The following is a 60,948-nucleotide window of genomic DNA, read 5'->3' as shown; positions in this document are numbered from 1 at the left end:
TTCCCTTTGACAACGTCCGCATCCCGACTCGCGAGCGTGATCAACCTTGGCACCTCCCCCAACCGATCGTAAACTTCCGACATCGACCCATGAACCAAGCCGTGCTACACTGGTCACGGTACACTCGTTCATCAATGATGAACAGTATGCAAACATTTGTTAATCTCAGACAGAAGTATCATGCTTTTTTAGGTTAGTTGAAGTATGCAAAATCTTGCAATTACTTGCATGCCAAAGGAAACAAAGTGATTTCAACTTTAGAAATAACAAAAGAAATGTCGATGTGCAGAAAACAAAATTTACTATCAGCATAAAAATAACATTGGTTACCAAAGAAAAAAACAGCTGCATATTTTATTTGCATGCTAAGAGAATTAAAAAAAAAGAGAGAAGGTAATCAATAATTAGAAAGCTGTAAGAAAATTGTATGCAAACTAGCCACTCATTCTTATGGCTGAAGGTCAGTATAGAAAAAAAAATTACAAATTCAAGAAAAGAAGTAGGTCAGTATGAAAAATCTTCACTCAATCTCTTTTCCTTTTCTTGCATCAAATTTCTGCCCAATTACGAAAAAATTTCGATATCAGACTCTATTTGCACCAGATAAATCATCAGAACCATAACATGCTTCACCGTAAAACCTTTCAATACATACCCACCCACCTCAAGAAATAAACTTCTGATGACTAAAAACCAACGCAGATGTTCCATGTAGATTGACCAAAACCCACAATCTTCCTGATTCATGTATGAAAAATAAGAAAAGAAACACTATCGTAAGCTACATGTTTAATATAGGACTGTATAAAGCTGATAATTCATTGCAAATGATTTTTCATAGCCAATGTCCTTTGTTTATCATGCCTTATTCATTTCCAAGCCACAAATTATTATTCCGAAACTTTAGCTCAGAAGACATGTTCGAGCTGATAGTCAGTCGAGCAAACAGAGACCCGCCGCTGAATAGGGGTCCTACAAGAAGGACAATCTTTCATACCCTTCTTCTCATGAAGCTCATTGCATTTTGTGCAAACAACTTGGTGAGCACAGGGAAGGAAGACAACCGACATCTCCTCTGATAGGCACATAACACATTCGCGTTCACGCTGTAGGTCTTCAGATGCCAAGTCCTGAGTATCCATGATCTTGGCCAATACATACGAGTCGTTACTTCTCTTTCCATCTGAAAGGCGGGATGCATAACTTTTATCTGTTCCCCACCTCAGTGTAGCAATATTTGACGAGTGTGTGACTAGCCGTAACTGTGCAATCTGCTGTTCAAGTCTACGGATATCATTTTTACATCTTTGCAAAACATTTTCTGCTTCCAATTTTAATGCATTTTCCTGTGATTTTGCAGAAGTCTCAAGCTGTTCCCGTTCTTTTCTTTCAGCATTGGCTTCTGTGAGTGTATCATCCTTCAGCTTCTCTTCTTGTCTCCACCTAGCCTGCAGGTTTTTCACGAGGCAGAACTAAGGAGAAAAATACTGAATTTTCAAAAAAAATCCAGTGAATTATATACAAACCCCATGAAGAATGAAAAAAATGAAGGTTATTAGATTCCTTTTCAAAATCTATAAGTTTATTCTCAATATCTATAAACGTTTTAATAGCCTGTTCATGAAGCTGCAAATTACTTACTTTTCAGCGGAACTTTCCAAGAAAATTGACAAATTAATGTAGGTTAAGATCAAATCCAAACTGGAAAACAAAAAGATTATTCACCATATATAAGGCCCAAAAGCTAGAGAACAAGATTTAAAAAGCTTTTTAGGGCAAATTGGATGCTAAAGTGAACAGATTGAGAAGGATGATGTCAACTTTCAAACATATGGGGCATTTACATAAATTATCCAAATGATATTTGTATAATGTGGGCCTAGCCACAGTGACTTTAGCTTCCAACCATCTGCGTTTAGTTGCATAGATCTTTTCCCACCATTGAATTCTATTGAGAATGATGCACTATCCAAATTGAGATCCGTCAAATCTCTTTTCAATCTTTTTCTTAAGTTTTCATTTCTTTTTTTCTTCTCCCTCTCTTCACACATTTAATCCTGATTGTAATAATCTGCAATTCCTGTCAAGATGTAAACCTCTGTGCTTGTATTTCAGCATGCAACTCAATGACGAAATGTAGCTTAAGTGACACCAATTACAAGTCCTAATATTCTCTTAGTTATCACACCTTTCTCACTGCTCATTCCGACCATTGCCATTCCTCTAATTATCCACCCAACTACAGCTACCTGACTTCATGGTTTGGCATTCTTGCCAACCACCAAATACCTGCACCTCTTTCAACCATGATCCCTCCTGCCATCCATCCCCAACAAAATCATTTGTAAGCTCTAATTGCAAGCAAACATATTAAATAGTTGCACTTTACAATTGCAAATGCAAGAAAACCAGATGTTTCTGTAGCATATCCAAATACACGTTTCTAATTATAATGCACTTGTGATTGCCACTCAAATTCTGGGAAATCAGACAGCCCTTTGGACAATAGCTAATTGTGGAAGTCGTATGACCAATTTGTACGGCAAGAGAACAGCTTAAACCATCATCAATAAGATGAATAAAGATAATTCATAGCCTCACTGTGATCAACAACACTTTATTTGCAAGTTATTAATCTCATACCATGTGGTTGTTGACATCTTAATTTGATAACTTCTATTTATGTTGCTTGGCCTGGATATCAGTTCATATTTTATCTTATCCTTTGCAGGTGACAGCCTCTTTTGCAAAAAGAGAAACACTTACAAAATCTTTTACATTTGATGATATGGACTAAAACCTTAAACTACGTGTCTTAAGGGAACTGATTATACAGTACAATTATGTACTTTTACTGTTCAGGCAACTTTCTCTAATGCATTGCATGCACTTCCCCACTTGAAAATTTGAATGATACACTATTGAAAGAGATTTACCTCTGATTGATCTCTAAGCTTCTTGACTTGTTCAAGTTGCTGCTGCAGCTGAGACAGTTGATGCTTTTCAGTTGCAAGCTCCTCCTGAAACAGGACTTGCTGTTTTTCCCATGACTGGAACATTTTAACAGTCTTCATCTCTCTTCTTGAAACTTCTTGACAATTGGCTGCTGATTCTGCAGCACGTAATTTTGCAGCTTCCATTCCCAACCTTAGCTGAGTGTTCTCAAATTCAAGCCTGTGGGCAGCAGCGTTAGCCCTTTCAACCTGGGCACTTGCCTTTGATATTGCAAGTTCCATCTCAGCAAGCTTTTTCCTGGTATTTTCTTCCAAAGTTTGCCTCTCCTTTTCGAGACGAGCCACTTCTTCTTTTTCCTGTCTCAACGTTTGCAGCTCAGCCTTCTCCTTGCTCAGCCTTCGGGCAGCCTGCATCACTTTTTGCTGAGCCCAGTCAGTCCAGTCTTGCAACTGCGCCTGGAGTTCATGCATTAGGGGAACTAATACAAGCAACTTCTCATCCTTCTTGTCCTCTGGGACCCAATCTCTGCACATAATATCAGAATGGATTGGGCTATTATTGCTATAATTTGCAGCATTAACGTTAGGTTCCTGCTTAAGACTAACACCAGCATTGCTCTCAGAAGGTAGTGACAAAGAAAGTTCAGTATTTGTACTAGATGCTGGTAACTGACTGCTAATTTCTTTTGCGATGCATGATGGACTAGATGAGTGTCCATCACTAAAAGAAAGGTTAAGGTTAGCATCTGCTGTTGATTTGTTGATTCCTGCAGCTTTCCCAATCTTTAATGAGGAGCTCTTCAAACTTATGCTCGCGGAATCCGATACTGGATTGCATTTCCTATTTAAAATTAGGCTACTAAGCCCACTCTGTTTACATGCTCTTGAAGCTGCTTTAGAACCCAAGGACCGATAGCTCTTCTCAAAGTGAACTGACTTTTGTCGGAGGACAAATTCTCTTTTAGAACTACCTACATGGACCTTTCTACTGCCAACAGGCTTCTCTTCCTGTGAAGATCGAGAAACAACAATAGAAGATTCCTGAGCATGATTATATGACGAAATCAAGCTTTCCTTCACAGGTTTAGGTTTTGGGCCCATGCCATCCTCATTTGATGCAGAGAACCTTCCACAAGGTAGGCTCGGGATCCCTACCACTTTTGCAGTGTTGGATTTCTGCGTGTTCTCAGGACAAGATATGATGCGATTCAACTTCTCAGGCCCTTGAACATTTGTTTCGGTGTTTATTGAAGGGGGGGTGTTATTAGAGACTGACCCTGATTCCAACTGGGAACCAGTAGAAGTGCCCAAGTATTCATCATATATGACTGTGCTCGACAAATTGCTATCCATCGCACAAGCATGGGAGACATTTGCATCGAACATCAGCAAGTGCCACATTGCATCACCTGTACTAAAGAAAGGACTGACATCCCTAAGCACACTTATCATATCGGCCAACACACTTTTCTCCAACTTCTTCAGATCCTCAGCAACATTCTCCCTACGAGAAGAATCCACCTCTTGCCCACTCCTCAGGAAAACCAATGCATTGTCCACAACATTAGAAACTGTATCCTTATAACCATAACAGAGCCCTGAGCTCAACACAGCATTTGTGGCAATTTCCTCGGTGTACCCATGCGAAGTGATCATCTTAATCGCGGTCCTAAAGACCATATCCAAATTACTCAACAAGATGTCCTCGAGCTGGGACTCGGTGAGGCAACTCCAATCGACATCCTGGAATTCATCCAACTCCAGCCCCTCTTTGTGCCCAAACATATGAGTCCTACACACATCACAGATGCCTGCATGGTTGTGTTCGGGGATGGGAATCTCAGTACTTTTCTCCGTTGGGAACAACTCGTAGTCCGGCAACTCCATATGCAATGCATCAGCGACCGTATTCGGGTCTGCCAGAGGCGGATCAGCTCGGAACTTCCTCTTGTTCCTGCTACTTGCTTCCTGGATCGGAATAGATGAGTTCAGAGGGCTACTGGCACTAGTAAGTACTGTGGCCATCTCGACTATGAATTCCTCCTCGATGAATCCTTGCTTATCACTAATGAATGCAGAGACAAATTACGGAATGAGAAGAGGGGAATCATGTAATTAAAATTATAAGTGGAATAAATGGAGAAATATGGTTCGTGGGGATCAAACCTTATCGATTTGGGGGAAAATGAATACAATCTTATTTTTCCTGCATCAAAGAGATTCAATTTAGTCATAAGGTAAAGAAGGAAAACCTAAAAAAGATAAAACTCTCATCAATTGAACAAAACGGTACCAGACAAAGAAGAAACGAATTAAAGACACCAAATTCCCTAAAAGAGAGCAAACGAAGATGAGATCCATAGCATGCATGCAAGAAATTGAAGAGCACTGCAATGGATCAAAGGGTTGCCGTGATTGATCATAGAGGGTAGATCGAAAGGGGTGAAAGTAACTAGGGAGGAGAGCTAATGGGGATCCTGGCTAGAGAATGGGGTTCAGAGAGATCGATCGGCACCCACCCGATTGGAGCTGACGGCGAGTGGATCAATCGCAGGGTTGATCAGAGATCACGCGATGGATTTGGCGGCGGGGAAGGGCGAGTAGGAGCTCTCTCTTTCTGCTGCCGCTGCTGCTTCTTCTGCTTTGTGGTAGAAAGGAGTAACACCTTCCTTTTTTTTATTAATCTTTTTATTATATTATACGCATACATCACGACGAATTTTCCTCTAAATATTAAAATTCTCCACACATTTACTATTGTTAACCTGCATTTAAGTAAATCATATTTAATATTAATTTATTTTATCAAATAATTTTTAAAATATAAAATACTTGATTTTTCTATTTTTAATATCATAATGTTTTTTAAGAGATATTGACAAAAAAAAGTTAACTTTCTTTTCTCAAGGGTAAGCGATGAAAGTTTTAAAAATTATTAGACAGAATTTTAAGACCTATCTTTGGTTTATGGGTTTGGTAAATCCAAGCAGACTGTAAATTTCAAAACCATAATCTGATTTTGTAGCATTACTATACCAAAGTTTTAGTAAATTCATCGGAGTACATGTCAAATCCCAGTTGTAAGTGGCATAAAATATGTAATATGTTATATTAAATATAAAAATAATCTTTTATTTCATGATGAAAATAAAATAAAATTAGATTTAATTTTACGATGCGTACCTTCTGATACCATCTAAAAAAGAGATGGTATCTGGGGCCGATATCACATGTGCAGCGGAAAAACATAAAAACAAAATCCTCAAATTTCTCATCGATACGTTCATCGTCATGCAAAGATTGGTGCGCAAAATCCACGAAACTTAAAACTGCATATATTAAAGATTGTGTTATCTAGGGAGATCGTATATCCCTGAATCTTTACAAATATCTTAAGAGAGGGTGAAGGAGATCAAACGTCCTCTTCTTTAGCGGTGATCCACATAGTAGGGCTACGACGATACTCCTCAAGTCTCTTGGCCTGCTATCTGAAGAGAAGAAGGATAGAAGAATAGGGGAAGGTAACCCAAAGAAGCTCTAGCCTATGAACCATTTGTTCTCTCCTATTTATAGAAGTCCCTTGTCAACTTAACCCTAATGGACCAGCCCTATTGGGTATTGGATCTCCATCCAACTACCCAAGCCTCTTATATTAGTGGATCTCTATTCAATAATCTCTCATTGGCTTTTATTGGATTTCATCAATAAGATCTAATAATTTAAGGGCGTATTGGATATCCAATAAGATAGGGGCTTCGACGGATATCTCATATCTGAATGTCTACTCATCGCAATGCTTACTATATGTGTGTGACCCTCTAGGCCCAATATCGAGTTGGCCATGAGTAATACCTACTAAAACTCCTTCTGGCTTAGTGAATTATTATCTCCATAATAATTCACTCGACTTATCGACTACAGATATACTAGGTCATTACGCCGCAGTCCCTAGAAGATACAAGGAAATCCAATCCATTGGATTTGTCTATCCTTAGTTACTATATACATATAATCCTTAATCCATCTAATATCCCAGAGACTGTATATCGGATATGGTACTGTTAGACCCATACGATTTATGCTCGAGTCTTGCTCTAATCGGATTCTCCCAGAGAACTCTTTCTCTCTCAATCCGAATGAACCTGGCTAGGGATTTGTTTGAGCGAGAACACATGTGCTATTCCTCTCATGACACCGAGAGTGAATGATGTTGAATTTTGAATTTTGATGATGAAATTAATTGGTGTGTTTGTCATCTAATGTGCGTTTAAGTGATGCAGGACTAGTTTTGATCAAAAAAGGTAAATTGATTAAAGCAGGAGGAATCAGACATTGGGCCAGAGCAAACATGTCAGAAGATTGGACATCAGGCCAAAGGATCGGTTAATGTGTCGGTAGAAGGCTTCGTGCCATGAATTCGGGCATCGAGTCGAAGGATCAGACATTGTGCCAAGGAGATCGAAAGTTACAGAAGTCAACATGCCGATTAGGCAATACGCCAAAGGATCGGATGAAGTGCCGAATGAACTAATGATATGTCGGACAACATAGGATTCGCTTATAATTGATTATGTCTAGATCGAGTTAGTTTAGAATCTAATTGAGTCGGTTTAGAATATAATTAGGCTAACTCAATTAGGGGTCAACTGGGCCCAAAGTGAGGCTATTTTGGGCCAAGAAAAAGGCCTATTCAATGACCCAAAAGTTAGGTCAGGCGATGGCACTACCGATCCAGGTGGTGGCACTGCTAGTGGCTTAGTCTATGAGACATAGTCTCCGAGACTATGTCAGATAGTAGTATTGCTATATTGGGCAGTGGTACCGTCCAATGTCAAGCAGTGCTACCATTAGTTTAGGCGGTACTACCACCCAGACATAGTCTCTCAAATTGTGTCACGTAGTGGTACTGCTAGACTTGGTGGTGGTACCACCCAGTGTTAGTGCTGCAAGTAGTGGTACCGCCTAACACCCTAAAAATCAGGGATGAGACACTTTTTGACTCCAAGTTTGAATCCACTTAGGGCCTATAAATATCTCTCTCATCCCTACTTAGAAGACACAAGAATTGAGAGTAAAAAAAAAAAAATGCTATTGTAATCTTGTGAGAACTCCTCTCAAGCTCTAACTATTGGTGAAGTTTAAGAGAGGAGGTAGTGGGGGTGTAAAGGTTCTCTCCTAAACCTGTCAAAAGGAGAATTGAGTTGTAAGGGTAGTTGGTCTTCGTCCATTGAAGGAAGATCGTTAGTAGATGCCGGTGACCACGACAGAAGGGGAATCGAGAGTGGATGTAGGTCACGATGATCGAACCACTATAAAACTCGGTTTGCAATTTTGTTTTAATTTTCATTCCTTGCAAATTACTTTACTTCCTTGTTACTTTAGCTGCACACTCTTATAAACATTTTCAAAGCTAAGCATTTCCGATATCGATTTGTATCAAAACGAAGATTTTTCGAACCGATGTCATTTTTATCGTAAGCACTAATTCACCCCCTAGTGCCGACTCGATCCTAACATATGATCCTTTATCAATACTCAATAGTTCTCATAAGGTTGGCTACTACTCCCGATGACAAACTATGCTAGATCTAGAACCTCCAGACCTATAAGTCCGGTATCAAAAAATGAAGTACTCATACAGGACATCCTTAGTGTCTCAAGTATAAGGACTAGATATATCACTAGGACTACGGAATTGCTATCTGATAATAAGGCATCATTAACCATCCAACATTTCGTAAGCAGCTTAATTAGGGAACTCATTCTCAAATGAGCACCTTGTTGAATCTCGAATTTTGATGATGAAGTCAATTGATGGATTAATTGATCTAATCTATATTATTGAGTTAAGTGTGTAGGATTAACTATGATAGCTTGAAGACATAAAGCAAGTTTACCGGAGTCAAGTTCGATGGGTGTTCGAGAGTCCGTCGAAAGTCCGAAGAATCGTCGGAAGTCCGCCGGAAAGATCGTCGGAGGTTCGCGGAGATCATTGAGAAGGTTCAGATACTTGCTAAAGACTCGTTGAACCCACCACAAGACCGGAAGCCTACTGGGAGTCCACCGGAAGAAATTCGAGGGTGTATCGGAAGTCTACTGGAAGTTCGTCGAAAAGCTCGCTGGAAGGAAACTCAATGTTGCCGGTTAAAATTTGCTTAGGGCTATGTCTTAATTTCATAGTTTGCATATAATTTGGATTAGGATTAAGGGTTAATCCTATAACCCGGTTATGGGCCAATTGGGCCCTAGTTTGGACTGGTTTGGGCTAAGTTTGGAGCCCAACCAATGAGCTGGAATAGTCTAGGCGGTGACATCGCTGGACTGGGCGGTGGCACCGCCAGTACACTACCATACTGGGTAGTGGCACCACCAGTACACTGCTAGACTGGGCAGTGGCACCGCCCAGAACCCGAGACGTCTAGCGGTGGCACCGCCAGTACACTGTCAGTGTCAAACACTGACAGGCGATGGCACCGCCAGCACCGAAAAACCCAAAAGCAATTCAAATTTGGAGCCCAAATTTGAATCCTCTTGGGGCCTATAAATACCCCTCAATTCTCAGTAGAGAAAACACCTTTTTGATAAGTTAAAAAGTGAGAAAAAGCTCTAGCAAAGTCTTGTTTTCAATCGCTTAAGTGTTCACCTCCCTCTCTCTTTGAAAAATCTGTAAGAGTGTGAACCACTTGTAAGAAGGTTGTAAGAGGGGTATTTGGTCCTTCCCTTTCAAAGTGATTTGCTAGTAGAAGTTGAGAGCCTCATCGAAGAAGGCTTCGAATATAGATGTAGGTCATTTGACCGAACCACTGTACATCGTGGTGTTCCTTGAATGTGTAAGTGTTTAATTTTCTGAACCATTTCTTTACTTAGCTGCAAATCATTCGATTTTCATCTCCCTACTCTTGATTACCTTTACTCGAGTTATTTTAGCTAAGTCATCCTTTGTCGAATCAAAATCTCTACACATTTACGAAATCGATTTCAAACTTATGAGTTTTAATCCGCTGCACTAATTCACCCCCTCCTTTTAGTGTCACTCCGATCCTAACAATTAGTATCAAAACAAGGCTCACTCTCATATTTGGTTTAATACCCAAGAGAGATGGCTTACTCCGGCATGCAAGAGGGTCACTCTATTACACGTCCGCTTATGTTTAATGGGTCGGATTACACGTATTAGAAGACTCGTATAAGGATCTTCCTTATTTCCATGGATTTTAAGCTTTGGAATATTATCGAAAATAGATTTAAAAAATCTTTTCTTCCGATGAGCGAATGGGATGAATCGGAGAAGAAGGTTTTTGCTTTAAACGCAAAGGCTATGAATGCCTTGTTTTGTGCACTTAACATAAATGAATTTAATCGCGTTTCGATTTGCGATTCGGCTTTTGATATTTGGAGAATTCTTGAGGTCACTCAAGAAGGCACTAGCCGAGTGAAAGAGTCCAAAATCAACATTCTTATGCATTCTTACGAACTTTTCCGGATGAAACCAAGTGAGTCCATCGGAAACATGTACACCCGTTTCACGGATGTCATCAATGGACTCAAAGCTCTTGGTAAATATTTTTCTAACTTTGAACTAGTAACTAAAATTTTAAGGTCTCTTCCAAAGAGTTGGGATCCAAAAGTTACAGCCATTCAAGATGTCAAAGACCTTAAAATATTTCCTCTTGAAGAACTTATTGGGTCTCTAATGACCTACGAAATGACGTGTCATGCTAATGAAGAGCTCGAGAACCCCCTTCCAAAGAACAGGAAGGATATGACACTTAGAACACAAGAAGACCACTTGAAAGGAACATCAAGTGATAAGGACAGTGATGATGACATTACGCTTTTAACTCAAAAATTTTAAAAATTTATAAGAAAGAATAAATTTAAAAATAAGAAAAAAATAAACTTGAACATAAAAAGGACCAAGTAATATGCTACGAATGCAAGAAGTTAGGGCACTTCAAAAATGAATGCCCCCAAGCCAAGAAGAAGCAACCGAAGAAGAAGAAAGCTTTAAAAGCAACTTGGGACGACTCAAGTGATTCTGAGAATGAAGAAGCTAGCAACAAAGAGGAGGCAAACTTCGCCCTAATGGCTTTAGGAGGAGAGGTATATGATTTAATTAATGAAGATTTATCTTTCGATGAACTTTCTCTCTTTTCACGAATTATTTGATGAGTGTAGAACTATCAGTAAGGAGTTCAATCTATTAAAGAAAGAGCATGCCTTTCTACAAAATAAGCTTGATAGTCTTCAAACTCCTCCATGCTCTAAGTGTGAACACTTAGAAATAATAAAAAATAAGAATTTGCTACTTAAAGAGACCTTAAACAAGTTTAAGGTCGGTAGCAAATGCTTGGACATGATCCTTGCAAACAAGGGTCACGTCGCAAATAGAAGTGGAATTGGTTTTGTGAGAGGATCTCACCAAAATCTTATCACCTTCATTAAAGGACCCACATTACATGTTTCACCTCATTTGAAATGCAACTTTTGTTGTAAATCCGGACATGTTGTTTACAAATGTCCATTTAAGAAAATTAGTCCACATAAGTTGATATGGGTTCCTAAAGGAACTATAAATAATTCAATGATATATGACAAAATTAGTATATCAATTTTTGAGGCACCCAAAATCAAATGAGTACCTAAAAACCATCCTCTTTTGTAGACAAACTCACAAGCTAGTAGCAAGAAATGATATCTTAATAGTGGATGCTCAAGGCATATGACCGGAGATCCATCTCATTTCTCTATGCTCACTAGCAAAGAAGAAGGGTATATCACATTCGGAGACAACAACAAAGGTAAAATCATTGGCAAGGGAACCATAGGTAACAAATTAAGTTTTTCAATTGATGATGTGTTGGTAGTTGATGGATTAAAACATAATCTCTTAAGTATTAGTCAATTATGCGATAAATGTTACATTGTTAGATTTGAATCTAATGTGTGCATTATTGAAAAACCAAACAATAACATATCATTGATTGCCTTAAAATAAAATAATGTCTGCACAATCAACCTGTTGAAGTTAGTAATGAAATATGCTTTTTCGCTTTAAATGATGATGCTTGGCTTTGACATAGGAGATTAAGCCGTGCAAGTATGAAACTAATATCTAAGATTTCATCTAAAGAGTTAGTACGAGGGATTCCCAATATGAAGTTTGTTAAGGACAAAGTGTATGATGCTTGTCAACTAGGAAAACAAATAAAAACTAGTTTCAAACAAAAAAATCAAATTAGCACCACTAGACCATTGCAATTGATCCATTTGGACTTATTTGGACCAATTGACACAACGAGTCCAGGAGGAAGCAAATATGCCTTCGTAATTGTAGATGATTATAGTAGATACACTTGGTCATATTTCTTGGCTCACAAAAGTGATTGTTTCAAATGTTTTTCTAAATTTTGTAAACTTACTCAAAACGAAAAAGACTTCATGATTTCATCAATTCGAAGTGATCACGGCTGCGAATTTCAAAACCGTGACTTCCAAAGTTTTTGTGAATCCAATGGATATAATCATAACTTCTTCACTCCGAGAAATCCTCAACAAAATGGGGTAATTGAAAGAAAAAATAAAAATTTACAAGAAATGGCAAGAACCATGTTAAATGAACATAGTCTACCTAAATATTTTTGGGTCGAAACCGTTAATATGACTTGCTATGTCATGAATAGGGTTCTAATAAGACCATCTCTATTAAAAACTCCTTATGAATTATGGAATAACAAAAAACCAAATGTTTCTTATTTTAAAGTTTTCGGTTGTAAATGCTTTATTTTGAATGAAAAGAATATCTTAGGAAAGTTTGATGCTAAATCCGATGAGCATCTTTCTTGGTTACTGTTTCTAAGGCTTTTCGTGTTTGTAACAAAAGAACCTTAGTTATAGAAGAGTCTATTCATGTACATCGGCTTACGCCCGATGGTCAAAAGTTTGTAGTGACGAAAAAAAGATACACTTGTCAATGAATATGGATTTTAGTGACGATCTATTTTTACAGCTAACATATTTAAATTATATTATAAAAAATAAATTAATTAATAAAATAATATTTTTATGATAATATTTGGTGATGGATGATTCTGTTTCAAAAATCACAATTGTCAAATTATATAACGACAAGTAGCTAGGTTGACATCATTCCAAATTTAATATATATAAAAAGAACATATCCAATGCATCATGCTCTTATTAATGTAAGGGTTGGAGCGGGTTAATATACATAATCTTATTTTTAAATAATTAAAAAGACTATTTCTATGACTCAAATCTTGATCTCCTCGTAAAGGAACAACTTTATAATTATACCAACCCTCAAATTTAACATATATAAAGCAACTAATATTGAAGCATGCATGATACTTGTTCTACATATTTTAAAAATTTTGTTGTTGGATGCTTGATGAATAAGAATGTATTAATTAACAACTATTTTTATAATGTTCCATAACTTCATGATATTAACAATTTTACTAAATTTTGAGTTACTAACATATGTTTATGGTGCATTTAAATTACTAGCATCGTTTATCCCTATCAATTTAATATGTTTTCTATGGATATGTAAATCAAACTTACTAGATTAATTTGTTTGATCTACATAATACTAGAAAGTTTACAGGCCATACCTCTCTAGTTGCCTTTGATAAGAAGTGGCTTCATCTGAAAAAGGAATTTCTCCATTGATTTTGGGAGCAAACTTTCAAACCACTTGTCACAATAATCTTATAGGACCATAATAACAATAAATAAATAAATAAACTGATAAAACTGGATTTGTTCAAAAAAAGAAAAAATAAAAGGAGACTAACAAACCTCATAGTCAGCCAATTTTGGAGTGTAGAATATAATCACCAGAGTAAAATTTGTGAATCAAATCATCCAGATGGTGTATTAGAGTGGAGATCATGTTCAAGTGTTAGAGATAAAATATAAGTTAAGATAATTATTATATGCTCAAACTTTTGGTAAAAGTGGTTTACCTTATGTTTTATTACCCATATATAGATCTTCATACCAAACCCATTGTTCTAAACTTCCACCTTACACTTGCAAGTAAAAATAGTTCAACAGAATCATCTTCAGAATATCAAACAAGATCGAATCGATTAACAAAACTAAAGAAGAAGAGTACTCTCAAATCAAAATCATTTCTAGTCTTCAAAATTAAATCGATTTTGTTTCGGAAGTTAATTTAATTATGTTTTTCATACCAGCAAACTCGGTGCCTTTATAGCTGGAGATTAACTGATACGAGTGTTCGCAAACGAGTGCAACTACACCCAGAGGGTCTGCTTGCAGGATTCCAAAGCACATTTGTACCACCACTTATCGTCATCTTATGCGTCGAATGTATACGATGTGAAAACACCATAGCAGATGTGATAGATACATCCTCGAGATTAGGTTGCATTATGTAAAAAATAATAATATTCTTCTGATAAGAAATCTTAGAATAGTTTTGCTATTAGATTTTGTAGAAATTTGTTGGGAAACAAGAAGAATATACCACTAATGTTATAAATGCTCATGTGACAAATAAAATTTAATGCATGTTAAAATATTTTTTAATTAGTGACAAGTAATCGGAATATAATACTAGAATTTGAGGCAGGATTTAAACCATATGTTGCACTCTGAAATGGAAGTATTAAGTGTTGGAATCTCGGGTTTCCTTAGGTAGGTTGAGTGTAGTAAACGCTCTAAAATAGAATTGGCATACATATAATTTTGGTTGTGTGCTTTTGGACCCGTAAGGAGTAAAAACATGGTAGTATGCACCGATTAGGAGCAATAATCCTTTAAATTTGGCCATTAATCAAATTTTAAATAGTAATAGATACCCCTAGTGTTTGTTCTTCATTTGAACTTGCATCATACATTTAGGTTTATTTCATATGTCACGACTTTGTAAGAGGGAATTTTTGAATCTAATATACATTGTATCATTTTCTAACGATCTAAGGACAAATGGAAACTAAACCCAAAATCATGATCATGATCATGATAGCAGAGCAAATCATGAATCCAAATATTACGTTTATCTCTCTTTGTTTTACCTAGTATTTATATATATATATATAAGGACATTTCGTGACAACTTAAGTTTTTATGATTTGTAGTAGCAATATCAAATTATTTATAAAATGAATGAATAATTAAATATAGTATTTTTGTGATTATTTAGTTCATATTACAATCCGATCAGAGCTCTTTCTATGGTTTATATAATAGACTTGCTATAGAATTGTTACGTTATAATGTGGTGTGTGATTTCTACCCAAATCTTGTGTAGTTTGACAGATGTCTTGTTGGTTATCTTGGATTCCTAAAGGATTTTACCTAATGTTCACTATAAGTTTATTTGTACACGTTGAGAAAGCATTCTATAAAAGATAAAAAGTGTTTGGAAGTCTATTAAAGCCTAAGTTTATGCTTGTAGCAAAAGTCATCAACTAATCATGAATAGAACGTACTTGTGATTTGGATAGATAATTAAACTATAACTACATGAGAGTCCATACTTCAAATTGTGAAACGAGATTAGGTGATGCTTAGGCTACAACTACAAAGCACACCAAATCTTTAGTTCTAGTTTCTAGTTTTACTTAAGTCACTTTGGTACTTATAAATGTGTATGGATATGAAAATGATGCTCCAACTTAGGTTTGGCATGAATTGATGATTTAGGTAACCAATTGGATTTAGATTTATGATAGAATGATACTAGCAAAGAAATTTGTTATGTCAAAATCTAGTTATTCAAAATGGATGTTGACTTAAAGCCAAGTCCTCTTTTGCTTCTATCTGTAATTGATATCGAGAATACCTGAATTTAGAAGATTCTGATTTATGTAAAATTACATTGGGGTTGTGCCCGACAAAACTCCTCCAATATTTAAATTAGTTTAAGAGTTGATATATTGATGATGTGTTGAGACTAATAAAATTAAAAGTAGAATGAAAACTTTTTTACATATAAGAATGTATATAAGGGGAACTTTTATAGTATGATTTTAGAATTGTTATACTGATAGATATGCATTGATATTGATACGATTTGATATAGAATGTGTAGTCGAAAACATCCAACAAACAATGTCATTTCAACTATAGGTGGTGAAAATATCGATTACATGATATCGAAATATTGGCCACATTATAGTGTCAATCACAAGGGATCAGGTGTCAACTACATCATTAATTTTTATTAAAAAATTAATAAAAGGAAAATAATCCTTAGACTATAATTTTATAAAAGAGGTTTATCATTTAAGAAGAAAGTAGGACAGAAAAGTGATGATATTTAGGCTAAATTTATATGCATGATTGCTGGGTAAAGTACCCTCTTTTCAAAATTCTCAAACCATCATCCTTTATTTCTAATGTCTCGAAAATACCTCTTCAAAAAGCTATCTTTTTTTTTTTTTTTGCCCAATCCAAAAACCATGATGATTTTTTTTACCAACTGTTTATAGTGTTTTTTTTCCAAAAAATACTGTATAGTATTTTTGAACTAAATATTGATGTCATAGTATTTTTTTAAACAAAACTAATTTAAAAACACTATAATATTTTTTAAACAAAAACACGATGTAGTGCTTTTGTTTTCAAAAACATCGGACCATTAATATTTAGTTCAAAAACATTATACAATTATCACATCCCGAATTTATAAAAAGAATAATAAATTAATATTTTATTATCCATAATTTATATAATAAACTTCCTCATTCTCTTTTCAACATCTTCTTGATAGGACCATAAGTCTCTTTCATCCAAGCTTTAGATCTATTACATAGTAGTAAATTACTCTGAAAATAAATATAAAATAAAAACACATCAGCAACCACATCAATAATTCAATAAGAAAATATATTTATTCATCATAAAACTTATGCATCAGAAAAATGATGATAATTTCTTACATAATGAACAAAATCATGCATCAGCCACATGCAACATATATATAATAACAAAGGCGTACATCACTCGATGGTGCACTCTCCCAATAGCGGATGAAGAGGCATATTCCATGGGATGGATTCCTCCCAATAGCGGACGGAGATAATCCATATCGCACTCCTAACAACGGATGGAGTGGTATCCCTCACCCGCCCAAGTGGGGACATATTCCTCCCAACAGCGGATGGAGGAACCGTCTAACATCACGTCTGACGGCTCGCTAATCCCCGAAGAGAATCGCCATACTTGCCCTCGGTAGGGATACATAAACATCCATGATAATTTATTTACACTCATCCAATCACTCATGCATATATCAAGAAATAAATATAATTAAATATTATGAGAGACCATACTTGATGTAAATCTGTTAGACTATGTTCATTGGTGGCTCCGCACTATGATGGGCCCGTAGCTCATTTCATAGGTTGCACTCCCAATGTGAACTACTAGTCTAGTCATATCTACTACATGATACTCATCATATTAATATCATAAACATAAGAAAATAGAAAACCAATAATTATTTTCAAATGACATCTTCAGATAAAACCTTTAAATTCATCAAATCATCAAAGCATGAAATATCAATATCTCAATTGTCCTCAATCAACCAAAACTCTAATTGAAATAGCTCAATTGACTAAAACCAAACTCAATTCGATTATAATCTAATAGAACCAACATCAAATTCTTATAGAACTAGTTTGGAATCACCCTAGACCAGTCTAATTTAGATTTGATTGATCTCGATTAGGTCAAATAGATTTGAACTAGTCAAGTTAGTGTGGAATCACCCTAAATTGGCTTTAATTGATCAAACTTGTTTAATTTGTCAATTAATGAGCTCGAACCAATAGAGAGGAAGGAAATTAGACTATATCGTATAGTGCTAACCCAAATCGAACCAACCCACCTAAGTCTTGGACGGGTTACATACACTGCATATACATATTCCACATGCACTGTATATATTTGTTCCAAGTACTAAGTTGAGTTGAAGTACGATGGGTTATATAAAAGGGGTGACTATAAGTCTAATACCAATCGTGTAGTTGGGCAAGCTTAACTTCATGAACTAGGCTAAGTCTCACTTATAAGTTGGGTTGAGCCTTGCCATTAAACTAGGTCTTGCTTGACTCGCGAGTTGGTCCTAGACACATGAGTTGGGATCATATCTAACCACATGAATTGGGTCGTATCTACCGCATGAGCTGACTGGCCTAGCCACATGGTTAGGTCATACCTTACCATATGAGTTTGGTTATACATGGCCATATGGACTAGATCGTACCTAGCCACATGAGCTGGCCCATGCCTAGTCACATGGTTGGATCGTACCTTACCATATGGGTTGAGTCATATATGACCACATGAACTATATCATACTTAGTCACATGGGTTGAGTCATGCCTAGCCACATGGGTTGAGTCGTGCCTTGCTATATGAGCTGGCTTCTACCCGACCACATAGGTTTGGTCATGCCAAGTCACATGGGCTAGGTTGTACTTGGTCACATGAGCTAGGTCATACATGACCACATGGGTTGAGTCGATTCGATCTGATCGATCAACTTGACTCAAGTCAGATCCCAATTAGACTCCTCTTATTAAATTAGATTTCAATATTTAAAATTATTAAAAAATGATTTGAATTCATTAATTAAAACTTTAAATTCATGATCTTAAATTTAAAACTAATTATATTATAGAAATTCATACATAATTCTTGAAACATAGATATATCTAATTAAATAAATTAGAACTACTATGTTAATCTAAAAATAAGAATTTTGATAATTAAATCAATATTAAAATTCACATATCAAGATAAATCAAATAATCATTATAACATCTCAAATCAATTATCATTATTTACTACTCATTAAATTTCGAAAGTAAAACATCATTATGCATCATAAAATAATAATAATCTCAATATCAATATTTCAAAACATAAATCAAAGCTAATTGAAAAAGAAAGGATCCTACCTCTCTTCGATTATCCTTTCCTCGATATCAACTTCCCGAGAAATCATCTTCTTAATCTTTCCATTGTTAGGCTTAATGGAGAATGAGAGAGAAATAGCCATTTTATATAGGAGAAGATGAGATCTCCCCGAAAGATAAATAATAATTTAATTTTTATTTTTAATTTATTTTTTATTCGTTTTCACACATAAAAGAAAATAATATAATATTCATATCTTATTGTTCACACATAAAAATAGAATGTAAACTATTTACTTCTTTAATATCAAATCACTCATTAGAAAATAAATTAATTAATAATTTAATTGATTAGTAGAATTTCTAACTTATTTATGTGATTAAGAAAACTAAATTTAATTATTTCCTTAACTATAGCACAGATATAGAAGTTAGTAATAAAGCAATATATCATTTATAGTAATTAATTTATATAAAGAGAAAAATTATCGGTAATTACAATAATATTTTTTAATACTATATAGTGTTTTTCAACTAGTCTTACAGTATTTTTTTTTTTTTTTTTGACTATAAACAGTTGGCAGGAACATACTGTGACAGTTTCTGAAGCGTCCTTTCAGAATTTTTAAAATAGGAGGTGGTGATTTGAGAATTTAAAAAAGAGGAGGTGCCATATAAGAAATACCCAAAAGTAGGGTATTTTTCCAGCAATCGTCCAAATTATAAATGGGAGTTACTTTAGCCAATGTCAGTAGTTTAGCTGATAATAATTTTGATAATTTATCATATAATTCTAAACTCAAATTCCATCGTATAATCATTATATGCGACAAGTGGCCTTAAGCGGACCATCGCTTTTCGTGCTTCTCCTGCTCGCTTCGCTTAGCTCGATCAGTTACCCATCTCTCGTGTTCAGTAAGATCATGATGTTGAAGTTTCTGTTAAAGGTACCGGTGGAGTCCTACCCTCTATACCGTGGAAGATAGCGTCCGTGGAGTGTTAAAAAGTGTTTTTTTTTTAAAGATTTTAAAATATTATTTTAGTTTTTTAATAAGTTAAGAAAATAAAATTATAAGGATAAGAGACTTTTAGTTTAAATTATATTTCATATATAAAAACAGATAATATCTTTATCTATGTCTCAAATACTTAAGCCTACAAAGCTGAGGTATCTTTATAAGTTTTTTTTTTGAAAATTTCTCCGTCTTGATTTTTTTCTTTTATTTGGTTTGATATTGACTAGTACTATCTTGTTACTATTATTTGAGAAAGCGCACTTGATCTCTATCTTTCTTCATGAAGATAATCTTTTTCAAGTATGAATTATTATAATCGAATTAGTAGATTTGGTATTTAACTACTTAATCAATCTAATTATAAGATCTAGAATACTTGTTTAGATTCCTATCTCATAAGGAAAGATTTATGTGATGTAGTTGGCAGCAATGCAATAACAATACTAGATATCATAGATAGAAGATATCATGGATGACATTAAATACAAAAGTTGAATTAGTGTTAAAGTGATCAATTTCTCATCATCTCTTTGAACACATTATTGGTTACAAATTAGCTTAAGAGATTTAGATCACTCTTGATACATTGCTCAACAAAGTATTTGAAGAATGATTTAACAATTACTATCCAAGGTGATCTCTCAATTTCTTAATATTTTTAAAAATTAAAAATTTATATTTAGAGATATCACTCTTGGATCCAAATACACCTATTTCTAATGCATGAAAGAAACATTATATTATTCGTGATCTTCGAAAAGAATATATTCTTTATATTATATCTATTCAAGGATGGGTTCAACAATCATCCTTAGTAGAGTTAGAAAATCTTCTTGCTTCTCAAGAATCTCTAGCTCGTCAAATGGTGAAAATTTCAAGTGTTATAGGTAGATGAAGAAACCTTTTTACAAAATAAAAAAGGATAATAATAAAGATAAAGAGAAGAAGGATGATGTTGATAGCAAGATAGAGTATTCTTCGAACAATGGTGCAAATTGAAAGAATATCAAGTGTTATAGGTATGGTAAGTTAGGTCATATCAAAAAAAATTATCATGTTAAGGTTAAAGATGAAAATATTATAAATAAAAAAGATTGTTCTAATATTGACTAAGACTATGACAAATATTTTATGACTGAAAGGTGATGACATCTATCAACTTTGAGCATGACTGGATAGTTGATTCAAGATGTAGTCATCATCTCATTAGTGATGAAACCAAATTCACCGATCTTCATCAATACGAAGGTAATGATGTAATTATCCCGATAGACAATATTGTTCACCAAGTGGAGAAGGAAGATATTGCCATTATTATAATGATCCTATTGCATTAAAAAGTGTATAGTATGTTCTAGGTATAAAGAAAAATCTCTTCTTTGTTGCAAATACTTAATGTTAGAAATTAAGTTCTTTTTTATCCTAATGAAGTCTTTTTTTTTTCACAACATAAAAGAATTAAATACAGATATAACACATATAGGTAGAAGGGTTGAAGATTTATATGTTTTATTAGTATCGACCTCTTATATTGATAGGATGAGTAAAAATGATTGCATCGCATACTAAACTTGGTTATATAAATTTTCTCAAATTAAAAATTATGATGCAAAAAAATCTATTTAATAGTCTTCATAATTTTACTACTTTTAGTAATAATGAAGCTGGTAAAGATTATCAATATGGTAAAGTGCATAGGGAATATTTTGATAGATCACTTTCAAGGTGAAAATATCTCTTACAGCTTATTCATAACGATCTTATTCAGGTTCTTATTATATGTTTTTCTTTGTTGATGATTTTAAAAGGCTCACTTGGGTCTACTTTGTGATGGAAAAATCAAAAAAAAAAATTTTAATTTTAAGAATTCAAATTAATAGTGAAAAGTGTTAATGAAAGAAAAATTAAAAGGTTACACACTCCGGGTTTCACTTTTGATAAAAGAGAACTTATATATGCAAACATACCGCAACAAAATGGTGCCATAGAATGAAAGATCAAAATCTCATGAAGACTTGTAAATGTTGGCTTCCTACAAAGAATTTACTCAAAATTTTATGCAATTTATATGATTAATCGAACTCCCCTTAGTCCAATCAATCTGAAGTCTCCAAATAAGCTCATATTTGATGAGAAATCAAATGTTCAATATTTTAGAGTATTTGGTTTTCCATGCTATATTCACATACTAAACTCAAAGAGAACCAAGCTTGATGCTAAGGCCAAGAAACACATCTTTATTGCTATGATAAAAAGAAAAAATATTACAAATGCATAGATCCACAAACTGATATCTTGAGAAGTGGTGTTTGATGAAGTTTCTTTTAAAAATATCAATCACAATAATGCAAGTGATATTTGTTCAAAAACTATGATTGAGTCTCGTATGGATTTTGGCTCATCTTCTTTTTCATTTATATCTGCTCCTATTATTTCTTCATCATCAATGGTGGTGCAAAGCGATAAGAGGAGTAATGATGTTTATGAAGAGAAAATTTTAATATTGAGAACATCAAAAAGAAAAATCAAACTAGCACCATACATATAAGCATATGTTAATATATTTTTTTAACCATCTTGAGCCTACTTATTTTGATGAAGTCAAATGTGTTAAGAAGTAGGAGGATGCCATGAATGAAGAAATGATAGATTTTCATAAAATTAAAACTTGGGATCTTATGTCAAAGCCTGCTAATATAGATGTAATTACTTACAAATATGTTTATAAGGTGAAAAATACATCAAATGAAAGTATAGATCATTATAAGGTAAGATATATTAAAGGAAGTTTTCAAAAACATATGGAGAAGATTATAAGGAAACCTTTAGTCATGTGACCAAGATGACATATGTCAAGACTTACTATAGGAAGATTGCTATAGTAGCGAATCTTATATTAAAGCTTTAGCAACTTGATGGGAAGAATGTATTCCTATATCGTTAAAATGACAAGACTTTCTCATTTGCTGCTTAAAAATATATATGATTAAGATATTTAATCGAGGATATTTGTTATCAAATTAACAAATTAATATGTCAATTAAAGTACCTTAAAATTAGTTATAAATCCAATTTGTACTAGGACAAGGTGAAGGGTCATTGGGGTTCGTGGAGGTCAAAAGCAAATATAATATTATAAATATTTTTATCAAATCTCTTTCTAAAAGATCATTTAAAGATTTTTGAAAAGGATTTATCTCTAAAAATAGGCTTTTAAGGGGGAGCGTTAAAAGTTAAAAGTATATCTTTTGGATTTCATATCTATAAATAGATAATATTTATATACGTGTAGATCCATCAAGTCTTAAATATCCAAATCTATAGGATTGAGGTCTAAGAATATTTGAAGATCTATGTAAGTTCTTTTTTTTTTTAATTCAATATAGTTTTTCATTTTCGTCATGATTTCTTGTTTTCTATTTGCGCAAGGAATCCAACCGCATCTGCCAGGTCGAGCTGCAGCGCCGCACCGACGACAGCCCCTCGCTGATCGCCGTCGCCTACGTCAGTGGCGTCGAGGAGATCATAGATGCCACCGGTATCCCCGCGCAGGCCATCCGCCAACGCCTCCTCAACTGTGGCTAGCTCCTCGAGACCGAACAGATGTTCTGCGAGGTTGGCGAGCCGTGGCCCGTACTCATCCCCGATGAGGAAATCCACCTCTCTTTCCCCGGTACTAAGGTGCGTGTTTCCTTCTCATTCTTTTTCTACTTTCTCAGCAAGGCATTTCTTCATACAGGTCCTGTGCGACTTGTTGACCTCTCTGTTGTTTCCCTTGTTGGATGTCGATCTCAGCTTTAGTTTCCTTTATCTTTCAACTGATTAGGCGCCTGTATTATGCATTTAGTTCTGATAATTCCATGAGTAACAAAAGTTGGACAATCCTTTCAGATTTGAAGTCCAGTGCACATACATCGTGCCCTTTATTAGTTTGACTTGTAACAGAGCCAAGGAATTTACATATCCAACTTTATTTGAGTTATTTATACCAAATGCTCTGTCTATATAGCTGAAATAGCTTCAGTTAATATTTAGATTCTTACAATTAAATTGCAGATAGATCTATATGGATGGCCATTCACATCATGTAAGTCCTTGTAGAATTGATAATTGCTTGTCAAAATCCCATGGTCTATCATTCTGAATGAATTGGAAGACAATCATATTTTTGGGTGCCTCCCTTATCTCGAACCATTTAGAAGGTTGTCAATCCTTCTCATGTCGTTGGCTGTTGTTGTCATGTTGTGTACCTTCTTCTTCTTCATCTGCAACTTACTAATCAAATAAAGTACAATCTTATTGAAATTTCAATAGCTCCTCATCTTCGCCTGAGAGATTTACCACTTCGATTACTTGAGATGCTGGAAATCACCAAGTTCCGTGTCGTTATACAAATTTATACCGACACGGAACGTCAACACGTGCCGCACACTTCTTTAAGATTTGAAGAGACACAGTGTTAGGATGCATGTACTACAATCCGTCCTGCTGACCCAACAGAGCCATCGTACCGGTAGTATAAACAACATACAAGAACCTATTATAAACAACACGAGAGATGTTTGGGAAAAAACGACACTAGAGATTCCGTGTCTGATCACAGGAGTTGAGGTGAGACCCTCGTTGGAGTTGACACATTGGCCGTGGTTTATGAACTGAACGAAGATGAGAGAATCTAAAAATTCAGCACACTGATGTTTGGGAATAATCTTGTGATGTACGTCGATGGCAGGGAGTAAAGAAATATTCAACACCAGCTCCTTGCGGTTCTGATCTGCATCGGGGATGACACACGCAATGGCGAGGAACCCCACGCAAGAGTGAGGATAGCTCCTGGAACACCAGGACTGTTAATGTCGGTAGGAGCCTGATGGCGACGCTTGAAGGAGTGTCTCCGTTCATGGCTTCTGCGCCTTGGCTCACGGAAGGACCGCGAGGGATGCCATGAGTAGGAGGAAAGGACGCAAGAGTGGTGCTGCTGACGAGGAGAAATTACAGTGGGAGGAATGGTTCTATTGAAGTCGACGAGGATTACCTATGCAGATGGTGAGCGATTCCAACGAGGACGAGTAGCGTAACGTTACAAATTTGGTGTCAAAAATGGTAAGGAAATTGTTAGACCCACCTAGCGATGTCATCGCAACCGTGGAGGGGCTGCCTGGCCGTCGTCCGCAATGGGCCGTCGCATTTGTGGAGGGGCTGTGCAGCTTCCTCGCGCTCCCTCCTCGCCGTCTACGCTCCTCGTCCTCGTTGGAATCGCTCACCGTCTTACTCCTCGTCGACTTCAACAGAACCATTCCTCCCACTGCAGTTTCTCCTCGTCAGCAGCACCACTCTCGCATCCTTTCCTCGTCCTCATGGCATCCCTCGCGGTCCTTCCCGTGAGCCAAGGCGCAGAAGCCATGAACGAAACACTCCTTCAAACACCACCACCATCAGGCTCCTACCGACATTAATAGTCCTAGTGTTCCAGGTGCTGTCCTCACTCTTTACTCGCGAACGAAATTGTTAAACTCCAACAGAATCATGACCTTGGTACTTATCGACTAAGAAAGTTGAATGGAATACATTCCGTAGGTGGGCGTTCCTCGTCATTGCGTGTCGTGATGCCGGAATCTACAAGTGTTTCATCCCCGATGCAGATCAGAATCGCAAGGAGCTGGCGTTGAATATTTCATTAGGCATATCGTTTTTAATATATATATATATATATATATATATATATATATATATCTCAAAAGCAGACTAAATACTCCCTGCCATCAATGTACATCACAAGGTTATTCCCAAACATCAGTGTGCTGACCCTTCAAATTCTCTCACCTTCGCTGTGCTTACATTCGTGAGCATAGCCTTCCGCGATACCGGACTTCAAAATTGCTTCTTGGCCGACATAAAGCGAAGTGTGAAGGATTAACTTTTAAACGTGCCACTGGGCACAGGGATGTTATTAGCTTTACTCTCTGTTATCTTTCCCTCCTCTCGCAATGGGGTATGATAGTAGTAGGTGTATGATTGTAGTATGTTATTTATAATATGCTCTTGTAATCGAGCTGTATGAACTTGCTTCCTATTTGTAAGCTATGACTTGATGATGACCAGTCTTCTTGTACTTAATCCCTTTTTCTTATTCATCAGGATCTATAATCACAGACAGGCCTTTGAATAGTTTGAAACATATTAGGATGCTTGGAATGACTTTTACTCGTTACTCGTTATGTATATGTAGGGCACTTATTTCATTTATGCACATCTGCTAAACATATTGAATAATGTGCAATATGTCTGTATTTTGTGCTTCTCACTTACTGTGATATGAATAATCTCTTTGATGTTTTACATGTATTTGAAGTATTTCTGTGAATGCTATTTAAAGTGACATATCAATGATTATGGGTTATGTAAATCTTAGGTGTTTTTTTAAGATACAAAGTTATATCAATATATAGAACATGTATACTTAATGATTTCAGTGTTATTGCCATGTTGTCCTACTCCACAAAAAATTATTGTCACTATGTTGTTGTAGTCCGTGCCAATACAAAGATTACAGTTTTGATTCTAGCTTATTAGAATGTATTGCAAATGTAGATCAATAATCCATATTTGTTAGTGATGGAACTTGGATAGAGATTATGTGATACAAACTAAAGGCGGATGAACTAGAAAAAGTAAAGCAAACTAAAGATGAACACGATAGAAAGAGGATCTTGGACCTATATGAGGTCTGGGTTCAGCAAAAGGCCTCGGAATCGGGATTTATTGATTTCTAAATATTATAAATTAGGTTCACTGCTTTGAGTTAATTTTTAAGTTATATAGGTCCAGCTTGCAGCAGTTTGCGAGTCAATTTTAGTCGATTAGAGTTCAGAGTTAATCCAGTTGTAGAAGACATCATACATTAATAGTCTAGATTAATGTAGCTAATGTATAGGAATGGCAGGGTACAACTTTACTATATATATATATATATATATATATATATATATATATATATATATATATATATATATATATATATATATATATATATATATATATATATATATATATATATATATATATGTTTGTATTTATGTATGTATGTATGTATGTATGTATGTATGTATGCATATAATTGACTGTAATTTGATTCAATTATTTTTTTACTAAAATTAAAAATTAACTGAATTAAGAAAATTCATTTAATTGTTGTGGACGAGTAGAAATTGACTGATTAAATGCAATTTGAGAACAATTAAAAATTTTCAGAAAAAAATTGGTCACATCCTATTTCGAGTACTGTGTTATGTTTTTTTTTGGTTTAGAGCATTAAAAGGAAAAAAATAAATCTACAAGAATTTGAAGATCTTAGAACTAATTTTAAGTTGATAATTTACTTTCATAACATCATAACCCTTGCTATTTAGTTTCATAATTTTTACATATTTGTGAGAGTTTTCATTTGGTTGCTAAACTGAAGAAGACAAATCGTTTAGGAAAGGTGATGATTAGGAAGAAGAACAAGTCAAAGAAAGAGTAGAACAAAATGAATACAATTAATTGAGGAAATAATGTCATCCTCGAATCACTTCAGTGCACTGTGAAAAGAAGACCATTCATTCAGGAACGTGTTATCTTCAAGCCAAAGAGACTACTGTGAATTTGTTCAGCGATATATGATTAGATAAAGAGAGGAATTTGTTCAGCGAGAAGCATGGATCCTGAACTTAAGAAATGATAGATGGAGAGTAAATTCTTCTTCTCTAATTTTCATAAAATTACTATAATGATGGTATTAGATGTCGATAACATTTCTATTTTTCATAAGATCGATGATATTGAAGATGGATAACCCTTTTATCTTTCGCAGAATTATTATAATAATAATATTATATATCGATGATTAGAATTCAAACGTATTATCATTGTATAAGCAAAAGTTTATGAAAATATATTATGAGAGAATCTTTATCATTAAGATTGTATTAGGACTCTAGTTAGGAGAGTCCTAATTGTGTTTCATTGAAAGGGGTATTCATGTAAAACCTACTTAGCCGATCCCTATTAAAGAGGTGAAGAGGTTGGCTAAGGTTAAGATTATTGGATGGTGATCTAATATCCATTAAGCGAGGGGTTATTGGATAGAGATCCAATACCCAACAGAATGATCCATTAAGGTTAATTAAATGAGACTCTCTATATATAAGAATTGGGGCTTAAAGAGTCATAGGCTAGACCCTTACTATCGCCACCTTTTACATCTCCTCCCTACCCTTTCCTTCAGTCAACTATCTCCTCTTTGGTGTGAGAGGACAATAAGAGGGATCGATCCCTCCTTGTTGTTGTAGTAGGGTGGTGCGCAAACGTGAGGAAAGAGCGTGCTTCGTGTAGAGGTGCGTTATCGTTGTATATGTTGTGTGGATCACCACTAGAGAGGAGTTTGCGAGAACTCTTCATTCACGGATTAAGATCTATAGATTAGGGATATTGTTAGGACTCTAGCTAGGAGAGTCCTAATTGAGAGGGACATTCATGTATTAAAATTTTTTTCTATTGGTTAATAATCTTAATCAAAATTTAATTAAATCTCTAATATATCTTATACTAAATTATTAGACACATAATCTAACAAACTTGTTCTTTATCTTCTTAATTATGTAGCCTAAGCCCTCAACAAAAAAAAAACAAGAATCAAAACAGAGCTTGAAGTTGGTTACGAAGATATTAATCATTATGTCCCTATATAATTTGTTAATTTGTTCAAATTTGCATTACGATTCTTATTGATCACCATAATAGCTTTATGAACGCTGATGCATGCTTCTCTCTCTGAGACCTGAAACTACACTCTCTACACTTCTCTCACATAATTCAAAGACAGATTGTGTCAGACATGAATCCATTAGCTTTTATCTTCAAGGGGCAAATCTTCCAAAAACATGTATATTTAGGCCAAAGCTCCAACTACAATATGGATTCTTCCTTGTTCCTCTTTCATCACTATCAACTTTGTATGGAACTATGGATTTATTTCGTCCATTCTGCTCTAGCTTATGCCTTTGTTGTGTTAATTGAGTGATATTTGAATCAGAGCAACAAACATTCATGATTAGGAACCATGTTGTGACCTGCACTAATGAGCAGATCATTTGTTCTCCGAGTTCAGCTTCATGCACCTAACACATTGTCGGAGGCAGCTTGGCTCATTGTGTTGTTCATCCCCTGAATCATCTCAGAGTTGATGTGTAAGTCTATTCCATAAGGTGCACCGAACAACGTGAGATTGGTCCATATAGCATCATACACTCAGATCACCAGTTGTTAAGATCAAACTCTCAAAGAACCCCTCAGTTTTGTAGAAGTTACATATATGACGTTCGAAATGGGTAGAGGAGTAACTGCTTGATGAAGTATTGCAGACGCGTTTTTGCTGAATCTTTCTTTACAAGATGTCGGCACTAGCGATAATCTATCTGCATCAAAGAAGATTGCATGATGCCTTTGGTCATGGGGAGATACGCCATTGACAGGTTGGCGCCGTGTAATGCCTGCATGATCCCTGTCGATCCCTCATCCTATGAGGTTCCACTGAGGCCACAAGTCTTTGTCAAGAACAATACTGATTTCACTAGGTCAACCCAATCTATGGAGTACCTCAAACTATGTATCTTCCTCACAACTGCGACCACAAAACCTCCAATGTCAAATTGTGGATGCCCATTGTTCTGTACAATTCCGCTGAAGATGTTGTTATCATATCGTAGTCCATTGTTTCATGTCTTCCAAGCATGAATTATTCTCGAGATCCATGAGCTAGTAAAGTTCCTAAACTTGGTAGTAACACTTGGGATTTAATCTCACAATCACCTTGTTCTTGCTATCTTTGGTTTGAATCTTTAGCTAGTGGTTGAGCTGAAGCTGCAGAAGAATAATCCTAGGGGACCATCTTGATCTTTGTATTCTTTTCGAGTATTCATTTCTTTGTGGACAGTGAAACGTATTAAATGGCTTTGTCATCATCCAAGGTGGTTGAAAAGAACAGGGCCTGACCTTTGTCAGAAGCTGAGCAAAACCTTGTCCCTTGAACTCCAATTTAGGGTTCACCAAAGTCTTTGCGTACACATATATGGAGAATCACAAACAGGGATTGTGGCATGCATTCTTCTATATAAGCAACCCAGTTGTGTGTGTGCTCTCTGCACCTTCATCACACACCAAGGTAGGAAGAATGGAGATGTACCATGTGGCTGTCCTCCTCCTACTTGCACACTTCGCCTCCTTCCCTCATTCCCTGGCTTGCCCCTACTGCTCCACCCCAACCACTCCCCCCAAGCAGTCCCCGCCGCCGCCGCCTCCGCCGTCACCGTGCCCTCCTCCACCGCGCAGTGTGGGGCCGGTGCCCCCGTCGCCCAAGACGCCGTCGCCACCGTCGTCCGGGACGTGCCCCATCGACACCCTCAAGCTGGACGCATGCGTCGACCTGCTCGGCGGGCTGGTGCATGCGGTCATCGGCCAGGACACGCAGGACAAGTGCTGCCCGGTGATCCAAGGCCTCGCGGACTTGGACGCCGCGCTGTGTCTCTGTACTACTATTAAGGCCAAGGCGTTGGACATCAACGTCCTTCTTCCTATTGCGCTTGAGCTGCTCGTTGACTGTGGCAAGCATGTGCCATCGGACTACCAGTGCCCTGCTTAATTACTAGAAGAAGCCTGTACCAAGTGTGTTACGATCATAAATGCATATATGCATGCATTATATGGCTATGGAATGCTTGTAAGTGGTAATTATTGGCTTAAATGTGTCTAATAAAATCTTTTATATGGTCTACTAAATATAACTCAATAGCCTTCTCGATGTTTCTGTGTCCAATTCTTCGTCGTCGTCTTCTTCTTCTTCTTCTACTTAAACTTCTTCCTCTCCTTCTTAAACTTCTTAACATCGCCCATGCATTGGGCAATGTTATACGTAAATGCCATGCAAAGGAAGAAATAACAGAGAAATCATATTCTGGACTTGGCATAGCCACAGGTCTCTATCAGATTATGTGAGATTCCTGACACATAAAAAGACTTGATTGCTGCAGGTGGAATGTTATACATTATCGCTTGGTTTATATCCGGTGGAAATTAATAAGGAATAATAATATACCTATATATTTTATCAGAACTCCTGATACTGTAAAATCAAGCAAAGAAGCTCAAAATATATTACATGAAGGAATTTCTGTTGGTTTCTAAATTTATTTGTTCCATCCAAAGATTGCATAACATAAAACTTGAACTCCTGATATTTTGATTGAGTGCATGCAGGGCATCTGAACCACTAGAATATTTTACAATTTGATTTTATGCACAATGACAAAAAGAACTGTGCATTATTTTATTTGATTAGAGATAGAACACGTATCACTTCTAATCTAAAGTTTTCCAGGCTTTTGATCAGAGAACTTTCCTACATGCTCAATGGAGAGTCAAAAGTGCATATCTGAAATGATAATTTAACATGAATTGGTTGTGGCAAATGACAATTAGTTTCCATTTCCTATTTACATAAACTTTATAAAAAAAATCATTTAAGCTAGTTTTGCCAAGAGTTAGCTGCATTTGATATAATTATGTTAGATAATGTGTATGCAAATTGTAATACTTGGATTAGTGGATTAACATCAAATTGTAGCTGAATTTGTAAGTTATAATTCCAAAAACCACATATGATATTCATTTGATGTCACCGATACCTAATCGCATCATTTTTGGTCTCAAGTCTCTGTTGAATTACAGGAATTTCTCGTTGCCACTTGCATATATAGTCAAAACAAAATCATGTGGTAGTATGTAAGTCGTACCCAATTATCACATCAACAAAAAGACAATGAATAAGCCAACATTTGCACAAGTGTGAATCTTCTTTAGCTTCAGACTACGGGCACAGCTTCAGACAAAACGAAAAAAGTCAATTAAAATCCAATGCAATCATCTAAAACATTAGTGTAATGATCGAGGAGATATAACATAATTTGAATTAAGTATGCTCTCTATTTAGGATCCACAAGGCCAACCGATTAGGTACAATCACCTCATTAACAAAATAAACTGGATTTGGTTATTAAGAGAATTGTTAATCAAAACATCAAATTAAAATAGGTGTTGAACACCTTATTACAAAATGCACACACATAGACTGTCGTCCTCAACACATATACTTTCTTCATTATCAATATTTGGTTTTCTTTTGATCGTGAAAGTAATTAGGGTTTATTATTTAAATACTAATTAGGATGTCCTAAAACATTGATCATTGACATATATTAGCTAAAGATTGATTTAGAGCATTATTTAGATATATCAATAAGGGAGTTTAATTTAGCGCATTCAACTGATAATCATCAATCAAAGAGTATGATTAATCTAGAAATTAATGAGGTATTAAGGCACTCTAATTTATATTTTTCTCATTAATTCTATTCTTCTCATTCACTTATGACACTTAACACTTAACTATTTCTTTCTATCATCTAAATAACATTTCAATTTAAAGGATACTGATTTAGCTATAAAAACTTTGATAGATTATTGTAAGATCTTGGGTTTGAATAAAATAATATATTTTAGTTTTCACTTTTCTCATTTATAAAAAAAATAATTTTTATCGATTAAAATAATCAAGCTAAATTATCCTAGTTTAGCTAATTAATTAAATTAACCCAATATTATAGTTGGATTAGCAAATACGATATAAAATTCTTAAGCCATCCATCTCGATTAAACTATTTAAACTAGATTATGTTATTTCTTTTATTAGAAAAAAATATTATTGACGTCTTCATTAGTCGATTTAGTCTAGACCTATATGCATAGGAATATCCGAAATGTCTCCGAGGTGAAAATACCATGCTCTCAAGAGCCCACCTACATTATGACCGAGGTCAAAAGGGTTTCTCAAACTAATTTTTTTAATGCTCAGATTAATTATCCAAGATCTCTAAATAAGGGTTTAAGTAGTATTTGAAAAAAACAACTACCTCTTTTTTCTCTATTTGCAAAAAAAATAAAAATAAAGTTTAGGATTACCTTTATTGTCGTAAAGGAGAAAAGAGTTTGATGTCTTGTTAGATTATGTGGCCCTATTTAATTAGGTAATATATATTATAGATATGATTAGATTTTGATTATAGTTATTGGCCAATATAAAAGAAGTTCATGTTATAGTAAGATTCCTTAGGGAATGCCCTTGATGGGAGAAACTCTCCTAATAATTTATCCTAGACCCTCTGCTCTCGCCTATAAATAGACAGGATCTCTAGGGGCTAAATATATGCATCTCAATACAGTTGAGAGACTAAGGATTTTTTCTTAATCTCCATAATCCATCAATCTAGGTGGTCACGTGAAAAAATAAGAAGAGAGAAGAAGGAATGTCTAGTTCTCCTTGCAGATTGATATCTCAGATCCGACGATGGTGCATATGTAGATCAGATAAGGTTTATTCTTTTGAACAACAATAAAAGGTATGTATCATAATATTCTTTAGATCTACTATTATTTGATTTTAGATTTTGACATAAAAGTTTTTTCGCATTACCGATAGCATGAGTATAGATTTTACACTAACATATCTTCTTGGTCATAAAGGAAGAAAAGGAGGTTTCTGATTGCTTTTAATTCCATAATGAACAAGAATAAAGTTTATGTTTCCCTGCTTTAAATATTTATCCATATAAGTGGATGGGTAAAGGGTTTCTTGGATCCCACGCGATAACCGCATGTCAACTGACAATAGATTCCTTATCATTTGTCTCTTCTTGAAGACATATTTCAGAGTCCTTATGGGAGGGGTTTAAAGTGCATTGTTTAGCTTGTCTAGCACGAGAGCGTTCGAGGTCTCATTGCTAGTCATAGGTGCCCAGCAAGCCAATCACGTGAGTGATGGCATATGTGACTTGACATGGAATCTTTTTTAGCTTATTATATTTTATCATTTATCACTTTATATTAACTATTGCATATATGCATGTATATATTATGATGTCCTTGGATCTGTGTAATGAGAATCGGATCGTGATGAGATCATGATAATGAAATTGATTCACCTTTAAACACATATCATAAATAATCCCGATCATAGGTTACTCGAGAGGGACATCGTGATAACTGGACAGACTAGTGTGTTGTATACCCGTCCATATGATGGATGCAACTGGTCTCATAGTTGTTCATGTGGGGATACTAGGGATACAATATAGATGCTAATTGGAAAATGAGTTCACTGATTGATCCGCTTACGGAATGCTAGATGGTTGATAATGCCTTATTGTTAGACAGCAATTCCGTAGTCCTAGTGGTATATCTGATCCTTAGACTTGAGACACCAAGGATATCTTGTATAAGTGCTTTACTTTTTGATATCAGACTTATAGGTTTAGTTGTCCCATGTCTAGTATAGCTGGTCATTGGGAGTGGCAATCGACCTTATGAGGGCTATTGAGTGTCGATAGAGGATCATCCATTCTCGGCGTCATGAGAGGAATATCCCATGTGTTCTTGCTCAGACAAATCCCTAGCCAGGGTCATTTAGGTTGAGAGAGAAAGAGTCCTCCGGGAGAATCCGATTAGAGCGAGACTCGAGAAGAAACCGTATGGGTCTAACAACACCATGCCCGATATACGGTCTTTGGGATATTAGATGGATGAGGGACTATAGGTACACGGTAACTGAGGACAGACAGGTCCAAATGATTGGATTCCCTTATATCGTCTTGGGACTACGATGTAGTGGCCTAGTACGTCCATAGTCGATGAGTCGAGTAAATTATTACACAGATAATAATTCACTAAGTTAGAAGGAGTTCTAATAGGTATGACTCATGGCCAGTTCAATATTGGGCCCAAAGGGTCACACATATATGGTAGGCATTACGATAAGTAGAGGTTCGAATATGAGATATCCACCGGAGCCCCTGTCTTGTTGGATATCCAATAAGCTCTTGAATTATTGGATCCCATGGATGAGATCCAATATGAGCCCATGAGAGATTATTTGATAGAGATCCCTTAATCTAAAAGGCTTCGGTAATTGGATGCAGATCCAGTACCTACTAGGGGAGGATCCATTAGGTTTTTTGATAGGGGACCTCTATAAATATGAGGGATTCAGAGCCTCATAGGCTAGAGCCTTTGTTTGCCTCTCCTATTCTCCTCCCCCTCTCCACCTTAGAGCAGGCTTGGAGTTTTAAGGAACGTCGTCGCATCTCTGCTGTGTGGATCACCACTAGAGAGGAGGATGCTTAACCTCCTTTACCCTCTCCTAAAGATTTACAAGGAAACAGGGATATACGATCTTCCTAAGTAACACAATCTACTATATACGTAGTTTTAAGTTTTGCGGATTTTTACGCACCAATCTTTGTACGACGATGAATATCTCTTTGGGAATAGGAGATTTTGTTTTCTTGTTCTTCCACTGCACATGTGATGTCGCCCCCCCAAGATTTCCCAACAGTGGTATCAGAGCCAGGTTGTTTGTGCGATAGATTGGTTTTGAACTACGTGTGTTATGTTTTGGAGAAGCTTTTGATGTCAAAATCGTTGATGCAAAAGCGAGAAAGGGCAGAAATTGTTGTTGCCCTTGCTGTCGTTGCAGATGGCAGCACTGCCATCTACGTGCAAGCAGGCCGCGTGTGGCCAGGCCCTTGTGCACGGGCATGGCGGTCACTTGCGCGTGGGCACTGCGCCCGCACATAAGGGCGGCGCCTCCATGTGCTGAACCCACGGGCAGAGGTGCCAGCGGCCACTGCATCCGTAGGCTAAGGCACAACAGGGCAGTGGTGCCTGCGATCGCTGCTTGCGCGTGCAAAACCCCCTTGCAGGGGCGGCGCCACCCGCGAGCGAGTCACCCGCAGGCAGGGGCAGTGCCCCCGCCGCCGGTAGGGTGGCAGCGGCGGCGACAACAGGAGGGGAGAGGAAAAGGGGCTTAGGGTTTTGGGCAAAAAGATAATTTTGCCCTTGTGAATTTGAGAAATTTCAGTTTCTATCTTTTGTCCAAATTATAAAAATACCCCTAGAAATTCAGAAATTCCCTACATATCCTTGATTTCAGAAAATATTAATTAATTAAAAAGTTTAGTTGATTATTATTTTTATCATTATCTAGTAGTCCTACATGATGATGATTATTTATACATGTGTGATGTATGATGTGTGGACAAATGATCATGGATCGTGTAATGTGTGTACTTATAATTATTATTATTGGGGTCTGCGAGCCTCTATTATATTTCTCATTTATTGTCGAGTCTGCATGCCTATAATTAAGTTGTAATCATATGAGAAGGCGTAGCGGGAGCATGGATACGATAGCGAGACCCACGAGACGAATGATTGCGATGCATGGAGATGCATCGAGATGTTGATGGAACCAACGAAGATGAGATAGACAATCACAGGGCATGAAGATGCATCGTTGCGCACATAGATCTTGATGTGAGTGATCATGCCTACTGGCTCGGGTCTGATCACATTAGGTTGTGGTCCATGATCATCTGGTGTGATTACTTATACATATACTAGATATGTTTATATATTTGCATGTGATATAGATATATATTAAATATGTATATGTGTGACATATCATATTAGGAGACCAAACCATAAAAATATCTCTCTCTATAATATTAAGTTGGTAAACGTGAGGCAATTAGATTGACCCACGTGGCCTTCCATCGTTATAGGTAGGAACCGAATCCCGGTGTAGGTTGAGTTGGTCGAGTCCCTCAAGGCTCACCTATATCGCGATTCACTATCTTGCTTACGACATAGAGATGCCATCGGTGACTTAAGGACATGGTATACTTGGTCGAGTCCCTCGATGGTATATCATCAAATCAGACTCATCTTGTAACGAAGGTATTAACTTAACTGAGCATCATGGTTGGTCGAGTCCCTTGAGACCAAGGTGATTCGGAGGCTGAACAGGAAGGGAATCACAAGAAGTTATAATCGGTAAGAGTTGCCTACCTTTTGGGCTTAGTGTGATTGGTCGAGTCCCTTGAGGTTACACTAAGACGCTGATTGGATCCTGGTCCCCACTAGAAGTCTGTCGGAGACTTTCGTTTCACGTGTTGAGAGTGTCGCGTGACTCGCTAGTAAAATAGTGGGAGCATATTAAGATAGAAGTCCATATCTTAATTGTTTATTTCTTATAAAATCTGCATGTTATTCATTTTTGCTACATATTTATTTTTAGAAAATGTCGTTTTCAAATCCCTTACGTGGCATACTTGATGTCAACCACCTCACTGGTCCAAATTATACGGATTGGCTTTGCAACTTGAGAATTATTCTCATGGCGGAGAAAATCGTGTACGTCCTTGATACAGTAATGCCTACGCCCGAGGAAGGGGCAAGCGATGATAAGATCGCTCGCTACGTGAAGTACATTGATGACTCTACTCTTGCTCAGTGATATATGTTGGGCTCTATAACTCCTGAGTTACAAAGACAACATGAAATTATGGATGTCAGATCCATTCTCCTACACGTCCACAAATTGTTTGAGGAACAGGGAATGACTCAGTGATATAAGATATTCAAGAGTCTCTTCTGCGCTAGGATGACTGAGGGGACATCGGTTCAGAACCATGTCCTAAAGATGATTGAGTGGATAGAGAAACTCACTGGACTAGGAATGATCCTAGAGGATAACTTGTGTGTGGACATTATGCTTTAGTCCCTACTAGATTCCTTTTCACAGTTCATAATAAATTTTAATATGAATAAGCTTGAGGTGACTCTCCCAGAGCTCCTCAATATGTTGAGGCAGAGAGTACTATCAAGAAAGAGAAGCCAGTTCTCTATACTGTTGAGACCAGAAAGAAAAGGAAAGCAGAAAAATCCCTTAAGAAGGGAAAGGGCAAGGGCAGACCAGGTAAAACAAAGGTTGCTAAGAAAGACCCAGCAAAGAATAAAGGCCAGTGCTTCCACTGTGGCAAAGATAGGCACTGGACGAGGAACTGCAAAGAGTACCTTGCAGAAAGGGCGAAATAAAAGCTTGGTGAAGCTTCAGGTACATTCATGATCAATCTCCATTTGTCAGACTTTTAAGATAATACATGGGTATTGGATACTGGTAGTGCTTATCATATATGCCATTTGTTGTTGGTTCTGGCAAAACCTAGGAGGCTAGAGAGAGACGAGATGGACCTCAAGATGGGCAATGGAGCAAAAGTTACTGTAGTAGCTATTGGTGAGGTCGCCCTACATCTACCTGATAGAGCTATTATTGCATTAGATGTATGTTATTTTGTTCTTTCTATTATAAAAAACATTATCTCCATTTCATATTTGACAATTAGTGGATATAAATTAGTTTTTGAGAATAATGGTTGTTCAATATTATTAGATGATGAGATCATCATGAAAGGAACATTACATAATGGTTTATTTATACTAGACATTACTCCGCATATCATGAATGTAAGTGTGTCCAAGAGGAAACGAGATGAGATGAATAATGTATACCTATAGCATTGTAGGCTAGGTCACATCCATGAAGAAAGGATTCGAAAGTTGCTAAATGATGGATATTTAGATCCATTCGACTATGAGTCATATGTAACTTGTGAGCCTTACCTTCGTGGAAAACTGACCAACTCTTCATTTAGTGGAACTGGAGAGAGAGCCACTGAGCTGTTGGAACTCATACATAGTGATGTATGTGGACCCATGTCAACTCATGCTATTGGTGGTTACTCCTACTTCATTACCTTTACTGATGATTTCTCAAGGTATGGATATGTGTACTTAATGAAGTATAAGTCCGAGCCCTTTGAGAAATTCAAAAAGTATAAGAATGAGGTGGAGAACCAGACTAGAAAGAGTATCAAGACTCTTCGATCAGATCGAGGAGGTGAGTACTTAAGTATAGAATTTACTCAATTCCTCAAAGACCATAGGATATTATTCCAATGGACACCTCTTTATGCACATTAGCTCAATGGTGTCTCTAAAAGGAGAAATCATATACTATTAGACATGGTACGGTCCATGATGAGTTTCGTTGACCTACCCATCTCATTCTGAGGATATACCCTAGAGACCACAGCTTACCTTCTGAACAGAGTTCCAACTAAGTCGGTAGTGTCTACACCATATGAGATATGGAAAGAGAAGAAGCCCGATCTTAAGGTTGTTAAGATTTGAGGCCGCCCTGCCCATGTTAAAAGACACAACCTCGATAAGTTAGAATCGAGGACAGAGCGATGCAAATTTGTGGGATACCCCAAGGAAACTTGTGGGTATTATTTCTATCATCTTGATGACCAAAAGATCTTTGTAGCCAAGAAAATAGTGTTCCTTGAGAAGGAACACATTCTTGACAGAGATAGTGGGAGCATGATAGAGTTGAGCGAGGTTGGAGAACCAAGCTCAAGCACCACTCTATAGCCCGAGTCTGTTCAGGTACCTAATACACAAGTTTCAACTTTACGTAGTTCTGGCAAAGTATCCCATCCTCCTGAAAGATATGTGGGACATATTAGAGGAGAGGATGTTGAGGATATTGATCCTCAGACCTACGAGGAGGCTATTATGAGTATAGACTCCGGGAAGTGGCAAGAAGCCATAAATTCTAAGATAGATTTTATGTACTCCAACAATGTTTGGAACCTAGTTGATGTGCTCGAAAGTATTGTAGCCATCGGTTGCAAGTGGATCTTTAAGAAAAAGATCAGAGTAGATGGAAAGATAGAGACCTATAAAGCAAGGCTAGTGGCTAAGGGGTATCGTCAAAGGCAATGTGTTGACTATGATAAAACCTTCTCACCCGTAATAATGCTAAAATCCATTCGAATTCTATTGGCTATTGCAGCACACTATGATTATGAGATCTGACAGATGGATCTGAAAATTGCATTCCTTAATGGGAACCTCGAGGAGGAGGTGTATATGATACAACCTAAGGGATTCGTGTTCAAGAACTACCCAGATAAGGTGTGCAGGTTGCTTAGATCCATTTATGGACTAAAGCAAGCTTCCCGAAGTTGGAACATAAGATTTGATGAGGCAATCAGATCTTATAACTTCGTTAAGAATGAAGATGAGCCTTGTGTGTACATGAAGGTAAGTGGTAGCGCTATCACCTTTTCGGTGTTATATGTAGATGACATCCTGATCATTGGGAATGAAGTAGGAATTCTATCCATATTAAAGGCTTGATTATCTAGAAACTTTTCCATGAAGGACTTAGGGGAAGCATCATATATCTTGGGGATACGGATCTATAGAGACAGATCCAAGAGGATACTTGTCTTGTCCTAGTCTAGGTACATAGAAACTATTGTCAAAAGGTTTGGCATGAAAAATTCCAAGAGAGGTCTCATACCGATGAGACATGGGATATTGCTTTCTAGGAGTATGTCCCCAAAGACTCTAGAAGAAAGGGCGAACATAGATATGATACTTTATGCCTCAACGATAGGGTCTATCATGTATGTCATGCTATGTACTAGGCCTGATATAGCGCATGCTCTGAGTGTCACGAGCAGGTATTAGGCGGATCCAGGCTTGGAGCATTGGAAAGCAGTAAAGTGTATCCTTAAGTACTTGAGAAGGACTAAGAATCTTTTACTAGTATATGGAGGTAGTAGCCTCAAGGTTGAAGGCTACACAGACTCGAGTTTTCAATCTGATATCGATGATAGCAAGTCGAATTTGGGGTATGTGTACACCTTGAATGGAGGAGTAGTGTGCTGGAATAGTTCCAAGCAAGATATTACTGCTGACTCGACCATAGAGTCATAGTACATTACTGCAGCAGATACAGCAAAGGAGGGAGTTTGGATGAAGAAGTTCATCACAAATCTAGGAGTCGGGCTAAGTAGCGAGGAGCTGATTCCTTATATTGCGATAACTATGGGGCAATTACTTAAATAAGGAAACTCGGGTCTCATCAGAAGTATTCTGAGGAGGTTCCAACTTATCATAGAGATCGGAACCCAAGAAGATGTAGCAGTGGAAAGAGTTACATCCGAAGATAACATAGCAGATCCATTAACAAAGCCATTGTCTCATATTGTCTTTGAGCGTCATAGGGGTCTGATGGGGATCAGACACATAGGTGATTGGCTTTAGGTCAAGTGGGAGATTGCTAGTCATAGGTGCCCAACAAGCCAATCATGTGAGTGATGGCACGTGTGACTTGACACAGAATCTTTTTTTACTTATTAAATTTTAGCATTTATCACTTTATATTAACTATTGCATATATGCATGTATATATTGTGATGTCATTGGATCTGTGCAATGGGAATCGGATCGTGATGAGATCACGATAATGAGATTGATTCACCTTTAAACATAGATCATAAATAATCCCGATTATAGGTTACTCGAGAGGGACATCGTGATAACCAGATAGACTAGTGTGTTGTATACCCGTCCATATGAAGATATAGCTGATCTCATAGCTACTCATGTGGGGACACTAGGGATACAGTACAGGTGCTCATTGGAGAATGAGTTCATTGATTGATCCACTTACGGAATGTTAGATGGTTGATGATGCCTTATTGTTAGACAGCAATTCCGTAGTCCTAGTGGTGTATCTAATCCTTAGACTTGAGACACCAAGGATGTCCTGTATGAGTGCTCTACTCTTTGATACCAGACTTATAGGTTTGGCTGTCTGGATTTAATACAACTGGTCATTGGGAGTGACAATCGATCTTACGAGGGCTATTGAGTGTCGATAGAGGATCATCCACTCTCGACGTCATGAGAGTAATATCCCATATATTCTTGCTCAAACAAATCTCTGGTCAGGGTCATTCGGGTTGAGAGAGAAAGAATTCTCCGAGAGAATCCGATCAGAGCGAGACTTGAGAAGAAACCGTATGAGTCTGACTGCACCATGCCCGATATACAATCTCTGGGATATTAGATGGATGAGGGACTATATGTACACGATAACTGAGGATAAACCGGTCCAAAGGATTGGATTCCCCTATATCGTCTGGGGACTACGGCGTAGTGGCCTAGTACGTCTGTAGTCGATGAGTCGAGTGAATTATTACAGAGATAATAATTCACTAAGTTAGAAGGAATTCTAATAGGTATGACTCACGACCAGCTCGATATTGGGCCTAGAGGGTCACACACATATGGTAGGTATTGCGATGAGTAGAGGTTCAGATATGAGATATCCGTCGGAGCCCTGAATTATTGGATCCCATGGATGAGATCTAATAAGAGCCTATGAGAGATTATTGGATAGAGATCCACTAATCTAAAAGGCTTGGGTAATTGGATGTAGATCCAATACCCACTAGGGGAGGATCCATTAGGTTTTTTGATAGGGGACCTCTATAAATAGGAGGGATTTAGAGCCTCATAGGCTAGAGCCTTTGCTTGCCTCTCCTATTCTCCTCCCCCTCTCCACCTCAAAGCAGGTATGGAGTTTTGAGGAACGTCGTCGCATCCCTGTTATGTGGATCACCGCTAGAGAGGAGGACGCTTGACCTCCTTCACCCTCTCCTAAAGATCTGCAAGGAAACAAGGATATACAATCTCCCTAGGTAACACAATCTATTCTATACGCAGTTTTAAGTTTCGCATATTTTTGTGCACCAATCTTTGCACGACAACGAACATCTCTTTGGGAATAGGAGATTTTGTTTTCTTGTTCTTCTACTGCGTATGTAATGTCGCCCCCCAAGATTTCCTAACACTCATCCTATGGGATGGATATTCCTTATTTGGGTGTTTTGGACATGTTAGGCTTGTATTTCTACCATAGCGAATGCCTTTTAGCATGGGTTGGATTTCTCAACTTACTCGCCTCAAGCACATTTTTTCCTTATGTCCCTACCATGACTAATTCTCAAGTTTTCTCGACTTATGCATCTCAGACACATTTAATCATGTGTCTCTATCATAGTGGATTTACCTCAATACAAGTCAGATTTCTTAATTCACACGTCTCGGGCAAATTTGACCTTATGCCTCCACCAAAGCGAATTTACCTTGACGTTAGTTGGGTTTTTTTGACTCATACACATCAAGCACATTTGACCTTGTGCCTCTGCTATAGCGAATTTAACTTAGTACTAGTCAAGTTTTCTGACTTACATGTCTTTAGCACATTTGACCTTGTGCCTTTGTCATAGTGAATTTAACTTGACGTTGGTCGGATTTTCCAACTCAAATATCTTTGGCACATTTGGCCTTGTGTCTCCGCTATAGTAGATTTAACTTAGCACCAGTTTGGTTTCCCAACTCACATGCCTCAAGCACATTTGGCCTTGTGTCTCTGTCATAGTGGATTTAACTCGGCGTTGGTCGAGTTTCTTAACTCACATATCTTAAGCACATTTGACATTGTGCCTCTAACATAGAGGATTTAACTTGGCATCAATCAAGATTCTCAACTCATATGTCTTGAGCACATTTGATCTTACATCTCTACCATAGTGGATTTAACTCGACGTTGGTCAAGTTTTCTAACTCACACGCCTCGGACACAATTGATATTGTGCCTCTACCATAGTGGATTTAACTCGGCATCAGTCAAGTTTTCTGACTCACACAGCTCAGGCACATTTGACCTTATGCCTTTATCGTAGTGAATTTAACTTAACATTGGTTAGGTTTTTTGACTCATATACTTTGGGTATATTTGACCTTGTTCCTCCGTTATAATGGATTTATCATGGTGATGGTCGAGTTTCCCAACTCACACGTCTTGGGCACATTTAATTTTGTGCCTTTGCCATAATGAATTTCGAGTCCTTTCTCCACTACAGTGGATCTCATATCTTCCCACTATGGTGGGTTGCAAATCTTCTCTCTACCATGGTGAATTTTGAGTCTCTTCTCTATTGTAGTAGATCTCAGATCTTCCCACCGTGGCGAGTTTCAACTCTTTTCTCAATCATTGTGAATTTTAAGTCCTTTCTCTATCATAGCGAATCTCAAAATTTTCCACTATGGCGGGCTTCAGATCTTCTCTCTGTTATAGCAACTTTAAAGTCCTTTCTCCACCATAGTGGATCTTAAAATTTTCCATCATGGCAAACTTCAAATCTTCTCTCTGCTATGATATATGTCAAGTTCTTTCTCTACCATAATGGATCTCAAATCTTTTCGTAGTGGAAGCTTCAAATTTTCTCACCATCGTAGTAGATTTCAAATCGCTTCTCCACCATAGTAGATCTTGAATCTTCTCGCCATGGCGGGCTTCAAATATTTTCTTCACCATGGTTGATTTTGAGTTCTCTCTTTAATATAGCAGATTTCAAGTTCTCTCTCTATCATGGCAGGTCTCAAACCTTATTACAGCAAACCTCTTGGGATTTGCCTTCAAAAGAATACTTATCTTGATTGTGGGAGGAGAGAGATTGGTCTCCTCCTTATAAATCTCCTCCTTCTCTATAGTAGGACTTATTCCTCCATTTGAGTCCCCAAAGTCCAAAGTCTTCGAAGCCTCAAGAGCATTCAACCTCCTGGGAGTGTCTCCCTCTTCGTCCAGGTTTTTAATGAGGTGGGTTGATCTTTGAGTCATTCATCTTGATATCAATTCTACTCTTCTATCTCTAGTCGGGATGTCTCTCCTCTCTTGTACAAGTTCTTCCTAATCCTCAACCTGTCAATCAGTTGAGGTTTGTGCTTCATCTTCAAACAGCCAAAGGGTAGAGGAAGTCATGTCCTCTTCATTGGAAGGGGCCTCTCTAGTGGACCCAAGTATTCTTCGGGAATTGGAGTCATGAAGAGTTTTTATAACTACAATCCAGTGATAAGTGCACATCTCTTAGATCGTTTAAGAACTAGATATTTTATCTCGGTTAAGTTTGACTTGTAAGTTTCCCTACCCAATCAGCACTCTTTCGATCCTATCTCAGGGTCTTTCTGCTTGTCTTTGATGCTCTTGAGGCGAGCCTTCATCTTCCTTTTGATGCTCAGAGATAGTGTCCTTCCTTTAATGATGAGGAATATTGCCTTCGCAATGGTGCCCAATTCGTGGTGCTATCTAATAGTGTCCATTGGGGAATTCAAACGTGCTAACATTACTCTGGCCTACACCCTCTTTACCACTTATTTTCGATTGTGCAAAGAGAGAAGTGACTACTACTTAATTACTTGAGGGGACTTAAAGGTCTTGAGTATTTCCAACAAGGGTTGAATGGAGCACTTCTCCTTTATGAGTTCAGATCAAGATTAGGGGTTTAATCTCACCTAGTCAGCACATATTGTATTGATAACATCCCTCTCTTCATATTGGATAAGGAGATGGATTAAGTATTTTAACTTAAGGATATACTCTCTTCCTCTAAAGCAGTCTGAAAGATAGATAAGGAATGACTGATCGACGTGGGTCTTGCTAGTCATAGGCGCCCTATAAGCTTATCACACGAGTGATGGCATGAGTGACATACTGCACAGTCCTTTTGTTTATTATTATTATTGGTATTTTCTTACTTTATGATTGCAAGTTACATACCTTGTGATATCTATAGATCTATGCAATGAGAATCAAATTGTGATGAGATCATGATAATAAGATCGATTCGCCTCTAAATACAAACCCTAAATAATCTCAGTTATAGGTTATTCGAGAGAGATACTGAGATAACCAGATAGATTGGTGTACTATATACTAGTCCATAGGATGAATGTGACTGGTCTCATAGCTACTTGTGTAGGGACATTAGGGATACAATGGAGGTGTTCATTGAAGAATGAGTTAACTGATTGATCCACTCATGGAATACTAGATGGTTGATAATACCTCATTATTAAATAGTGATTACGTCGTCCCAATTATATATTTAGTCCTTAAACTTGAGACATCAAGGATGTCCTATATGAATATTCCGCTCTTTGATACCAAATTTATAAGTCTCGAAGTTCCAAATCAAGCACATTTAGCCATTGGGAATGGTAGTTAATTTTACGAGGGTAATTGAGTGTCGATAGAGGATCATCTGCTTTCGATGTCATAAGAGGAACATCCTATGTGTTCTTACTTAAGAGAATCCTTAGTTATGATCATTTGGATTAAGAGAGTAAGCGTTCTTCGAGATAATCTAATTAGAGCGAGACTAGAGTAGATTTTATATGAGTCTGACAACACCATGCCCGGTATATGATTTGTGGGATATTAGATAGATGAGAGACTATAAATACATAGTAACTAAGGACATATAAGTCCAATAGATTGGATTTCCATGTATCATTTAGGGATTGTGGTGTAGTAGCTTAATACGCTCGTAGTTGATGAGTCAATGAATTATTATGAAGATAATAATTCACTGAGCTAGAAAGAGTTCTGACAAGTATGACTCATAGCTAACTCGATATTGGGCCTAGAGGGTCACACACATATGATAGGTGTTGCGATGAGTAAAAGTTCGGATATGAGATATCCACTGGAGCTCTTATATGATATCTAGTAAGCCCCTGAATTATTAGATTTTTTTTATTTATTATTTGGCCTGTATGCTTATGATTATATCATAATTATATGAGAAGGCACGATGGGAGTGTGGAGATGACAACGGGACTAACGGGACCAACGGGAGTATTTAAGTATTTAAGGTACAAGTCCGAGGCCTTCGAGAAATTTAAGAAAATATAATAATGAGATAGAAAATCAAATTAGAAAAAGTATCAAGACCCTTCAATTAGATCGAGGAGGTGAGTATTTAAGTATAAAGTTCACCTAGTTCCTCAAGAATCATGAGATTCTATCTGAATGGACATCACCTTATATACTTCAGCTCAATGGGGTATCAGAAAGGAGAATCATACATTTTTACACATGGTGTGGCCCATGATGAGTTTCGCCGACCTATCCATCTCATTCTGGGGATACACCCTATAGTCCTCAACTTACCTTTTGAACAGAGTTCTGACTAAGTCAGTAGTGTCTATACCATATGAGATATGGAAAGAAAAGAAGCTTAATCTTAAGGTTGTTAATATTTGGGGTTGCCCTACCCACGTTAGAAGACACAACCTCGACAAGTTAGAATCTAGGATGAAACGATGCATGTTCGTAGGATATCCTAAAGAAACTTATGGGTATTATTTCTATTACCCTAAGGACTAAAAGGTTTTTGTAGTTAAGAGAGCATTGTTCCTTGAGAATGAACGCATTCCTAGTGGAGATAGTTAGAGCATGATAGAGTTGAGCAAGGTTAGAGAACCTAGCTTAAGCACTATTATGTAGTCTAAGTTTGTTCATATACCTAGCACACAAGTTCTAACTTTACGTAGGTCCGATAGAGTACCCAATTCTCTTGAAAGATATGTGGAACATATTATCGAGGAAGATGTTGAGGATATTGATCCTCAAATCTACGAGAAGGCTATTATGAGTATAGACTTTCGGAAGTGGCATGAAGCCATAAATTCTGAGATGGATTCTATGTACTCCAACAAGATTTGAAACCTCGTTGATGCACCTAAGGGTATTGTACTCATTGGTTGCAAGTGGATGAAGAAGATCAGAGTAGATGAAAAGGTGGAGAGACCTATAAGGCAAGGCAGACTAAGAGGTATCGTCAAAGGCAAGGTATTAACTATGATGAAACCTTCTCACTTGTAGTCATACTAAAATCTATCCGAATTTTGTTAGCTATTGCAGCATAATGTGATTATGAGATCTAACAAATGGATGTAAATATTGCATTCCTCAATGGTAACCGAGGAAGAGTATATGATACAGTCTGAGAGATTCATGTTCAAGAAAAATCCAAATAAGGTATGCAAATTGCTTAAGTCTATCTATGGACTAAAGCAAGCTTCCTGAAGTTGAAACATAAGATTTAATGAGGCGATCAGATCTTATGACTTCGTTAAGAATAAAGATGAGCCTTGTGTACATAGGAAGATAAGTATGAGTGCTATCATATTCTTGGTGTTATATGTAAATGACATCCTAATCATTGGGAATGATATAAGAATGCTCTTCATAGTAAAAACTTTGCTATCTAAACACTTCTTTATGAAGAATTTAGGGAAAGCATCATATATCTTGAGGATTCTAATCTATAGAGATAGATCTAAGAGGATGCTTGGCTTATCTCAGTCCAGGTTCATAGATACCATTGTCAAAAGATTTGACATGAAAATTTTCAAGAGCGGTCTCATACCGATGAGACATGAAATATCACTTTCTAAGAGTATGTTCCCAAAGACTCCTTAAGAAAGGGTAGACATAGATAGGATACCCTATGCCTTAGCGATAGGATCTATCATGTATGCTATGTTATGTATCAAACTTGATATAATGTATGCTCTAAGTATTACAAGCATATTGTTGGAAAAATCTTGGGGGCGACATCACATGCGCAGTGGAAGAACAAGAAAACAAAATCCCCTATTTCCAAAGAGATGTTCATCGTCGTGCGAAGATTGGTGCGCAAAAATTCGCAAAACTTAAAACTACATATAGAGTATATTGTGTTACATAGGGAGATCGTATATCCCTGTTTCCTTGCAGATCCTTAGGAGAGGGTGAAGGAGGTCAAGCGTCCTCCTCTCTAGCGGTGATCCACACAGTAGAGCTGTGACAACGCTCCTCAAATCTCCAGGCCTACTTTGAGGTGGAGAGGGGGAGGAGAATAGGAGAGGCAAGCAAAGGCTCTAGCCTATGAGGCTCTGAATCCCTCCTATTTATAGAGGTCCCCTGTCAAACCCTAATGGATCCTCTCCTAGTGGGTATTGGATCTGCATCCAATAAGACAAGGGCTCCGTCAGATATCTCATATCCGAATCTCTACTCATCGCAATGCCTACCATATGTGTGTGACCCTCTAGGCCCAATATCGAGCTGGCCGTGAGTCATACATGTCAGAACTCCTTCTAACTTAGTGGATTATTATCTCTGTAATAATTCACTTGACTCATCGACTACGGACGTACTAGGCCACTACGTCATAGTCCCTAGACGATACAAGGGAATCCAATCCATTGGACCTATTTGTCCTTAGTTACCGTGTACCTATAGTCCCTCATCCATCTAATATCCCAAAGACCGTATATCGAGCATGGTGCTGTCAGACCCATACGGTTTCCACTCGAGTCTCGCTCTAATCGGATTCTCCCAGAGAACTCTTTCTCTCTCAACCCGAATAACCCTAGCTAGGGATTTGTCTGAGCAAGAACACATGGAATATTCCTCTCATGACGCCGAGAGTGGATGATCCTCTATCGATACTTAATAGCTCTCGTAAGGTCGACTACCACTCCCAATGACCAGTTGTACTAGATCTGGGACAACCAAACCTATAAGTCTGGTATCAAAGAGTGGAGCACTCATACAGGACATCCTTGGTGTCTCAAGTCTAAGGATTAGATACACCACTAGGACTACGGAATTGTTGTCTAACAATAAGGCATCATCAACCATCTAACATTCCGTAAGTGGATCAATCAATGAACTCATTCTCTAATGAGCACCTGTACTGTATCCCTAGTGTCCCCACATGAGTAGCTATGAGATCAGCTATATCTATCATATCGACGGGTATACAACACACTAGTCTATCTGGTTATCACGATGTCCCTCTCGAGTAACCTATAATCGGGATTATTTATGATCTGTGTTTAAAGGTGAATCAATCTCATTATCGTGATCTCATCACGATCCGATTCCCATTGCACAGATCCAATGACATCACAATATATACATGCATATATGCAATAGTTAATATAAAGTGATAAATGCCAAAATATAATAAGTAAAAAAAGATTCCGTGTCAAGTCACACGTGCCATCACTCACATGATTGGCTTGCTGGGCACCTATGACTAGCAATCTCCCACTTGACCTAAAGTCAATCACATATGTGTCTGATCACCATTAGACCCCTGTGACGCTCAAAGACAATCTGAGACAACAGCTTTGTCAATTGATCTGTAATGTTATCTTCGGATGGAACTCTTTTTACTGCTACATCTCCTCGGGTTACGATCTCTCTAATAAGTTAGAACCTCCTCAGAACACTTCTGATGAGACCCGGGTTCCCTTATTTGAGTAATCGCCTCGTAGTTGTCGTAATATAAGGAAATCGGCTCCTTGCTACCCAACACGACTCCCAAATCTGTGATGAACTTCTTCACCCAAACTCCCTCCTTTGCTACATCTAATGCAGCAATGTAGTTCGCTTCTATGGTCGAGTCAGCAGTAGTATCTTGCTTGGAACTCTTCCAGCACACTGCTCCTCCATTCAAAGTGTACACGTACCCTAAATTTGACTTGCTATCATCGACATCAGATTGAAAACTTGAGTCTGTGTAGCCTTCAACCTTAAGGCTACTACCTCCATATACTAGTAAAAGATCCTTAGTCCTTCTCAAGTACTTAAGGATACACTTTACTGCTTTCCAGTGCTCTAAGCCTAGATCTGCCTGATACCTGCTCATGACACTTAAAGCATGCGCTATATCAGACCTAGTACATAACATGACATACATGATAGACTCTATTGCTAAGGCATAAGGTATCATATCCATGTTTGCCCTTTCTTATAGAGTCTTTGGGAACATACTCGTAGAAAGCGATATCCCATGTCTCATCGGTATGAGGCCTCTCTTGGAATTTTCCATGCCAAACCTTTTGACGATGGTTTCTATGTACTTGGACTAGGACAAGCCAAGCATCCTCTTGGATCTATCTCTATAGATCCGAATCCTCAAGATATAGGATGCTTCCCCTAAGTCCTTCATGGAGAAGTGTCTAGATAACCAAGTCTTTACTGTGGATAACATTCCTACGTCATTCCCGATTATCAGGATGTCATCCACATATAACACCAAAAGGGTGATAGCGCTCCCACTTACATTCCTATACACACAAGGCTCATCTTCATTCTTAACGAAGTTATAAGATCTGATTGTCTCATCAAATCTTATGTTCCAACTTCGGGAAGCTTGCTTTAGTCCATAAATGGATCTAAGCAACCTACACACATTATCTGGGCAGTTCTTGGACACGAATCCCTCAGGTTGTATCATATACACCTCCTCCTCGAGGTTCTAATTGAGGAATGCGATTTTCACATCTGCCAGATCTCATAATCAAAGTGTGCTGCAATAGCCAATAGAATTTTGATGGATTTTAGCATTACTACGGGTGAGAAGGTTTCGTCATAATCAACACCTTGCCTTTGACGATACTTCTTAGCCATTAGCCTTGCTTTATAGGTCTCTACCTTTCCATCTACTCCGATCTTTTTCTTAAAGATCCACTTACAACCGATGGGTACAATACCTTTGGGTGCATCAACTAGGTTCCAAACCTTGTTGGAGTACATAGAATCCATCTCAGAATTCATGGCTTCTTGCCACTTCCCGGAGTCTATACTCATAATAACCTCATCGTAGGTCCGAGGATCAATATCCTCAGTATCCTCTCCTTTAATATGTCCCACATATCTCTCAGGAGGATGGTATACTCTGTCAGACCTACGTAAAGTTGAAACTTGTGTATTAGGTACCTGAACAGACTGAGTTGTAGAGTGGTGCTTGAGCTTGGTTCTCCAACCTCGCTCAACTCTATCATGCTCCCACTATCTCCGCCAAGAATGTGTTCCTTCTCAAGGAACACTGCTCTCTTAGCTACAAAGACCTTTTGGTCCTTGAGATGATAGAAATAATACCCACAAGTTTCCTTGGGGTATCCCACAAATTTGCATCGCTCTGTCTTCGATTCTAACTTATCGGGGTTGTGTCTTTTAACGTGGACAGGGCAGCCCCAAATTTTAACAACCTTAAGATCATGCTTCTTTCCTTTTCATATCTCATATGGTGTAGACACTACCGACTTAGCTGGAACTCTGTTCAGAAGGTAAGATGCGGTTTCTAGGGCATATCCCCAAAATGAGATGGGTAGGTCAGCGAAACTCATCATGGACCGTACCATGTCTAATAGCGTACCATGTCCCATGGTCCTTGAGGAACTGAGTAAACTCTATAATTAAGTACTCACCTCCTCGATTTGATCGAAGAGTCTTGATACTCTTTCTAGTCTGGTTCTCCACCTCATTCTTATACTCTCTGAATTTCTCAAAGGCCTCGGACTTGTACTTCATTAAGTACACATATCCATACCTTGAGAAATCATCAGTAAAGGTAATGAAGTAGGAGTAACCACCAATGGCATGAGTTGACATGAGTCCACATACATCATTATGTATGAGTTCCAACAACTCAGTGGCTCTCTCTCCAGTTCCACTAAATGAAGAGTTGGTCAGTTTTCCACGAAGGCAAGGCTCGCAAGTTGCATATGACACATAGTCGAATGAATCTAAATATCCATCATTTAGCAACTTTTGAATCATTCCTTCATGGATGTGACCTAGCATAAATAAACTATTATGCAATGTTTCTTTCGTGATGATCTTATCATCTAATAATATCGAACAACCATTGTTCTCAAAAACTAATTTATATCCACTAACTGTAAAATATGAAATGAAGATAATGTTTTTGATAATAGAAGGAACAAAATAACATGCATCTAATGCAATAAAAGCTCCACCAAGCAAATGTAGGGCGACCTCGCCAACAGCTACTACAACAACTTTTGCTCCATTACCCATCTTGAGGTCCATCTCGCCTCTTTCTAGTCTCCTAAGCCTTGTCAGAACCTGTAACGAATTGCATATATAATAAACACTACCGGTATCCAATACCCATGTGTTATCATAAGAGTCTGACAAATGGAGACTGATCATGAATGTACCTGAAGCTTCACTAAGCTTTTGTTTCGCCCTTTCTGCAAGGTACTCTTTGTAGTTCCTCTTCCAGTACCCATCTTTGCCATAGTGGAAGCACTGGCCTTTGTCCTTTGCTAGGTCTTTCTTAACAACATTTGCTTTACTTGGTCTGTCCTTGCCCTTTCCCTTCTTAAGGGACCTTTCTGCTTTCCTTTTCTTTTTGGTCTCACCAGTGTAGAGAACTGGCTTCTCTTTCTTAATAGTACTCTCTACCTCCCTAAACATATTGAGGAGCTCTAGGAGAGTCACCTCAAGCTTGTTCATATTAAAATTCATTATGAACTGTGAAAAGGAATCTGGTAGGGACTGAAGCACAATGTCCATACACAAGTTATCCTCTAGGACCATTCCTAGACCTATGAGTTTCTTTATCCACTCAATCATCTTTAGGACATGGTTCTGAACCGGTGTCCCCTCAATCATCCTAGCGCGGAAGAGGCTCTTGGATATCTCATATCACTGAGTCCTTCCCTGTTCCTCAAACAATTTGCGAACATGTAGGAGAATGGATCTGGCATCCATCTTTCATGTTGTCTTTATAACTCAGGAGTCATAGAGCCCAACATATAGCACTGAGCAAGAGTGGAGTCATCAATGTAATTCACGTAGCTAGTGATCTCATCCTCGCTTGCCCCTTCTTCGGGCGTAGGCATCACTGTATCAAGGACGTACAAAATTTTCTCCGCCGTGAGAACAATTCTCAAGTTACGGAGCCAATCCGTATAATTTGGACTAGTGAGGCGGTTGACATCAAGTATGCCACGTAAGGGATTTGAAAACGATATTTTCTGAAATAAAGATGTAGCAAAAACGAATAACATGCAGATTTTGTAAGAAATAAACTATCAAGATATGGACTTCTATCTTAATATGCTCCAACTATTTTACTAGCGAGTCACACGACACCCTCAGCATGTGAAACGGAAGTCTCCGGTAGACTTCTAGTGGGGATCAGGATCCAATCAACATCTTAGTATAACCTCGAGGGACTCGACTAATCACACTAAGCCTAAAAGGCAGGCAACTCTTGTCGATCATAACTCCTTGTGATTCTCGTCCTGTTCAGCCTCCGAATCACCATGGTCTCGAGGGACTCGACCAACCATGATGCTCAGTTAAGTCAACACCTTCGTTACAAGATGAGTCTGGTTTGATAATATACCCTCGAGGGACTCGACCAAACATACCATGTCCTCAGGTCACCGGTGACATCTCTATGTCGTAAGCAAGATAGCAAATCGCGATATAGGTGAGTCTCAAGGGACTCAACCAACTCAACCTACACTGGGAATCGGTTCCTACTTATAACAATGGAAGGCCACGTGGGTCAATCTAATTGCCTCACGTTTACCGACTTAATATTATCGAGAGAGATGTTTCTATGATTTGGTCTCCTAATTTGACATGTCACATATATACATATTTAATATATATCTACATCGCATACAAATATATATACATATCTAGTATGTGTATAAGCAATCACACCAGATGATCATGGACCACAACCTAATGTGATTAGGCCCGAGCTAATGGGCCTAATCACTCACATCAATATCTATGTGTGCAACGGTGCATCTTCATGCCCTGTGATCGTCCATCTCGTCCTCGTCGGTTCCGTCGACATCTCGATGCATCTTCATGCATTGCGATCGTCCGTCTCATGGGTCCCGCTATCGCATCCACGCTCCCGCTGTGCCTCCTCATGTGATTACAACTTAATCATAGACACGCAGACCCGACAATAAACGAGAAATATAATGGAGGCTCATAGACTCCAATAATAATAATCACAAGTACACACATCACACGGTCCATGATCATCCATCCACACATCATATATCACATGTATAAATAATCAACATCATATAGGACTACTAGATAATAATAAAAATAGTAATCAACTAAATCTTTTAATTAATTAATATTTTAAGAAATCAGAGACATGTAGGTAATTTTTGAATTCGTAGGGGTATTTTCGTAATTTAGACAAAAGTTAGAAAATAGAATTTCTGAAATGCACAGGGGCAAAACTGTCTTTTGCCCAAAACCCTAACCCCTTCACCCCTGCTGCTGTTGCCGCCGCCGCCACCCTGCCGGCGGCAGGCTGTGCGGCGGAGGGCGGGGCGCTGCCCTCGCCTACAGGCGGCGTGCCCGCGGGTGGCGCCGCCGCTGCAGTTGGGCGCACCCGCAGGCGGGCGCCCCGCGGGTGGCGCCGCCCCTGCAGGTGGGCGCCCCCGTGGGTAGCGCTGCCCCCCGGGCGGGCGTCCCTGTGGGCGCCGCCCCCTCCGCGGGCGGTTCTGCCCGCGAGGCAGCGCCCGCAGGCGGTGCTGCCTCGCCGGGCGGCCACCCCTGCGGGGGGGGTTTTTGCCCGCGGGATCAGCGGCGCCTGTGCGGCGCGTCACCCAGCGGGAGCAGCGGCCGCAGGCGCCGCTACAGGGGCTGCCTGCACGAGGGCGGCCTTGCGGCTGCGCTGCCTGCCTGCACGCAGATGGCAGATGGCAGCGTTGCCCTATGCGACGGCAGCAACAGTTGCTGCCCTTTCTCGCTTTTGCGCCAACGATTTTGATGTCAAAAGCTTATCCAAAACACAACATACGCAGTTCAAAACGACTCTATCGCACGAACAACCTGGCTCTGATACCATTGTTGGGAAAATCTTGGGGGCGACATCACATGCGCAGCGGAAGAACAAGAAAACAAAATCTCCTATTCCCAAAGAGATGTTCGTCGTTGTGCGAAGATTGGTGCGCAAAAATCCGCGAAACTTAAAACTGCATATAGAGTAGATTGTGTTACCTAGGGAGATCATATATCCCTATTTCCTTGCAGATCCTTAGGAGAGGGTGAAGGAGGTCAAGTGTCCTCCTCTCTAGCGGTGATCCCCCTCCTATTTATAGAGGTCCCCTGTCAAACCCTAATGGATCCTCTCATAGTGGGTATTGGATCTACATCCAATAAGACAAGGGCTCCGTCGGATATCTCATATCCGAACCTCTACTCATCGCAATGCCTACCATATGTGTGTGACCCTCTAGGCCCAATATCGAGCTGGCCGTGAGTCATACATGTCAGAACTCCTTCTAATTTAGTGGATTATTATCTCTGCAATAATTCACTCGACTCATCGACTATGGACATACTAGGCCACTACGCTGTAGTCCCCAGACGATACAGGGGAATCCAATCCATTGGACCTGTCTGTCCTCAATTACCGTGTATCTATAGTCCCTCATCCATCTAATATCCCAGAGATCGTATATCGAGCATGGTGCTGTCAGACCCATACGATTTCTACTCAAGTCTCGCTCTAATCGGATTCTCCCGGAGAACTCTTTCTCTCTCAACCCGAATGACCCTAGCTAGGGATTTGTCTAAGCAAGAACACATGGGATATTCCTCTCATGACGCCGAGAGTGGATGATCCTCTATCGACACTCAATAGCCCTCGTAAGGTCGACTACCACTCCCAATGACCAATTAAACTAGATCTGGGACAACCAAACCTATAAGTTTGGTATCAAAGAGTGGAGCACTCATACAGGACATCCTTGGTGTCTCAAGTCTAAGGACCAGATACACCACTAGGACTACGAATCACTGTTTGATAATAAGGCATCATCAACCATCTAGCATTCCGTAAGCGGATCAATCAGTGAACTCATTCTCCAATGAGCACCTATACTGTATCCCTAGTGTCCCTACACGAGCAGCTATGAGACCAGCTGCATCCATCATATGGACGGGTATACAGCACACCAGTCTGTCCGGTTATCACGATGTCCCTCTCGAGTAACATATGCCCGGGATTATTTAGGATCTGTGTTTAAAGGTGAATTGATCTCATTATCGTGATCTCATCATGATCTGATTCTTATTGCACAAATCCAAGGACATCACAATATATATATGCATATATGCAATAGTTATAAAGTGATATATGCCAAAATATAATAAGCAAAAAGATTCTGTATCAAGTCACACGTGCCATCACTCACGTGATTGGCTTGCTGGGCACCTATGACTAGTACATATATCAAGAGGATCTAGATTCGGAACATTGGAATACAGTAAAGTGTATCCTTAACTTCTTGAGAATAACTAAGGATTTTTTACTGGTATATGGAGGAAGTAGCCTTAGAGTTGAAGGCTACATTACTCGACTTTCCGGTCCAATGTCGATAATAGCAAGTCTAACTCAGGGTATATATTTATCATGAATGGATGAGTAGTATACTGGAAGAGTTTCAAGCAAGATACTACTGCTGATTCGACTATAGAGGTATAGTATATTGTTGTGGCAAAAGCAACAAAGGAGAGAGTTTGAATGAAGGACTTTATCATAGATCTGAGAGTCATGTCAAGCAACGAGGAGTCAATTTCTTTCTATTACGATAATAATGGGACGATTGCTCAAGCAAAGGAACTCAAGTCTCATCAAAGCCTAAATATGTTATGAGGAGGTTTCACTTGATTAAAGAGATTGTAGCTTGTGAAGATGTAGTAGTGGAAAGAGTTCTATCTAAAGATAATATCATGGATCCACTAACAAAGTCGTTGTCTCAAATTATCTTTGAGCATCATAAGGGTCTGATGGAAATCAGACACATAAGTGATTAACTTTAAATCAAGTGAGAGATTGCTAGTCATAGGTGTCCTACAAGCCAATCACGTGAGTAATGACATAAGTGACACACTACATAGTCTTTTTACTTATTATTATTGGTATTTTCACACTTTATGATTGCATATTGCATATATTGTGATGTGCATGGATCTATGGAATGAGAATCAGGTTGTGATGAGATCACAATAATGAGACAGATTCGCCTTTAAATACGGACATTAAATCATTCCGATCATAAGTTACTCGAAAGGGATATCGAGATAACCGAACAAACTAGTGTACTATATACCCGTTCATATGATGAAGGTAGCTGGTCTTATAACTGCTCATGTGGGGACACTAGGGATATAATATAGGTGCTAATTAGAGAATGAATTCACTAATTGATCCACTCACGAAATGTTGGATGGTTAATGATAACTCATTGTCAAATAGCCATTACATCATCCTAGTTCTGTATCTGGTCATTAGACTTAAGATACCAAGGATATCCTATATGAGTACTCCACTCTTTGATACCAAACTTATAGGTTTGGTTGTCCCAGATCTAGTTTAACTGGTCATTGGGAGTGGTAGTCGACCTTACGAGGGCTATTGAGTGTCGATAGAGGATCATCCACTCTCGGCGTCATGAGAGGAATATCCCATGTGTTCTTGCTTAGACAAATCCCTATCTTGGTATCATAAGAGAAATATCTTTACGAGGGCAATTGAGTATCGATAGAGGATCATCCAATCTTGGTATCATAAGAGAAATATCCTATACATTCTTGCTCAAGTAAATCCCTAGCCATGGTCACTAGAATTGTAAGAGGAGTTCTTCTAGAGAATCCGATTAGAGCGAGACTCGAGTAGATTTTGTATGGGCTTGACAGCACCATATCTGGAATATAATCTCTGGGATATTAAATATATAAGAGACTACAAATATATGATAACTGAGGATAGACAGGTCTAATGGATTGGATTTCTCTATATCATCTCATGACTACAGCATAGTGGCCTAGTACGTTTGTAGTCAATGAGTCAGTGAATTATTATGAAGATAATAATTAATTGAGTCCAAATGAGTTCTGATATCTATGACTTGTAGTTAGCTCGATATTAGGCCTAGAGGGTCACGCACATATAGTAAGTATTGCGACGAGTAAATGTTCAAATATGAAATATCCATTAGAGCCTCTATTTTATTAGATATCCAATAAGCCTTTAAATTATTGGATCTTATGGATAATACTAGTCATATATGTCTTGCAAGCAAATCATGTGAGTGATGACACATGTGACTTAACACGTAGTCTTTTTGCTTATTATATTTTGACATTTATCACTTTATATCGCTTGTTGCATATATATATATATATATATATATATATATATATATATATATATATATATATATATATATATATATATATATATATATATATATATATATATATATATATATATATATATATATATATATTGTGATGTCCTTAGATTTATACAATGAGAATCGGATCGTGATGAGATCACGATAATGAAACTGATTCGCCTCTAAACACAGATCCTAAATAATCCCGGTCATAGGTTACTCGAGAGGGACATCGAGATAACCAGACAAATTGGTATGTTGTATACCCATCCATATAATGGATGCAGTTGGTCTCATAGCTGCTCGTGTGGGGATACTAGAGATATAATACAGGTGATCATTGGGGAATGAGTTCACTAATTGATCCGCTTACGGAATGCTAGATGATTGATGATGCCTTATTATCAGATAGTGATTCCATAGTCCTAGTGGTATATCTAGTCCTTATACTTGAGATACTAATGATGTCCTATATGAATACTCCACTCTTTGATACTAGATTTATAGGTTTGGATATCCCAGTTCTAGCACAACCGGTTATCTAGAGTGGTAATCAACCTTACGAGGGCTATTGAGTATCGATAAAGGATCATCCACTCTCAGTGTCAGTAGAGATATATCATATATGTTCTTGCTTAGATAAATCTCTAGCTAGGGTTATTCAGATTAAGAGAGAAAGAGTTCTCCTGGAGAATCCGATTAGAGCGAGACTCGAGTAGAAACTGTATAGATCTGATAGTACCATGCCTAGTATACGGTCTCTGGGATATTAGATGGATGAGGGACTATAGGTACATGGTAATAAAGGATAAACATGTCTAATAGATTGGATTCCCCTGTATCGTCTAGGGGCTGCGGCGTAGTGGCCTAGTACGTCTACAGTCGATGAGTCGATGAGTCGAGTGAATTATTATGAAGATAATAATTCGCTGAGCCAGAAAGACTTCTGACAGGTGTGACACACAACCAGCTCGATATTAGGCCTAGAGGGTCATACACATATGGTAGGCATTGCGATAAGTAGAGGTTCGGATATGAGATATCCACTTGAGCCCCTATCTTATTGGATATCCAATAAGCTCCTGAATTATTAGATCCTATGGATGAGATCCAATAAGAGCCCATAAGAGATTATTGGATAGAGATCCACTAATCTAAGATGCTTGGGTAGTTGGATGGAGATCCAATACCCAATAGGGCTGGATCAATTATGGTTAAGATGATAGGGGACCTATATAAATAGGAGGGATTCAGTGGTTCATAGGCTAGAGCCTTTTTCTTGTCTCTTCTATTCTCCTCACCCTCTCCACCTCAGAGTAGGCTTGGAGTTTTGAGGAGCGTCATCGCAGCCCTACTGTGTGGATCACCATTAGAGAGGAGGGCGCTTGACCTCCTTCACCCTCTCCTAGAGCTCTACAGGGATTCAGGGATATACGTTCTCCCTAAGTAACATAATCTTTAGTATACGTAGTTTTCTATTTTACGGATTTTGCACACCAATCTTCGCATGACGACGAACAAATTTTTAGAAAATTGGGGATTTTATTTTCTATTCTTCCATTACGCATGTGATGTCACCCCCAAGATTGCCGAACAGTGGTATTAAAGCCAAGTTGTTCGTGCGAAAAATTGGTTTTGAACTGCATGTGTTGTGTTTTGGAGAAGCTTTTAGCATTAAAATCGTTAACACAAAAGTGAGAAAGGGCAGGAATTGTTGCTGCCCTCGCAGATGGCAGTGTTGCCATCTATGGGCAACGTTGTCATCTGCGTACAGCAGGCTTACTACTAGCGATCGGCAGCCTACGGGGGCCGGCAACCCAGGGGCCGCAATGCTTGTGGCCGCTGCGCTCGTGGGGTGAGGCATCGCAGGGCAACGATGCCTGCGGGCTGAACCACCCGGAGGGCAGCGGGCGGGCGCCCACCTACAGGGGCAATGCTCCAGCCCCCACCACATAGGTAGCCGCCGACAGGGTGGCAACGACAATAGTAGGGGAGAGGGATATGGACATTAGGGTTTCTAGGCAAAAGATAATTTTGCCCTCAAAATTTAAGAAATTCTATTTTTGTCGTTTTGTCCAAATTATGAAAATATCCCTCAGAATTTAGAAAATTCCCTACATGTCCTTGATTTCAGAAAATATTAATTAAGTAAAAATTTTAATTGATTATTATTTTATTATTATCTAGTAGTTATAAATGATGATTTATACATGTGATGTATGATGTGTGGACGAACGATCATGGACCATGTGATGTGTGTACTTGTGATTATTTTTATTGGGGCCTACGAGCCTCCATTATAATCACACGAGGGGG

The 60,948-nt window shown here is 38.0% G+C and overlaps 2 protein-coding genes and 1 long non-coding RNA gene across 3 annotated transcripts; 2 read left to right on the top strand and 1 right to left on the bottom strand.

Moving 5' to 3' along the window:
- Nucleotides 1-795: 795 nt before the first annotated feature.
- LOC103969208 (putative E3 ubiquitin-protein ligase RF298) lies at nucleotides 796-5,613 on the bottom strand. The gene is made up of 4 exons (XM_009382684.3): nucleotides 5,474-5,613; nucleotides 5,121-5,160; nucleotides 2,937-5,019; nucleotides 796-1,448 (listed from the first exon to the last, which is right to left on the bottom strand). The coding sequence occupies exons 3-4, from the start codon at nucleotides 4,977-4,979 to the stop codon at nucleotides 909-911; spliced, it is 2,583 nt and encodes an 860-aa protein (XP_009380959.2). The 5' UTR covers nucleotides 4,980-5,019; nucleotides 5,121-5,160; nucleotides 5,474-5,613; the 3' UTR covers nucleotides 796-908.
- Nucleotides 5,614-23,196: 17,583 nt separating this feature from the next.
- Nucleotides 23,197-23,783, top strand: LOC135612363 (uncharacterized). Its single transcript, XR_010486937.1, has 2 exons — nucleotides 23,197-23,248; nucleotides 23,323-23,783. It is a non-coding gene; the product is annotated as an uncharacterized LOC135612363 (long non-coding RNA).
- A 6,235-nt stretch (nucleotides 23,784-30,018) lies between these two features.
- LOC135612361 (36.4 kDa proline-rich protein-like) lies at nucleotides 30,019-30,730 on the top strand. The gene has a single exon (XM_065108553.1). It carries the CDS (start codon nucleotides 30,104-30,106, stop codon nucleotides 30,569-30,571), a length of 468 nt encoding a protein of 155 aa, XP_064964625.1. The 5' UTR covers nucleotides 30,019-30,103; the 3' UTR covers nucleotides 30,572-30,730.
- The last annotated feature ends 30,218 nt before the right edge of the window (nucleotides 30,731-60,948 follow it).

The sequence above is a fragment of the Musa acuminata genome, chromosome BXJ1-2 (genome assembly GCF_036884655.1).
Source record: "Musa acuminata AAA Group cultivar baxijiao chromosome BXJ1-2, Cavendish_Baxijiao_AAA, whole genome shotgun sequence".
In the NCBI taxonomy this organism is placed as follows: Eukaryota; Viridiplantae; Streptophyta; class Magnoliopsida; order Zingiberales; family Musaceae; genus Musa; species Musa acuminata.
This window is presented reverse-complemented; position numbering and strand designations above follow the sequence as displayed.

What these genes read in the sequence shown, in the direction of transcription:
- LOC103969208 (XM_009382684.3), bottom strand. Translation starts at nt 4,979, where the DNA reads ATGGCCACAGTACTTACTAGTGCCAGTAGCCCTCTGAACTCATCTATT. An exon ending in AGCTTAGAGATCAATCAGAG is followed by an intron (nt 1,449 to 2,936) that starts GTAAATCTCTTT and finishes AAAAACCTGCAG; the next exon opens with GCTAGGTGGAGACAAGAAGA.
- LOC135612361 (XM_065108553.1), top strand. Translation starts at nt 30,104, where the DNA reads ATGGAGATGTACCATGTGGCTGTCCTCCTCCTACTTGCACACTTCGCC.